This window comes from Lactuca saligna, chromosome 8 (assembly GCF_052625555.1).
Source record: "Lactuca saligna cultivar CGN05327 chromosome 8, ASM5262555v1, whole genome shotgun sequence".
NCBI lineage: Eukaryota > Viridiplantae > Streptophyta > Magnoliopsida > Asterales > Asteraceae > Lactuca > Lactuca saligna.
The window spans coordinates 269,141,131-269,213,219 of record NC_136424.1 but is presented as its reverse complement, the minus strand read 5'-3'; the positions used below and the strand labels follow the sequence as shown (position 1 = coordinate 269,213,219).

The 72,089-nt window shown below is 35.5% G+C and overlaps 5 protein-coding genes and 1 non-coding gene across 7 annotated transcripts; 4 read left to right on the top strand and 2 right to left on the bottom strand.

The window, feature by feature from the left end:
- The first annotated feature begins 7,824 nt into the window (after positions 1–7,824).
- On the top strand, positions 7,825–9,829 carry TBL27 (TRICHOME BIREFRINGENCE-LIKE 27). The gene is made up of 2 exons (XM_078971688.1): positions 7,825–8,239; positions 8,453–9,829. Exons 1-2 carry the CDS (start codon positions 8,041–8,043, stop codon positions 9,514–9,516), a joined length of 1,263 nt encoding a protein of 420 aa, XP_078827814.1. The 5' UTR covers positions 7,825–8,040; the 3' UTR covers positions 9,517–9,829.
- A 16,516-nt stretch (positions 9,830–26,345) lies between these two features.
- LOC145010655 (uncharacterized) lies at positions 26,346–26,660 on the bottom strand. The gene has a single exon (XM_078969170.1). The coding sequence runs from the start codon at positions 26,658–26,660 to the stop codon at positions 26,346–26,348; it is 315 nt and encodes a 104-aa protein (XP_078825296.1).
- A 1,336-nt stretch (positions 26,661–27,996) lies between these two features.
- LOC145013604 (small nucleolar RNA R71) lies at positions 27,997–28,103 on the top strand. The gene has a single exon (XR_013665153.1). It is a non-coding gene; the product is annotated as a small nucleolar RNA R71 (small nucleolar RNA).
- A 6,864-nt stretch (positions 28,104–34,967) lies between these two features.
- On the top strand, positions 34,968–39,264 carry LOC145012442 (ATP-dependent caseinolytic (Clp) protease/crotonase family protein). 2 transcript variants are annotated; one of them, XM_078971247.1, is made up of 16 exons: positions 34,968–35,145; positions 35,374–35,444; positions 35,559–35,642; positions 35,738–35,806; positions 35,937–36,000; positions 36,098–36,171; positions 36,282–36,365; positions 36,455–36,539; positions 36,630–36,715; positions 37,586–37,707; positions 37,797–37,857; positions 37,939–38,037; positions 38,128–38,229; positions 38,629–38,670; positions 38,854–38,960; positions 39,078–39,264. In XM_078971247.1, the coding sequence occupies exons 2-16, from the start codon at positions 35,421–35,423 to the stop codon at positions 39,112–39,114; spliced, it is 1,140 nt and encodes a 379-aa protein (XP_078827373.1). In that variant the 5' UTR covers positions 34,968–35,145; positions 35,374–35,420; the 3' UTR covers positions 39,115–39,264. The 2 variants fall into 2 exon arrangements, with proteins under 2 accessions (XP_078827373.1, XP_078827374.1); XM_078971248.1 differs by having other exon boundaries at positions 34,994–35,145; positions 35,382–35,444.
- Positions 39,265–46,647: 7,383 nt separating this feature from the next.
- LOC145009209 (Acyl-CoA N-acyltransferases (NAT) superfamily protein) lies at positions 46,648–48,430 on the top strand. The gene is made up of 2 exons (XM_078967887.1): positions 46,648–47,392; positions 47,877–48,430. The coding sequence occupies exons 1-2, from the start codon at positions 46,725–46,727 to the stop codon at positions 48,160–48,162; spliced, it is 954 nt and encodes a 317-aa protein (XP_078824013.1). The 5' UTR covers positions 46,648–46,724; the 3' UTR covers positions 48,163–48,430.
- Positions 48,431–48,628: 198 nt separating this feature from the next.
- On the bottom strand, positions 48,629–53,218 carry LOC145009208 (Protein kinase superfamily protein). The gene is made up of 8 exons (XM_078967886.1): positions 53,044–53,218; positions 52,882–52,966; positions 52,606–52,802; positions 50,379–50,577; positions 50,125–50,288; positions 49,571–49,675; positions 49,313–49,435; positions 48,629–49,010 (listed from the first exon to the last, which is right to left on the bottom strand). Exons 2-8 carry the CDS (start codon positions 52,949–52,951, stop codon positions 48,774–48,776), a joined length of 1,095 nt encoding a protein of 364 aa, XP_078824012.1. The 5' UTR covers positions 52,952–52,966; positions 53,044–53,218; the 3' UTR covers positions 48,629–48,773.
- Between the last annotated feature and the right edge of the window lie 18,871 nt (positions 53,219–72,089).

Genomic DNA, 72,089 nt, shown 5'->3' with positions numbered 1-72,089 from the left:
ATATTGAGCTTCAACCAGTTTCAGTCTAAATACCAATCCGTGATATTTAGTTCACTTAAACCATTGCTCTGATACAATGATTGAAAGACCCCAACTTTTGTATTTATGAAAGACTCAAACTTTCATATTATTTCAGAAAAATTTCTTAAGTTACTTCCTCAAAACATGCTACATGCATATTTATATAACAATATTTTATATTGATAAAGTGATTACAAAAGATTAGATACAAACCAACTAAGTTTTATTACATTTCATGTCTACCCAGGAATCTACTATTCATATACATATATGAACATTAAAATACAGAGAAATAGTAATAACTATTCTAAATCTTTCAGCAGTATAAAACTATATTGGATACTCATCACATGCAATTGTTAAACATTGAGAGGGATAAACGATAACGCTTAGTGAATTCAATAAATAGATACAATATAATCTTATGCCTTATATATACTTCAATGTGGAAAAAGCAAAGAGGAACAACAAAACATATGTGAAATCATGTGACAAGCGTTCATATCAATCAAAGACTTTATTCAAAGATATACTTTTCAATGAGACATAGCAATTTCAATACTTGATATGCATCAATAAAGCTTTGGCCCAAATGGCACAGAAGACATATAATTTCTGATTATCAGTATGATAAATTTCAGGTTTTCACGCCCTGTTTAGCATTTTGGTAGATTTCAGGTTTTTACGCCCTGTTTAACCATTTCGGTAGATTTCAGGTTTTCACACCCTGTTTAACCATTTGCTAATACCATAGAATAGAGTTCAATTCCCTTACGGAGTCATGCTCTACATGGTCGGAGGCTACATACCATTCATATCTAACTTTCTGCCAATGCCATAAATAGAAGTCATTCTCTTACGGAGACATGTTCTACATGGCCAGAGGCTACGAACCAGTACCAATGTGAATCTAAGTCCTTTCACTGATCACATGGTCAAAGGTATTTATTTGCTATAAACATAGCGAATAAAATAACATGGGAAAATAACTTAGAATAATAACACTAAGAAGCACATAGAACATATAACACATAACATACAATTGTTCCTATATACTGAACTCACCTTAAGTTAATCGGGGGTTAAAATAGTAATTTGGACAGCACTTCGGCTTTAAATATGACTTTCTAAGTTGAAAACCGGGAGCTTAATTGAAAACCTGGCTCTACGAAGGTAGGGCTTCAAAACCGAAAAGATAAAATTTTCGGGCTTCTCGGGAGCTTCGGGACGTGTTCCGGGCTTTAAAAATGAAACCGCGGCTTCGGGGAAAGTCAAAATGAAGAAAATATGGGAAAAGGGGCCAAAAATGGCAATTTTCCAAAATTAGTTGGCAAGTCTCGCAGCCTCCCTTTATATAGGGCGCGAGGCCGAAGTCGGCTGGGAAGGAACCAAGCAGCGAAGCAGCTCGGTGGCATCAGCAGCGAGGGGCACATGGCAAGAGAAGCGAAGGCCACGAGGCTGCTGCGAGGCTCGGATGTGGCTTCGATGCGAAGGGCGTGTCAGGGGCTCGTGGCTGCTTCGGATTGGGACATGCGTCGCTTCTTAGGTTGGGCCACATCTCCGGCTCGTACATGTGGCGCTGCGAGGCGAGGCCACGACTCCGGTGACGCACCTGCTTCGTGCGAGGTGGCGTGGCTGGTACTATTCATGCGAAATTCCTCGGTTTTCGGGTCCCGAACTTCTAAAATCCATAACTTTCGCATACGAGCTCCGTTTTTGACGTTCTTTATATGCACGTGTAGCTAAAGTTATGCTCTACAACTTTCATTTAGACATTGTCGGCTAATTTTGACTTTATTTTTAATATTATTATTTTTAACAGACCGGGACAGGAAAATCCGTTAAAAATTCATAACTTCTTCATCCGATATATGTTTTCGCCAGACTTTTTACCGTTGTACTACAAATGACAAGACCTTAGATTATCGTTTAGGGTGTATTGGTCAAATATCGCTCGATCTAAAATTCGAGTTTTTAGTTGTCTACTACAAAGTTGAAACTTCGAAAAATCATAACTTCCTCATACGAAGTCGGATTTTGGCGTTCTTTTTATCGAATTTCTCGGTTTAACGAATACTACGACTTTCATTTAGATTACTAAGGCTAAAAAGTAGTTTATCAAAAACTCACTTTTTACATCATTCGATGTCGTGTCGGTTTTAACGCGGATCTTCGATTGGTCATAACTTCTTCGTTATAACTCGGATTTTGACGAGGTTTTCGCCTACAAGTTTCTAACGAGATGATTTACAACATCAAATAATAAAATTTTACTTATTTCAAATTTTATATTTTCGCTAAATTTCACTATTTGGCTTTTAATTGGGGTCTCATAAGACTTCTAATATTTTCTGAGTGATTCTAAATATAGTTTTACATCATTTCTAGTAAAAACCATCTTGTTAGAACTCAACAATCAATTTTATTCACTTTTAATAATAACAATACACAATTTCAGAACGTGTATGTTACACCATCCCCAAGGCTGTAAGCTACGGTAGGGAAAATGATCATCGACAGGTGTCTACGGTTGTATTGTTTAGCGAGTTTCCACGACGTGAATATCCTAGTGCAAAAGGATACAATTTTAGTTATTATATTATTTTCTTTCCTTTAATTTGTGACACATTCACATGAACGACGAGGTAGGATATATTTGATATAGATAGACTATTTTCCTTATTACCTTTATATTGTGACACATACGCATAAACAATGAGGTAAACTATAGTTTTATAACAAAAGTTAAACAGGGAAAAACCACCACATTTATAGTGATGTCTACTTACAAAACAGTCGGGTCTTGGTAGATGACTACTTTCAAAACTGTCGGGTCTTGGTAGAAGACTACTTTCAAAAGAGTCGGGTGTTGGTAGAAGACTACTTTCAAAACAGACTATTTTCAAAACAGACTACTTTCAAAACAGTCGGGTCTTGGTTAAAGACTACTTTTATACTAGTAGGAAATATGGGGTTTTCTAGGGTTTTCAAACGTTTACAATTACTTACAAACATTTTCATGCTTATACAAACTTTTCCCCAAATATGTACAAGTCTTTACTTTACAGTTTTACAAATCAAAGACACATAAATACTTATGAATTCACCAGATTTATTGCTGATACTCGCTTTCAAAATAACTTGTATTCTCAAGTCATAAATAGATAGGTACGACGACCAGGTTTTGTGAAGACGGAGCAGTCAAGACTCGTCTTTAATTTTGAATATTCATTATGTTGTTTTATATTATGAAAGAACACACGTGTATTTAAAATTATACTATTAATGCAATGGATGATGTTGTTGCTTATTTACTACTTAGTATTGTTGTAATACATTACATGACGTCCTCCGCCCCAGAACGTTTCCGTCGTTCTCGGTTTTGGGGTGTGACACATTACTACAATCATAAAGATACAATGTATATCTTATATAACCTAAGAAGATTTTGTCTAGGTCAAATGCTACTTTATTATTGAATTTTTTGGTCTCAGGTGTAAAAAATTTATCATAAAGTTACAACCTACCGAAAATCATTTCACAATCAAACATCACCTCATAAAATAAAAATAATTGTGTTGATTTGTCATCAGTAGTGTGTTGCTATGCCACATAGCGTGTATAATGAAACTTTATTTAGGAATAACAGCCTCTGGTAAGCATTTGTTTTCTGAGATGACGTTCGATTGAGAAATAATCTTCGGTAAATTGTAGTTTTATGATAAACTTTTTACACCAGACACCTAATAATTCAACAATGAAATAACATTTAACCTAGAAATACGCTTCCTGCGACAAATTACTAACGTCCTCTTAATTTCTATAAGTTATAGACGATATCTTTATGATTATAATAATGATATTTATTAAAGATAATCACAAAAAATAAGCTCTATTTAGGCCACATATACAATGAAGCTCACAAAAAATATAATGAAACTCTATTTAAGAAATGTATTTAGATGATACCTTTATGATTATAGTAATGATATTATTAAACTAAAAAAATAATTCAAAAAATGATATATAAATTATAACTATTGTGTTTTTTAGTAAAAAAATATGACTTTTTTTAGTAAAAGAGATTTAGATGGTATTTTTATTTGGAGTTTTTTAATAAATAAATATAAGTTTTTGTCAAATAAATTTAATATATATAAAAAAAATTCCGAAAAAATCCTTAAATTTTAACATTATTAAGGAAAAAGTCATCATTGAGTTTTGTTTACCCTTAGAACCAGCTATAACCGGTTATATTGGTTTTTTGTAAATATTTACCGATTTTAATGGTTAAATTGTAAAAAAAATTAAGAATGATTTTTAGTCAATAGAAACAAAAATATAGAGCTTTTTTTTACAGGTTTCCCAAAAGAAAAAAGAAAATATGAACATTTTTATAGTTTTATAACATGTAGTGTAAATTTCTACAATAATATATATATATATATATATATATATATATATATATATATATATATATATATATATATATATATATATATATATATATATATATATATACCCTTAAGGGTATATAACTATATAACTTAGGTACCCAAAGATAAAAAACTACGTCGTTTTTTCTTTTTCATTACCGATTCTTTTTAAAACAAAAAAAAAATGCAATGTTCTTAAAAGATCAACTGGCTGCTCCTGCTTGACTACTTCGTGCTTCGCTTCCTTCAGTTCTGCTGATTTCCTATCTACTCTGCATCTATCAACTGAGTCACCAAATCATCGTTATCATATCGACCCAATGGGGTTTACTATAAGGGAAGGATCTTAATTTCAGATCGAGCTCACTTATTGTTCGATTATCATCAAGAAATACTTCGAGAAGCTAAGCTTGGCAAATCGTTAATTGGCACTAGCAAGAGAGGAATCGGGCCATGTTACTCCAGCAAGGTCATCCGAAATAGCATAAGAGTATGCGATTTGAACCATATGGACACCTTTCCTGATAAGCTTGATCTTTTGTTCCAATGGATTTGATTTAACGACTATGGATTATCCTACCAGGTTTGTAAATACACTCTTAATCCAAAATAAATCAATCTCAGATTTTATTCTTCTTTCCCTTGTACACTATGTATATAGTGACTTAGGTTTCATGAGGAATGTGGAATCAACATCACTACCGAAAACCTTTCCAAGTATACTTTCATTGTTAACTTCATCTGCGTCAAATTCAATGTTCTCATTGATACTATTTATTTTTTCACATTCATATGTTGCTTCCACGTAATCATTTGTGTCACTATCTTCGCTTATATATTGTTTTATAGTTTGATTAGTTGCTTCGGCTTCACTCATTGTGGTCTGCAATAGACAACGATGCATATTTCCAAATAAAAGATTAACACCAAATGTTTGTATATTACCTGCTAAAAGAGAGGTCGCAAGCAAGATTATGATTTCAATTCCTTGTGAATTGCAATCTTCTTTTTATTTCAATTCGTTGTGAATGTCAATTTTTTTTTTTTAAATTCCCTTAATTCCGATTTCTTGATGACAGAACGATTGGAACGTGATCACGATTAAGGAAACTACCGTATTTTTTTTAAGGATTTATTTTATTTAGCAAATTAACCCACTAATGAAAACTACTAGTTTTAAATAATGGGTACCTAACTTATATACCTTTAAGGGTATATTCACTTTTCCATATATATATATATATATATATATATATATATATATATATATATATATATATATATATATATATATATATATATATATATTAAGGTTCAATACAAAATCATAATTGACCAAGGAATCAATACCCAATCTTTTTTTCAACATTCAAAGCTTGTTTTTTTTTTATAAAAAATAAAAAAATAAACTAAAAATATAGTTCATAACTTTTTATCATTTTTCCAATGATATCAAATTCGATATAAAAAAATCATCAAATTCACAGTATGAATTTGAATTCACATGGTGAAGTTGATAAATATATAATTTATTTTTTAGCATTCACAATGTTAATTTATTAATTTAAAAATTTTTAGTTTTTTTTTAATAAGCAATAATCTTTAAAACTTAAAAAAAATATTAATTTTTTGGAAAACTAATAATTATAGTTTTTTATTAGGCCGGATGGAGAGTCTGCGGGGAACAGAAGCCGGAAGCTTCCCGCCTGGCGGAACACCGCACCGTCAGCTTGGGAAAGCCTTGTGCGGGAAACGGAGAGGGGAGCCTCCCCCCCCCCCCCCTCTCTCTCTATTTATCTCTCTTTTTCTCTTTCTTTCTCTCTCTCTTTCTCTTTCTTTCTTTCTCTCTCTCTCTCTCTCTCTCTCTTGCTGCGATTGGCTGGTGATTTTTTTTTTGACAAACAACCGTTATTCAACGGTAAACTTGTATTTTTTTTTTGCTGTAACGGCTATTTGTGGTTTTTTTTGTTTTTTTTTAATCATTTTTCCACTCCTATAAATACATACATATAACATCAAACATCACACTACCCTCTATTCTCTCTACTTTATATCAACAAAATAAAAAATGAATCCCGACAATCAAATCCCAACTTCCGATCGAAGGAAAAAAAAGCCACGGTTCGAGTGTAAACATCCATCATCGCAACATTTTTGCTATCGATTCATCCCCGCAAGGAGTTTACCGCCCCCAACTCGATGCTCTAATTCAATCTCCACTACAATTTCAATACCAAAATGTTGGTTAATATTACCCGATGCAAGTTCCAAATGTTCCGTCGCAAATGTTTTTAAACTTTGTTGTGTTTCCGGATCAACAATTGTCAAATCAACCTCAACTCCAAACTCAAATTGAAACTCAAACCCAAACCCAACAACAACACCAACTTGTCGATGAATCGGATGACGCGGAAGAAGAAGACATGGTTCCCAAACTCAACCAACACCACCACCACAAAGACGTAAAGGGAAAAAAACAAGCGCGCGAGGGTGTCGCACAACCGGGAAGACAAAAGTCGACAACATGGGTTCCATACATTTGGTTAAAGCTTGGGTTGATATCATCTATCGGGATCGACTTTCGAGCTCGTGATGAAGAAGAGAGAAAAAATTCTGAAAAAATATTTTTCGTAGGTCGTTGTTGGTTTGTTTGATTTTTAGTTTGTGTGGTTTTTTTTTCTACTTTTTAAAATTTTAGGTTTAATGTAATTTTTATTTTAGTTAATGAAATGATTTTTATTTTTAATTAAATTTTATGTTTAGTATTAATTTAAAAATTATAATTCATAACAAAAAAAAATAATTTTATTTAATAAAAAAAAATAGTGAGGGAAATACTTCCCCATCTATTCTTTGAGTTTTAGGTGAGAGAAAGAAAAGTGAAGAAAAAAAGGGTATGACCAAGGTTCTAAATAACGTAAGGCGTGATTTGGCGGCAATGTTAAGACTCAAGTTTTTTTGAGCCTTGGCGAGTCATTTCGTTTGTAAAGCGTGACTTAAGGCGATAATTTTCTATATAATTAATATATATATATATATATATATATATATATATATATATATATATATATATATATATATATGTATTCAACTATTATTCATTTTTATACACATATATAAGTTAAAGCAGCGTTTTAGCAAAGCTTAACGGCAAGTACAAGCCTTGAAGTTGTGACGCACAAGTCAAATTTTTGAGAGAGAGAGAGAGCCCAAGTCAAATTTGTTGGTAATTGAAAATGGAAAAAAGTAAACAGGTCGTACACATGGCCCAATGAGCATATGATATGATGACAACTTTGCCCTCACCACCAATTGTTTCCAAAAGTTGACAAATACTTCCTTATATTATGGTTTCTCTCTTTGTGTTTCTTGACCCAATCAGCCACCTCTGCCCCTCTACCCCACCTTCCAGCTAAAATGAATTAAAACAACTCAAAAACCCTACGCACTTCCACTTTTTACAATCACAAACATCAAAGCTTTGCTCTAAACCTCAAACACCCACATCACATCCTAAAGCTTCAACAACAACAGAGAGAGAAACGAAGAAAAAACAAAGCTTGGTTTATTATACTTATGAAAAATGGGGATTTATACATCTTTTAAAGATCATCCCCATTCTCTTCGACGAAAACTGTTGCCTTATGCTTTGTATGCTCTGCTTTTCATTGCCTTTATTCACTTATTCTTCTTCCCTACACCCACCGCCCTCCCATCCACCACCACCACCACCGTCGATCATACCCTCATCCCCAAATCTCCTCCTCCTCCTCCTTCCGAAGGTACAATCTTTATACCTATTCACGATCTTGTTTGTTTCTAATTGGTCAACTTGTGCGATTTTTGTGATGAATATCTAATCTTTTTACAATCTGGAACATGGGTTTCTTCGATTTTTAATTTCCTCCCTGTTTCAGACAAATCATTGGTTACAAATTCTTGGTGTTTACATTATCTGGATCTTGGGTTCTTGACTTTTTTTTCTTCCTTTTCAGTTTTTGTAGAAACAGAGGACAACAGCAATGGCTGTGACTACACAGATGGAAAATGGGTTCATGACAATACGGGTCCATTGTACAACTCTACTGCATGTGGTACAATCAAAGAGGGTCAAAACTGTTTCAGCCATGGCAGACCAGATATGGGGTATCTTTTTTGGAGATGGAAGCCGAACAAGTGTCATCTCCCCAGGTTTGACCCCAATACTTTCCTCCATTTAACCAGAGACAAACACGTGGCATTTGTAGGCGACTCCATTGCTAGAAACCAATTGGAGTCTCTCCTTTGTTTGCTTGCCACTGTCTCACCTCCTAACCTTATTTTCTCCGAACAAGACAACAAGTTTCGAAAATGGCATTTTGCTTCGCACAACGTTAGTCTTTCTGTTTACTGGTCGCCGTTTCTTGTTAAGGGTATTGAGAAATCAGAAGAAACCCCTTACAATCGACTCTATTTGGATTCGATTAACGATGTTTGGGCTAAAGATTTGGGGGAAATCGATATGGTTGTGTTGTCGATTGGTCATTGGTACCTTCATCCTGCGGTTTTTCACTATGGTGATTCGATATTAGGTTGTCATTATTGTAATGACAAGAATCATACCGAGGTTGGGTTCTATGATGTTTTTGGGATGGCATTTAACACAACCCTAAAAATGTTGGTTGATAGGCGGATTGATGTGATTGTAACAACGTTTTCACCTGCCCATTTTGAAGGTGATTGGGATTCGTTAGATTCGTGTTCAAAGACAAAACCTTTTGAAGAAAATGAAAGGGTGTTAGATGGAATGGATTATGAGATGAGAAACAAAGAGATTGAAGAAGTGAAGGCAGCAAAGAAAATTGCAAAAAATTCGAAAGATTTTCGTTTGGAAGCGTTAGATGTGTCTAAATTAGCGTTAATGAGACCAGATGGGCATCCTGGGCCCTACATGTACCCGTTTCCTTTTGGTAATGGGAAACGGGACAGGGTCCCGAATGACTGTGTTCATTGGTGTTTACCTGGACCTATAGATATATGGAATGAGATTATGTTGGATATAATGAAAAGATGGAGTTAGATTACAATGTGTTATGTCGATATACTTGTATCAATGCATGATCGGGTATTGCTCTACATGAAGAAAGTGTATTACAATCCAAGAATTTGGTTACACCGATGGATGTACAGATGTGAGATGACATTAATTAGTTGATAGTTCGAAAAAAGTTGATGTTATTTATTTATTTGTTATATTACAATCATATGAAGTTGAGGCAGGCATGTATTTGCTTTCAATGACATGATCCGTGTTGTTTGTTTGTTTTTATTGTTTTTATTAGCTTGTTGAGATACTAAACAATTATATAATGAATAAAATATATTTAGTTGAAGCATACTAAACTTAAAGTAATTAGTTTTATTGTGTTAATGATTGTTTAAGCAAGTGTCATATGATGGTAGATGATTGCTCACATGAAGTGAATGTGGATGATAAAAGTTCCATGTGCAAACTTTCTTTATAAAAGTTTATTTAAAGTGCAACAAGGGTTCTATGAGAGAAGAAGGATCCAATGAATCCCTTTTAATCAATAGTGAATATAATGTTTTTAAATACATATATAAAATTAAATGTATTTCCTAAATAATTTGATGATGGAAAGATCATGAATTAACATTGACAGCTTTTTTTCTCTTTCGGTTCTAACATTTATGTATATGTACTATTGAAATTAATAATAAATTTCATGGTTTGTCATCAATCAGTTTATCTTTTGTCTTTAAATTGATAGACATGCAATATCAGTTAATTGATTATATGAAAATAAAATCTCTAGGTATTGGGTTTTTAGTAGAGAAAATGATAACATCTCGCATATTTTTGCTAAATAATAACAAAAAATTAACAAGTTTCTAAATATAACATATTTCGTAAGGCAGATGATAAAAATAAAAAAAAAAACACTACAAATTTGGTCAATGTAAAATGGGATTAGACTCGATATAGGTCATTGCGAAATGGTCTTACACCGCAAAATACGTCTTAGTGAAATGCACAACGGTACCATTAACCAACATATATATATATATATATATATATATATATATATATATATATATATATATATATATATATATATATATATATATATATATATATATATATATATATATATATATATATATATATATATATATATATATATGGAAAAGTGAATATACCCTTAAGAGTATATAAGCTTAGGTATCCAAATCCACCATAATTAGTAGTTTTGTTAGATATATTCATTATAATGTTCTTAAACATCAACCCCTAACTTGATTTACTTTGAAGATTTTCGAAATTTCATTATTATCTTCCTGTTATATCATATCTTTTTGCCAAACACCTACTAGGCTATATATATTATAGTTGAAAATAAAAAGTATGTAAGAGGAAGATAAATGTGAAATTCATAAAAATCTTAGAAGTAATCAAGTTATAAGTTGAATTATAAGAACAATTAGACAATTACAATTTAAATATATAATACAAAATGATTTAGTATAATGAGTTTGGGTACTTAAGCTTATATACCCTTAAGGGTATATTCACTTTTTCCATATATATATATATATATATATATATATATATATATATATATATATATATATATATATATATATATATATATATATATATATATATATATATATATATATATATATATATATATATATATATATATATCCCGTTTATTATTAAACATAAATAAGAAAAAGAATACCAAATCTTAAATGTTTACATTAATTTGTGGAAGTTAATGAATTAAATATCAATTTCTTGTGGTAAAAATATAATTATTTTGCTTGAATCATAATATTTATAATATTTGAATGATCTCATTTATCATATATTGAAATATAAATAAGTTAAAAGACAACAAGATTAGCCAACACAAAGTTTAACATTATATTTAATTCACTATTTAACTATTATTAGTTACGAACTTGTATTATTTAATAAATAAGTTGAAAAGTTTAGTTTCTAATGAATAAGGTTAGAAATACGAATTTATCTTGAACCACATAAAGTATAAAAGATAAAGATTATAAAGTTATATAGTTTTTTACTTGGTTTCCTAGATTTATGACTATTTTCTATGAATGTTTATGTTTGCAATATTTGATTTAATTCATCAAACTCAATCATTCTAATTTGTTGGATTTGAACAGCAGTCATTTGTAGGGGTGGAATTGGTACGATACCAATTCGTTTTTCCTTAAACCGTGTGTTGTACTAATTATAATTAGTATAAAAAATTTGCTAACGGTACCGTACCAAGTATACTTGGTACCAATATATTTGGCTACTAACAAGATTGGTTGGTATAAATTGGTAATGGTATATATCGACTTTTTTTAATAGTCCATTATAAGATTTTAAAATAAACAAATACATCGGATAATTTAGACGTCTGTTAAAGAAATTTGTTACGCAGTTCTTAATTTATAAAAGAATTGTATTGAAAGTAACGCTAAAGTAATGCTTTAATTTTGTGATTTAACGTGGTAAAAACTATTGATTAATGCGATCAAGTAACTTATATAACGTTCTTAACAATATAAACACTAAACACAATTAACAATTGAAATTTACGATTTCGTTTATATATATAATATGAATTGGTTGTTACGGTATTACTGTAACAGCCGGAGTTTGGGTATGTAATTTTATTATATTGAATTATAATTTTGCTGGGGGAACTCGATGAGTTGGTGCCTCAACTCGTCGAGTAGAGTCTTAACTGTTGACGCGGTTTTTCGACCGGACTCGACGAATCGGGTATCTGACTCGCCGAATAGGTGCTGATTAGGAAAACCCTAATCCACAGGTTTGGGAGCCTATTTAAAGACCTTTATCGCCTCCATTTGCGGCCACCTTGTTCCAAAGAAACCCTAGAGAGCAGAGATAGTGAGTTTGAGGGCAAGAGGAGACTAATTCTTCATCTTTTGTGTGATTTTGCTAGAGGAAGAAGAGAGGATCCATCTAGAACGTGAAGGAAGCTTGGATTGGAGCTAATCATCTTGATATATTGTCTTTGGAGGTATAATTCTTTCCATTTCACGTTCATATGGTAGATTTCATAGTTTTAGGGTTTTTCCCTCATAATTTTATGAGATCTAGTGAGTATGAGGTCCTCTTTGGAATTATGTCATCATATCTGGACCATGAGAGGTCTCTAGAGTCATTATTTTCCAACTTTTTGCAAGCAAATAAGCAATTGGAGACTAGGTTGCCATTTCTAGTGTTATTTCTCCATTTGAGGCTTGATATGGGTTGCATGCACGTAAAGATTGCACCTTTACGTGACTTTTGAGTGTTTAAGGGTTAGATCTATGATTTGGTTAAGCAGATCTGACCTCAGGAGGATGTTTGAGCAAGTCCGTGGAGGAAACTCGCCGAGTCCATATATGAACTCGACGAGTCGGACTAGGTTGCCCCGGGGTCTGACTTCAGTGGTGACCCGGTGAGTTGGGGGTGACTCAGTGAGTTGAGTGAGGCTTAGAAAGGGAAGAGTTTGTGGGGATGATGGGACTCGCCGAGTCATCGTATGCACTCGGCGAGTCTGGTCAAAATAGACAGTTGACTTTTAGGGTTTGTCAACAAGTGGGCCTTTGGGCCTGTAGAGGGGTAGAATGGTCTTTTACCCTTCTAGGGATTTTTATGAGAGAATATCCAAGTTGGTGGAGAGATATTTATTTAGTGTAATTTATTATTGTGACTAGGCGGAGGCTAGGCCAGTATTTCTGAGTTCGAGATTTTACCGAGATTCCCAAGGTGAGTCTTCTCACTATACTTTACCTAGGGTGATAATCAGAGCTATGTGACAGTGTATCTTGTATGCTATTTATGTGTTGTGATTTCTATGTGATATGTGATATGCATGATTCATAGTTTATAGAGTTAGGACCAGTGGGTCCACGAAGTTATGGGACCAAGAGGGTCCCACAGAGATATTCGACCAGAGGGTCATCAGAGTTACAGCCTTGAGTGGCTGATATGTGTCTATGTGGTATTTTGGGGAACTCACTAAGCATTTATGCTTACAGTGTTTTGTGTATGAAGAATCAATTAGGCAGAAAGATAAAAGTTTCTCCAATCTGAAAAGAAGGAAGAGTACTTAAGTATCGTGTTTTATGATTAACTTAGTGATTATGAAACCGTGTCACAATTGATCCTCTAAGGACACCTTAGTGCACTAGTATGTCTAAGAAGAGGAATCGGAAATTTTTGGGATGGCTAAATCAAAAGGTGAATCATACTTCGTTCCAAAATTGAGTCTTAGAGTTGAACTCCAAGATTGTGACTTGAGTGACACATCTTAAGAAGGTTTATAACACACTCATCACATATGGAGTAGAAAATGTCTTCTTATTCCTGCACATTTGAAATTGGTAAGTTGTGATGTCTTGGATAAGACAAAGATCAACTGAACCAAGTGTGCGTAAGAATCTGCACTAACTCTTAAATATTCTTTTGTCAAGGAATGTTTCTTGACAAAAGAATATTATATGTCAAGAGGTCAGTGGGAGTCTTAATGGTCTTGAATAGCTTCAAGAACTAATCAAGAATAAAACTATTGTTTTACACTAGCACACGAATTGAGGTTTGTAACCTTTCATGTTGACACATTCTTAATTCTGTTCCATTCCAGTAAAATTGACTATGTATGTGAGTTCTAAGAGTTCTCAATTGATTACATAAAGCAAATCACCTTGATTGGTGAAAGTTCATTGATTTGTATGGGTGAGCTGCTTGACTACTAGAAAGACATGGTAGGCCCTTGTGTTGTCAGGTGGCAAGAAATAAAGATTGAACAAGTTCATTCCATATGTAACACCGTAAATTTCAAAACAATTTTTCATTTAAAAATAATCGTTTAATTCTTAAAAACACTCTTCTTAAAATCCCAATCGTAATCGAATTACAAAACATAACTCCATTTTCACTTGCATAATAAACCAGGATCCTCAAAACCTGACTCTTTCCCTGGTGTGTACAATCGAGCCGATGTCGTCCCGTGATCCTGAGAGAAACCTGAAACACATAACACAAAACACTATAAGCACGAAGCTTAGTTAGTTCCCCAAAATACCACACATAACATATATTAGCCACTCAAGGCTATAACTCTATGGGTCTGTGGACCCTACTTTGTGAACCTTCCGGTTCTAACTCTGGGAACCTTCCGGTTCTGACTCTGTAAACATGCACAACATAAATCACATAGAAATAATGCAGTACAACACATAACATACATAGCATACAAATACTCTGTCATATAACTCTGGTTGCCTACTCAAGGTAAAGTATAGTGAGAAGACTCACCTGGCAATCAGAAAGCAATTATATGCACATGCGAACCTTGGACTCGCCACCGCCTAACACATAAGGCAAATATCTCTAATTAATAGTCAAAGTCCCAACTCTAATTGATCAACGATTACTCTTTCCCTCTCTAGTCAGGTAATGGGTAAAAGACCATTTTACCCCTCCCTGACCTCTATTACCTTTGTTGACCAAAACTCCCAAAGTCAACATAAGACAACTCAAGTCAACGGTCAACACTGATCAGACTCGGCGAGTACACAAGAGTGACTCGGCGAGTCCATGCGGGTTCTCTAAACCGTTTTTAAACCTCTTAGATACGACGAGTTCCCTCTCCACTCGTCGAGTTACTCGACAACGAATCGCGAGGCAACCCCGACTCGACTCATCGAGTCTGCCTATGGACTCGACGAGTTGCTCCCATGACAACCCTCATTTGACCTTCTGAGTTCAGATCTGCTTCACCAAACCATAGATCTGACTCCCTCACAGCCAATAACCAAGAAAAGGTCGAACCTTGGGCACTCATGCAAGGTTCTACAAGCTCATTTGGGTGAAACCCTTCATTACATAACAACCCTGGCTCAAAACTCCAAATAGAATGAATAAAGCATGATGGAAGGGACTCTCTAGACCTCTTTGGGTCCAGATCTATGGCTTCACACTCAATGGGACACTATACTCCACAAATCAAGCCATAAAAGAAGCTAGAAAACCCTAAAATCACCAATCTTACGCAAAACAGAAAAGGGAGAACGATTTGATACCTCTATGGTGAAGATGCAAGCTCATAAGCTCTAAATCGACCCCCCCCCCTTGACATCCCTTTGCTGGAAATGACTACTCCATTGCACAACCACCTCAAGAATGCTCCAAAATAGCTCTTCTTCACTCTCTCAGCTCTCTGGTTCGATAGGAGTCTCTCAAAGGTGTAGGTTCCCGCCACTGAAGACCATAAGGGCCTTAAATAGGTCCCAAATCCGGACAATTATGGTTTTCCTTGACAGCGTTGACTCAGCGAGTCCAAATACCCGACTCGTCGAGTCCCTTTATTAAATTGGTCCCCAAAACGCGATCCTACTCCACGAGTTGAGGCATCAACTCGCCGAGTCTCCTTATTCCCCAATATAAAATACTCAAATTCCCATACCTGGATATCCAGATGTTACACCATATGAGTTTGAATTTGTCACAAACCTTGTATTATGATTATGGTTATGACCAAGGTTCTAAATGGCGTGAGGCGTGGCGTGGCGGCAAGGTCAAGCCTCAAGCTTAACGAGCCATGGCGTTTTTCAAGGTGTGATGTAAGGCGGCGATTTTGTATTAATTTCAAATTATATTACCACATAAATATAAATTTATATTAATATATAACTACTTTTTATAAGTGTTAGATCAATAACTAGTAACAAAAATTTAACGAAAACCACAATACATGTATCTCCGATTAGAAAAGACATAACAAAGAGCAAAAAAATGTGTCTCTAACGAAAAAACACGCACCATAACGTGCCACGGCACGCCATATCACGCCTTGCCATGCGCCACGCCTAACAACAACGTTATGAGGCTTTTCGTAATGGCAGAGCCACGCCTCACGCCATGGCGCGCGACATGGTGCGCCTTTTAGAACACTGGTTATGACAAATTCACATGGATAGGAACATATACCATAAAATCTAAGTGACAAGGTTTCTCTCATTTTCATGAAAATGATTGACGTCATCCCTCTTCATGGTTTGAATTGTGAGAAATGTCAAAAGCGTATGAACATTTGGGACTTATTGTTATAAGTTCTAGAATTGTTTAGACATATATGAGCTATCTAAGGAAAGATGTATGAGTTTGAGAAGCTTAGATAAAGACTTATTGAAGCATCTCATATTAGAAATACGAACTTTGGTTAAGGAAGTCAATAGGTATTGATTTCTAGAAGTCCAGCTGATTTCTGAATACATGTCAAAGCTAGTAGGAGCATAAGTGTTATGCTGGTAAAGATATAATTATCATGTTAGTGGGACCATGATTATTATGTGAAGTGTTGCAAGTTAGCAATATTAATTATAGAAAACAAAAGTTTCAATTTGCAAAGTTGCAGAGGTTGAAAAATTATTTTGCTATAATTAAGGGAGAGGAACTTATACTTTATTTCAAATCTAAAAGATTAGATTGAGAATTTTTTTTAAACAGATTTAGTCAAAGGACATATATGAATGTTATGTTGAAAAGGTTCAACATAAGGAAATTCTATATATAGCAATATTGTAGCAGGAGACTGGTAAAGTATCATGTCTTTATGCAAGACATTATGTATCATATCCCATACGCTCCAGGTATAGGATCGAGTGCATATGTTGTAATATTCAACCGTTCTAAGGTTTGCTAAGGATTGGTAGCTTGTGAGCGATCTAAGGTTTGCTAAGGATTGGTAGCTTGTGAGTAGTTGGAAGTAAAGTAATGAATGGACCATATTAACATTATTATGAATAGATAGGATTTTATTTAGAATGTATTGTCATATGAAAAATATGGAAATGTTTCAATAATGGGAGTTGGATATTAAGAATCTATGTAGATTATAAACTTTTATGCAAGAGGGATGTTCAAAGGAATGTACTTTGAATATGAGACTTCATATTTGTGGAGTTGTCTTGTAACAATCTCCAATATAGCACTTTGTAATATCATTGTAAAAGTCTTTGTGTGTTTGGTGCTATGTCATCACAAAAGGATCATTGAATAAAATGTTAGAATCTAACATATTCTAATAGTGGCAAGAATTTAGTATTCTTACACTTGTGATAAGGATTGGGAATCGCAAAATGAGTATCAATGGAAGTGTGTTCAATTGATCTATTTTACAAAGTAAGGACTATAGGTAGACATAGTGTGCATTCTTAGAGCATGGGATGACTACTGTTCCAATTTAAGTATTGTGACAACTACCAATTCAGGTCATTCTTGGACTCGTGCATCTTTATAATAACCATTCATGCACAACATGCCATGACCTAGTAGTATAAATTAGGTCAAAAATCTTGCATAAACTAGGATCCAACTAAGGTCTAGGACTAATATACTTGATACTTACAATTCTAGTAAGTTGCTTAGCTACAATAGGAAATGCCAATACTATAATTAGAATAAAGCTTCAAGCTTTGTTATAACTGAAATAGGGTATGAAACTCTAAAAATAAATTAAAACATTCTAATTATACTTCAACATGTTGTTGAATATCAAACAATATTCCAAAAACCCTAAAGAGTCAAAAATCCAAAATTATAAATTATAAAGCTTAAAAACTTTATAAAATTTGGCTATAAACTTCCTAATATCAAATTTTATTAATCAAATTATGTATTATACCAATGAACTAGAAATATAAATTACAAGTATTAATCATAAATTATTTGTTGAAAACAAGATTTTTAAATAAATCAAATTGCTTAATAAACATTTTATAAAAATGAATGTTTTTATATAAAATATAGGAGGGAAGTTTATAAAATTTAAAATTTAGGAGAGAGGAGGCCAAAATTCATGCAAAAACCGGCCATCACCTCTCCCCATGCCCTCTCTCTTCCCCAAAACACAATCATTAAGCTTAAACCCTTACTCCACCTCTTCCCTCTTCACTCTCTCACTTCACTCTCTTCACACACTTCACTCTCTTCTTCCCTCTCTCTAAACTCACGAAAATCCTCTCATTTCTCTGCAAAATTTCGAGATTGTGAAGCCCTTGAAGTGTTCTTACTTCTCTCAAGGTCAAAACCAAGGTAAACAACAACATCTTCTTCCATAGTTTCATGGTTAAACCTCTTTTTCTTCTTAGTCTTCTCTACTTTTCGGATTCTATGCCTTTCCATGGCTAGAAATCTTTATTCTCCCCTTGTGGTTTGTAGATTCTCACCATAACACAATGCATGTGTTAGAGATGGTGAAAATCCGGGATCAAACCCATGCAAGGAGTGGAAAAGATGCACATATGATCATGTGACATCAAAACCTAATATTTCATGTTCTTCTCCATTTCTTTTGTGTTCATGCATGAACAAAAGCATTTAAACCATTTCTAGTACATCTTGGATGCTCATTCATTCCATGCATGTGTTAGAAATCGGGCCTTACCAAAGACATGCATGATGTTCTTGTTGAAATACCCTAATAATGCACACAAGCAAACATGCAATCTGCCAGATTACTTTGTTCGACTTTAAACAGTAATACCTCAGTCATTTCTTAACCAAATCATGATATTCTTTTTGTATTGGTTAGTTCCACGAGTTAACTTTCAAACCCAACTGGTCTCACTGTAAAATATTAAATATCCGATTTTTAGCAGATTTTACAAAAAGGTTGCGCATACAGCTCTTTTTCTGTGATCACTATTTTTATCTTGCTTAAACAATGACCTTAAACCCAACCATAAATTTGAGGAAAAATACCTTAGAAACTTAACATATCTAGTGAATTATGGTTGAAATTTCGTGGCTTAAAACCTCACTGAATGGGCTACACAAATTCATGAACTTCAGCTGCATTTACACTTCATGCATTATTGCATGCAACTTTTCTTAAATTGTTTGGAATCATTACCCTCATTTCTCTTCTGAATACGTTTTTTTACATTTTTCCTTTTGAAAGCCCTTGCATGCATGAGATAATCTGGAAAATTTCAAGAGCTTTTGTTATTTCTTTGATTTATTAGAATTATTGCTAAAACCAAGGGCATAAATCATATAAAATACGTCCAGAGGTCAATAAATCCTAAATAAATTTATGGATGATCCTTATGGGGAATAATGACCCCTCACCAAATTTAAGCAATTTTTGTTACTGTTTCATATGATTTCTAATTTTCTTTTATTTAGGACATGATAAATTACAAAACCACTTTATAGGATGTGAAAATTGTATCTAACAATTTTCGCATACCTTATCTGTGATGGGTGACTCCAGAAAATAATTTCAAGATTTTCCATCATGTTTTACTATTTTTCCCAATTTTTGGTAATTATAATGGTCTAAAAATGGAGAAATAGTTCTGATTATCCAAAATTCATGAAAATTTACCAGGATATAATATTATAGAGTAGGAGGTTACATAAAATTTTTGAATATTTTTCTCTACTGTAAACTATTTTTCTCTTATTTTCTAAAGTTAATTGCACTAAAATACACTTAAATATACATAAATACCCAAAACCAGTTTATACATTATGAAAACCACTTTTGATATTTTTCCCAGGATATTTATACTGTAAATGATGTTACAAAAATTTATGGTGATTTATTTTAACTGTTTAATATTATTTCTTTAATTAATGACTATTTAAAGGAATAAAGCAAGGAAAAATAGAAATACCCACTGAAAAATATCTTTTATATTTTTCCCAGCCTATTTATGTATAATAACAATTAAATAAAAAGTTTGGGTAATTTTGGAAACTGTTTTCTATTTATTTCAATTTTTATTGAAATAAATGCTCAAAAATCATAAAATATAATTAAACAGCTTGGAAATCCATTTTTATAATTTTCCCAGCTTAGTATTGTGTAATAACAGTTAAATAAAAAGTTTGAGAATTTTTATCCCTCGAATGCTATTTTCGTGAATTTATGTTGTAATAAGGACTTAAAAATTTGGAAAGTTTATATTCCAAGGTTGTAATTAATCGTCCGATATATAGAATTTCATTACTTCAGAAAAAGTGTAACTAATTGATATAAAATCCAATACTAAAACATAAATTGGCATTTCCCTATATGTAGAGTTTAGTATATTAGCATTAGATATCGACATGGAAACTCACTAGTGCGTGTGTTTGATGTCGTAGGATCCCGGTAGTAAGACGTTGGTGCATCCCGAAGTACCGCTTGTGTCTACACAAAACATCGTGAGTATTCATGCACTCCCCTATTTTCGGTTTTTATGTTTTGGGGTGGAAAAGCATGTCCAGAAAAACTACTGTTTGCATGTTGTATTTAAATTGAATTGTATCAAACATGATTGCTATTGTATTGCTATGTTTCTTTATGTATGTCTATGCAACACGGAACATGAGAACTTATCGTACTAAGGCCCTTCCCTTATCTCTAACCATTAACTCTTTGAGCCAATGGTCGTTATGGATAGCGCTATTAGGAATTGACAACTCCTCACTCGCCCGAATCGCTGGAGTGCATGATACCATATTCATCTATGGAACGATAAGCATAGATCTCGATAGGGCTTCAGTCATAGGTTTGGTTGAGACTCATTGTTTGCTCATACACATACAAACTCGTTTCTCGTTATAGCAATAAACTTGTATTCATTAATAGCAATCAACTTGTTTATCATTGAAGCAATGTACTTGTATTTACGAAAAGCCTTATTTTACGCTCGATTTTTATAAACTTGTGATACTCACCAACTATTTTCATAGTTGACGCTCGTTTTACATGCTTTTTCAGGAAGTAATTAGTAAGTGGGTGTAAAGATTCATCATCATAGAGCATGCTGCATCGTGTTGAAGCTATTATGAAGCTATATTTTGAACAATGTTATTTTGAAAAACTTGTATTTTGTTTCTTTTGAAGCTATGGGTTGTAAACTTTTAAATACTGCTATGGTGATGTATCTTTATCTTTTGCATTGAAATCGTTATCGCTGTCATACCTTGCGTTTCCGCTTTAGCGGGGTGTGACAGAAGTGGTATCAGATTTTAAAGTTATAGAGAACATCGATTTTTCTTTAAGAAAACACAACCTATAACTAAAACTTACAAAGATAGCCATGGCATATCACCATGGCTTTGGATGTAATTTGTTGAAAAGATAGCCATGGCATATCACCATGGCTTCCCCCACGCGAAGATTGGCCCCTTCTTGCCATGCTACCTGTATACACATATCAATAACACAGCAACAAACAACACCCAGCAATTAAAACAAAAATATATTGATCTGACTGCGACCTACTCGCCGAGTACACGACCCTACTCGGCGAGTAGTATGAACTCCATGACAGATCGGGATCGGATCTGTGTAATCTGTGCAAAAGTCCAAATTTTTCATAGGGTTTTGTTGTAATTACTTATCTAACCATAGATCTTGAAGAAAATACTCCTAACATCATCTAATTCGTGACTAAATCAAAACCCTAGAGTTTGAGGAAAACTCCCCAAATCCGAAATTACTTCAAATCTAGGCAAATCTGTGATAAAAATTCAACCTTTCATGAAATTAAAGGGTAAAGATGTTACCTTTTTGCTTGAATGAAGAGAATTAAGTAAAGAATTGGAGAGATCTTGAAAACTATTTGAAAGACGGCTGAGAGAGAAGTACACGGCGAGTAATGGGATGAAATGGTGAAAAAAAACGTTTTTTACAGATTATATTTCACTTGTTTTGAACTGGCTACTCGCCGAGTAGAATGGGTCTACTCGCCGAGTAGACGCGCTTTTGATTGACTTTTGACTTAATCGGGCATTTACTCGCCGAGTACACGACTCTACTCGGCGAGTATATGTCACAGATTGAAAAAAATTTGTATTTAAAAAAATTAATGTATTAATCCATGTTTTTAGCCCATCTACCCCACACTCTAAGCATGGCTTGTCCTCAAGCAGTTATAGGCATAAAATAGATGAAGAAGAATGAAAAAAAATGTGAAAATAAAGAAAAGGAAAGAAAATGCAAACTTGAGACTCGGGTTGCCTCCCGAGAAGCGCTTCTTTTTATGGAGTCATTAGCTGGACTCCTCCCCTTCTACGTAGTTGCAATCCCGCCTAGCAGCAACTCTTCCAATCCTTCATTCCGGGGGACTCCTTCTTTATATTTTTATACTCTATGACCATTGACTTTGAATGGCGTGCCGTCTCTTGATAACAACTCTATAGCCCCATGTGGAAACATCGTCTTGACCTGAAAAGGACCATCCCACCTTGATTTGAGTTTGCCCGAGAAAAGTTTTAATCGGGAATTGAAAAGCAATACTTTTTGGCCTTCATGGATGTCTTTATTCTTGATCCTTTTATCATGCCATTTCTTGGTCTTTTCTTTATAAAGCCAAGAACTAGAATATGCATCATTCCTTAGCTCTTCAAGGGCATTCATTTGCATCAACCGGTTGCTCTTTAGTTCTTCCATGTCGAAGTTGCACCTCTTTAAAGCCCAATACGCCTTATGCTCGATCTCGACTGGTAAATGGCATTGCTTTCCATAAACTAACCTATATGGTGTAGTACCAATAGGTGTTTTGAAAGCTGTACGAAATGCCCATGACGCTTCATCCAGTTTATCCGACCATTCCTTGCGGTTGCTTCCCACCAATTTCTCTAAAATTCGCTTCAAGGCTCGATTGGTCACTTCGGTTTGTCCACTAGTTTGTGGATGGTATGATGTAGAGAACTTATGGGTAACCCCATATTTCTTGAGCACCTTTTCCAATTTATCATTGGCAAAATGTGTGCCTCGGTCACTAATTAAAGCCTTCGGAACACCAAAGCGTGAGAATAGCTTCTTCAAGAATCGCACCACTACCCGTCCGTCATTTGTTGGTAACGCTTGTGCCTCCGCCCATTTTGATACATAATCGACCGCTACTAGTATGTACTTGTTTCCTTTGGATGTGGGAAAAGGTCCCATGAAGTCAATACCCCACACGTCAAACACCTCGCACACTTGGATACTATGTTGTGGCATTTCATTTCAAGATGAAATGTTTCCCACTCTTTGACAAGCATCACATTCTTTGACAAATTGGGCTGCATCTTTAAAGATTGTAGGCCAATAAAACCCAATGTCAAAGATCTTCTTCGCAGTGTAGTGTGCTCCATGATGTCCTCCCGTGGGCCCGCTATGGCAATGTTCTAATATTCTTCGGCTTTCCTTCCTGAACACACATCTTCGTATGATACCATCTGCACAGCTTCGGAAGAGGTATGGGTCGTCCCAAAAGTAATATTTGATTTCCGCAAAGAATTTCTTCTTTTGTTGGCTGCTATAATCCTTCGGGATGTAATTTGTAGCTAAATAGTTAGCAATGTCTGCGAACCATGGCTCTTCTCCCACTGACACCATAATGTATTCGTCCGGAAAGTCATCTCCATCTTTGTCTTCTTGCAATTGCGGGTTCTCTAGCCTGGACAAGTGATCAGCCGCTACATTCTCCATTCCCTTTTTGTCTCGTATTTCTATGTTGAATTCTTGAAGAAGCAGCACCCATCGTATCAGTATTGGCTTAGCATCCTGTTTGGAAAACAAATACTTGATAGCCGAGTGGTCAGTAAAAACAGTAGTTTTAGATAAAACCAAGTAAGGGCGAAATTTTTCAAAAGCATACACTACAGCTAACAATTCTTTTTCAGTGGTGGTGTAATTCTCTTGAACTGGGTTTAAAGTCTTGCTAGCATAATATATGGGTTGAAAGTGCTTATCAACCCTTTGACCAAGGACCGCTCCTAATGCATAGTCACTAGCATCACACATGATCTCAAAGGGTAAGTTCCAATTTGGTGCAATAATGATCGGGGCATTAGTTAATTTTTCCTTTAAAAATTCAAATGCCTCTAAACACTCTTTAGTAAAATTAAATGGTGCATCTTTGAGTAATAATTATGTTAGAGGTTTAGTTATTTTGGAAAAATCCTTTATAAAACGCCGGTAAAAACCTGCGTGTCCTAAAAAACTCCTAATGCCCTTCACATTAGTTGGTGGGGGTAATTTGGCAATGGTGTCAATCTTTGCCCGATCCACCTCAATTCCCTTTTTGGAAACTTTGTATCCCAAAACTATACCCTCCTTGACCATGAAGTGACATTTTTCCCAATTAAGGACCAAGTCGGTTTTCTCACACCTAGCAAGCATTGAGTCAAGATTTGTGAGACAGTCATGGAAAGAGGATCCGAAAACGGAAAAGTCATCCATAAAGACTTCCATGAATTTTTCCACCATATCGTGGAATATTGCGGTCATACACCTTTGAAATGTCGTAGGTGCATTGCATAGCCCAAAAGGCATGCGTCTATAGGCGAAAGTCCCACTTGGGCATGTGAATGTGGTCTTTTCTTGGTCCATTGGGTCTATGGGTATTTGAAAATAACCTGAAAACCCATCTAGAAAGCAATAATAGCTATGGCCCGATAGTCTCTCTAACATTTGATCTATAAAAGGTAGGGGAAAATGGTCTTTACGAGTGGCATCATTTAGCTTTCGATAATCGATGCACACTCTCCAATCGGTTACCGTTCGTGTCGGGATTAGCTCGTTCTTTTCGTTGGTTATGACCATCATTCCTCCTTTCTTGGGCACCAATTGGACCGGACTCACCCACGAGCTATCAGAAATGGAGTAAATGATTCCTGCATCTAAAGTGCTGTTTGTTTTTTGAAAAAAACCTCTTCAAACCTCTTATTGTTGCGCGGCGCAGCACACGCGCAGCACTTTTCATATCGCAGCTGTTTGTTTTTTAGAAGTCTTCTGAATCAAAAACCTCTGCGCAAGCTCAGTTTGACGCAACACTTGTACTGCCTCTTCTAACATCTTCCAACATCTTCTTCTTTTTTTATTGCTGAAATTTTGATTATATGTTATTAAAATTTTATTTCACATTTTTTTTTCGTTTATTCTTATTGAATTTATTTTTCATTTTTTTGTATTCAATAATGATAATTTATTGATGAAATATCATTATTTTTTACTAAAATATCTTTATTTTTTGTTGAAATATTATTTTTTTTACTGAAATATCATTAATTTTTACCGAAATGTTATACATTATTAAATTTTACATATTAAAAAGTTATTTTCGATTTATAAAATTAGTTTATTTTAATTTTTTAATATCTGCAGCAGTATGCAGATGTTAAAAACAACAAACACGCTTCTTATTATAGTCTGTAGCCGTTTGGTCCACCTCTTCTATTGCAGAGGGTCACAGAGGTGGTCCGCAGACTTCATGAATTTTTGCTTCAGAAAATCAAACAGCACCTAAGAGTTTGACCACCTCCTTCTTGACTACTTCTTGCATGTTCGGGTTCAACCTTCTTTGGTGTTGCACCACCGACTTTGCTCCTTCTTCTAGATTGATTTTGTGAGAGCAATAGGATGGGCTTATTCCTTTGATGTCGGTGATGCTCCATGCTATGGCTCATTTCCGTTTCTTCAACACATGCACTAGTTCCTCCTTTTCCGATTTGGACAGATCCGAGGCTATGATTACTGGCTTTTGATTGCCTTCTTTCAGAAAAGCATACTCCAGATGTTCGGGTAACGTTTTAAGCTCTGTTTGTTGGTTCTTAGTGACGGACTCGCCGAGTGCAGGTATGGTACTCGGCGAGTTTGTGGCTGCATTCACGAATTCTGTCTTCTCTTCAGATATACTCGGTGAGTAGATCGGCCCTACTCGGCGAGTAGGGCAGTCAGATTGCTTCATTATTTCTTCATACTCCGCTTCTTCCAACAGTCTTTCAATTTCTAATAAATCCTTTTCTGGATCAAATGCTTCATCTAAAGCGGCAAACCTGCTGGAATTTTCAGGTATGTCTTCCTACAATAGTTCGTCAAGCATGTCGATTGAGAACGCCGTGTCGTCACTGCTCCTAGAGTACTTCATAGCTTGGTCTACCCCGAATGTTACTGAATCGTCCCCGGCCCGCAAGGTGAGCTTGGAGTCTCTCATGTCTACTATAGCGCTGGCTGTGTTGAGGAAAGGCCTTCCAAGGATAATTGGTACTTGTGGATCCGCCTCCATGTCTAGAATGATGAAATCAGCAGGAAAGACAAATTTATCCACTTTCACTAGCAAATCTTCGCATATGCGTCTTGGGAAGGTGACTGTCTTGTTTGCCAAATGAATTGCCATGTGAATTGGCCTTGGCTCAGGGAGGTCTAGCTTCTTAGAGAATGAGTATGGCATAAGATTCACACTTGCTCCAGAATCAGCTAAGGCATGAATTGCAGCCAAGTTGCCAAATTGGCAAGGTAAAGTTAAGCTCCCCGGATCACCCTTCTTCTTTGGTAGCTTATTTAGCATTGCAACGGAGCAGTTCTCATTAAGCACTACCTTCTGCACTTCTTCCATCTTTCTTCTATTAGTGAGGAGTTCCTTAAGGAACTTTGCATACTTGGGCATTTGCATGACGGCTTCAATGAATGGTATGTTGATTTGAAGAGTCTTAATGTGGTCTAGAAACTTCTGATATTCCTCTTCCTGCTTCTCTTTCTTGGCTCGGGCTGGGTATGGCATTGGGGGCTGGTAAGGCTTTTCAGGAGATTGTTCACGTGTTTTTGATGGGGTACTCGCCGAGTCCATCGGCCCTACTCGGCGAGTAGGACTCTCAGATTGTAACTTTTAGTTTTCTGCTTGTTCTTCCACTCCTACCTTCTGTGAGTCCTTGGTTACTTCAATTCGAGTGGGGGCCAGGGGAGTGATGATCTTCCCACTTCTTGTTGTGACAATGTTTATGTGCGCGCCTCGTGGGTTGTTTTCGGTTTTGCTAGGAAGTTCACCCGATGACCTTTGGTTAAGTTATTGAGCAAGTTGCCCAAGCTGCATTTCTATATTGTGGATGGATGCTTACTGGTTCCTGAGCATGGTTCTTGTTTCTTGGATAGCATCATCATGATCACTATGCCTTTTTTCGGAAGCAGCTACAAATTTAGTAAGCATATCTTCCAAGCTTGGCTTCCTTTCTTGCACCGGCTCCTCCTTTTAGTAGAATCCTCTCCCTTTTTGTCTATACTTCTCCTCCTTGGCTTTCTTGTACTCTTCGTAAGGAAGCCACTCTTTCTTTTGTTTGCGCCAATCTTCATCATATCGGTCTCCGCTCGAGTAACACGCTTGCGCCTTCTTGTTGCCATTCTCATCCAAATCGCAGTCTCTAGTGAGGTGAGGCCCATTGCAGTTTTCACAACCCACCCGAATAGCATGGATCATTTGATCCATTTTATCCATTCTCCTATCCATGGTTTTTAGCATAGCCATGACTGCGGATAAGTCTTCAGTAGCAGCATAAGCGGCTCCCCTAGTGACATCATGTCTAGGGTTATGGTATTCTCTAAAGTGTTTAGAGAATTCTTCAATCAATTCTTTAATCACCGGGGGCGGCTTCTTTGTAAGTGGGCCTTGATAGTCTAGCAACTGTCGGGTTGTGACATTGACTCCATCATAGAAGATGGAGACTTCTTGCTGGCTGTTTAGATCATGGTGTGGGTAGTTTCTTAGCAGGCTCTTGTACCTCTCCCATGCTTCATATAGCGACTCTCCAGCTTGTTGTTCAAAGTTTGCAATGGCCTTCTTCAGCTTGGCTATCTTGGAAGGTTGTCAAAAGTGATCAATGAATTCTTCCTTCATCTTGGCCCAAGTAGTGACTGATCCGGGGGGAAGTGACTTGAGCCAGTCTTTAGTAGCACCCTTGAAGGTTACCGGAAGCATACGAAGTAGTTGAGTTTCGCGGGTTACATTTGGAATATTGAAGTAATCAGCTACATCGTTGACTTCATCCAAATGCTTGTAGGCATCTTCATGATCTTTCCCATAAAAAGGTATTTCTTTGAGTGAAGCTAGGATATGACCCTTTAGCTCGAAGGTAGCAGTCGCAGGAATTGCGGGTTGCACAAGTCCCGGGCCATTGTCGTCGCGCATCCTCTTCTTCCATTCTCCCATGGGGATTTCATCAATGTTAGCCATTGTGAACGATAACTCTTCCTCCGACTCGGTTTCTTGCTCGTACGTTGCCTCCTCTTCTTCCTCGGTCTCGTACCCGATATCTTCTTAAATTTGTTCCTAAAGAGGCGCTAGATGCTCCTGATTTACTGCTCTTCTTTTTCCCAAAAACGGTCTTCAAGTTGGACAAAGGTGACTTCTTTGGTGTACTTGAACTCTCCACGTCCTTTCCTTTGTTCCTTTTCAATGCGGATTCGGGATCTTCAAACGGGGGTACCAGTGGTGTGTTTGATCCTCTGGTCATGAAAGTCCTGAAATAAACAGAATAAAAGCGTAAAAAGAACAAAAAAAATGTACTAAAAAAATTTAAAATTTACTGCTAAATAAACTGCTACTCGCCGAGTAGGTGCGATTGCACTCGGCGAGTATCAGTGGTATTTTGAAAAAAATCGAAATTTAATACTATACTAAAACAGATGCTAAAACCTAATCACTAATTACTAAATTGCAATAAATGAACTCTATGCAAGTAAACTCACACAAAGGATCGAAAAAATTAGGAATTAGATTAATTATTTAGAATCATTCCCCGGCAACGGCGCCAAAAACTTGATGTGTGTAAAATGCACTTGTTTTATCCCTACTTTTAATTAATAAATTGAACACACAAAGGCAGTGAACCTGTCTTTTAGTGGTATAGATTAGTAAGTAAGGTGTCGAACTCAGGGAATGGAAAATCAAACTAATAACTAATTTTAACTAAAACAACTAATAAAAGTAAAGGGTTTTCTCTAGTTTTGCAAGACTAGAAACTTAGGCACACTAAATTAACTAATTAACTAAAGCAACAACTATTCACCAAATTTGATAAAGATGTTTCTATTTAGGTTCAACCAATTCACTCCTATGGTTATTTATATTTATGGTAGATTAATTGCTATTGGTTACCAATTATAATAGTTAGGTTCATGTTCATTACTCCTAACCCTTAGACAATTAACTAATTTAAGCGGTGATCAAGTGTTTAAACTAATTAATTCCCTAGATTAATGATTTGGATTAAATAAGATTTGTAATGGTCAATTAAGTTATTAATTCAATTAACCTCTTGTTTGATGGTTTCTCAAACAAGCTCACACATTAATCTTCCTATTGTCTTATTAATCTTAGTTTCATAATCATTACTTCTAAGCATATGGTTTAGTGTTCACATAGACATACGAGGTTAACAATTAAGAGATGTTCATGCAACCTAATTGTCTTCCAATTAACAGAAAATAGTAGTGATTAATACATAAGGTTCTTTAACAAACTTAATTTAATATATCACCAATAGACAATCAAGCAAAAACTAATAATTAAACCATAGGAGTTCCTTGGTATTCCCCAAACAGAAACAAAAACGAATTTAGTTCATAATTGCAGTAGAAACAAACATAAAAACAAGGTTTATTAAAGCAAACATATTCAATTCCTAAATCTAAGTGGTAGAATTAACCTAATTGCTTGAATTCTTCAAAAGATTGAAGCTTAGGGTTCCTTAGCGTCTTCTAGGGCTCTTAGTCGCAGCTTAACCTTCAAAAATCGCCAGGAATGTTGTCCCATTAGATAAGGATTCGTCTTTTATAGATATCCCAAAACAGCGTGTACTCGGCGAGTAGCAGAACCAACTCGCCGAGTAGGTGCATAGTTATCCGTCTTGGATCAGGAATCATAGCTATCTTTTGGAACATCCTCGTGTACTCGCCGAGTAGAGTCGTCTACTCGCCGAGTAGATGGTCTTTTTTCACTCTTTGATCTTCAATTGCTTCCCCTTTCTCCCTTTTACTTCCAAGCATATCTTCTGGACTCTTTGATCTTCAATTGCTTCCCCTTGCTCCCTTTTACTTCCCTTTTCTAAGCGCTTGGCAAAGCCTAGACTAAATTGATGTGTTCAACTGAAGTCTATTGTCATTCGTCTTAAATAGGAAATTGGGAAACAACTATTGGACAAAGATTGATTATAATCCATGTCTCATGTCCATATGATATCTTGTAGAATGGAGGAATATTTGATCCCTTATCTAAGGACACGTCATTGACTAGGTTAGAGTTCGACAATGGCTTTTGGTAGCTAAAATTTGCTAGTCAATTTTTGAAGTTATACTTGCAACTATAGTTATTAAACTTATCCAAGTGGAAGACTGTTGGATTAGGTATCTAAACCCATAACTATAATTAGTATGTACTTGAATTGATAGTAGCAATGTCCTTTTGGGTTGCCTTCAAACCTGGCAATTGAATAGGATAATTGTTGGAGAGAGAATAATGATTTATTAATTTATTACTTGGTTAGTAAATTAATTTGAAATCAAAATAAATGATTGATTAATGTATTATGGATATAATATATTAATTAGAAATCATATTGTTTAATTAATATTTAATCAAAAATTAATTTGGAATTAATTTTAGGATTAAAGGAATTAATTGAAATCGTGGGGACTAAAGGTGACAATGTTCATAAGTTGAGCATAGAGCATTCTAAAACCTCCCTTAGAGGTGGGGAACGAAATCTAGAGTGTCCTAGGGTTTCCTTGGGCTCTAAGGGTGCCTTAGAAGCCTTAGGGAGGAAGTTAAGGGATTAGGGTTATCTAAGATACACCTGCCTTATCCTAAACCTTCCTTATCACCTATATAAAGCCCTATAGGGTTGGATTTTGTCCCATGCACTCCAAGAAAGGCTTAGAGCCGAATTTTCACTTTCATTTTTTCTCTCTCTCTCTCTCTCTCTCTCTCTCTCTCTCTCCATAGTAATCCTTGGTTGCTAGGTTTGATTGTGAGTCATTAGAGGCGCGGCGCTTGCTACCAAAGTTCAAGATGTAGCATCTGGTTCCTGGTACGTGAGTTATGAATGAGTATCTTATATTTTTGGTCGTGGACTCGGCGAGTTGGAGGCCCGACTCGCCGAGTAGAGACGTGACTTGGGGCGCGGTTAAGATGGCGACTCGACGAGTCCATATTATGGACTCAGCGAGTCCGCGCTGTCTGATGAAACCCTAATTTCCAAGGGTTTGCACCCTATTTAAACGACCATTTGCGCTCCAACTCCGCCCCATTCACCCTCAGAAGCTCTCCGTACGTTCTAGCTCTTGTTCTTGTGAGTTTGAGGCATTTTAGTGTGTGTTCTTGAAGATTTTGAGAAGGAAGTGGAGTAGATCAAGAGGAAGGGAAGGAAGCCAAACATCTTAGTGTTCTCTTAGTGATTTCTTTGAGGTAAAACTCGTTTTCCCCTGTCTCTATGCTTGTTACTCCATTAAAGTCTTTCTTGAGCCCTTCCCCAAGCTTGTATGTGCATTATAATTCGTAATAAGCTGATTGGCCTCTAGATCTAGGCATGGTTGAGCTCCAGGAGCTCAGATCTATTGCCTTTATGGACCCATGTTGCATGAAGACCTTAGATCTACTCTTTTGGTGCATTTTGAACCCTAAAACCCTCTTGGATGAATATTTACACGTAAAGTTGGAAACTTTACGTGTTATTCATGCTCTAGGAACCTAGATCTATGAATGGCATGGACTGGATTCGAGCAAAATCACGTATATAACTCTTGCATGAAGCAGACTCGGCGAGTCTAGTCGCGAGTCTCCGAGTTGTCCCCTTTTTCGTTGTGCCGAGTTGTGTAGTGAGTCCAGGGTGGACTCGGTGAGTTGGAAGCCAAAACTCACCCATAAGGGAACTCGGCGAGTCGATGCCCAGACTCGGCGAGTTCAAGGAAATCTCCTTAGATCAAGATCAGACTCGACGAGTTGTTCATACAACTCGGCGATTCGTAGCATAAGTGTTCATCGGATGAAGATGAACTCACCGAGTTGTTCGTACAACTCGGCGAGTAGGATGAAGGACTTGAACATCAGTTTGGAAGGAGAACTCGTCGAGTCAACGCCTAACTCAACGAGTAGAAATGGAATCCAGGTCAGTCGATTGGACAGGGACTCGGTGAGTTGGCGAGCCAACTTGGGGAGTCGGGTCAACTGAAAGTTGACTCTGACTTTGACTTAGGGCATGATCAGGGGTAAAATGGTCATTTTACCCAAAGGACAGTTAGCAGTGTTTGATTGAGTATGTTGTGGAAATTACAGCCGGAGGATTTCCAGAGCAGTAGCAGCAACAACAGTAGACAGTCAGTTCCCAATCAGATCAGCAGCTACTCCGAGGTGAGTTGCCTTCCAGTAGCGGTGGGTCTAAGGCCACAATGTCGGCCCACCAGTAGGAGATGTATGATAGATGATTGTCTTGGTGATATCATCTAGGTTTGCTACTATCTGATATGTTATATGCTAGCATGATATGTTGTATGTGATAGTAGTAGAGTTCGGTTGTTAGGACCGAAGGGTAGTCAGACACACCAGATATGTCTGATATTATGTTTGTGTTATGTTATATGTGATAGTAGTAGTAGGGGGTGAAATAGTCCCCGAGGTTCGATTGTTAGGACCGAAGGGTAGTCAGCACCCCAGAATAGCTCGAGATGGGTAGGTCGGCGCCCCAGAATGGCTTGACACGGGTAGGACGGCACCCCAGAATGGCCGCACGGGTAGTCGGCACCCCAGAATGGCCGTACCGGGTAGTCAGGCACCCCAGAATAGCCTGGCAGTATGTATGTTATGTATTTGTATGGTATGTGGTACGATGGGGGAACTCACTAAGCTTTGTGCTTACAGTTTACAGTTTTGGTTTCAGGTACCTCTTCATCAAAGGGGAAGGAGCTGGCGCGGTAGCGGCACATCATGCACACATACTAGTTTTCGCATCTATTATATTTCTCTGGGATTTATACTCTGATATTTCGAGTGGTTGTATGATTTGGCTTTTAGACATGGTTTACGTTGTGATGTGGTTTGATCAAACAATGTTTTTAATTATTAACGTTTTCTAAAGTAATGTTTTAAAAACGAAATTTTTGGACGTGAAAATTGGGTCGTTACACAAGATCTTCAAGGATTTGATTGTTATTACAATATAACAATAAAGGTATGTATCCTAACCCTAATTATATGTTAATTTCGAAAATTACATGTGTATCCTAGGGTTTCTAGCCTTTTCAATGCTTGTATGTCTAATAGTGAAAACATAGATCCTTAAATTAGGGTTGCATGCGCACATATGATTGTTTGCTATGTATAAAACCCATCATTCACAACTCTCCAAAACGACTCATTGGCAAAAGCTTTTCCGACCTTCGCCTTGTAAATCTTTTGAACTTTAGCCATGACATTCACCTTAGTTGCACCGCTTTGGGGGGTTCTGACTGCGTTCATGTTGATGTCGTTGAATTCCATAGCGGATCGGTTGGTGGCCCTCCACTTCGAGTAAAGTGAATCGGGGTTGTGGTACTTATTTTTCATGCGGTGACAAAAGTTATGCCAAACTTTTTCTTTGAAAGTTATTGAGTGTTGTTCGTGCCGTGGATCGGGTCCTCCGGCACATCTAGCTATGATGGAGCTAGTACCCTCTCTTCATCATCCGTCCACCCTGTACACCGAGCCCTCCCTTTTCCATTTTTTTGTGCTTGTGGTTCGACTTCGAGCTCTTGGTACAATTCTTGAATGAGATCTTCAACATAGCCTTTATCAAAAGAATCGGTTGACTCGTCGAGTAGGCGACGTGGTTGGGATTGAAAGTACGGTTGAAGTTGAGAAAAGAATTGAGTCTCTTGAACTGTTTCAAACGGATCAAGATCCACATTCATACGAGGTGTTGGTTAAGATTGGTTATGATAAAATCCTATTTGTTGAGAAGAGAATGGATTAAGTGGAAACATTTGCGGAGCCATCGTAGGAAAGTAGTAGTTAACGGGAGAATGAATTAATTGATCAAATGATTGTCGATAACATGGTAGTGATGGAAGGTTTGAGGATGAAAGGTTTGACTATTGAGTGTTTCGAGGTGAAATGTTTAGTGATGGAAGGTTTGAAGCTTTTTTTTTGTTGGTTCTTGGGATTTTCTTTGTTTGTGATGAAGATATTTTTCTTTGATAAATTTAGAGAGTCTCTAAGAGAGATATGATATTTTATATGTATAAATTGTTGAGAGTGTAATTTAATTTATAGTAGTTGAATATATTTTTATATTAAAAAACATTTTTTTAATGAAAATTGCTAAATAAATTGTTGAAATTAAATTCAACAATAAATTGAGTCAAGAAGGAAGCAATCCGGTTAGACACAATTCGTCCAAGGTCTTTCCCTCTTTTATCGTCAAACTGTTGGCGCCTTCCAAATAACAAACCCTAACAAGAGCTAGGAGGCAGTGTTCTAGCATTATTGGCAAACGAGTCCCATAACAAACCACAACTCCGCTTAACGTAACATTTCCGTTTGACTTTTTGAAAAGTCGAGCTATAAGACCAAAAAATCAACCATGTGGTAGGGATAACTAATTTACAAATAAGCTTACCTACCACCTTCCACCACCAAAAGTTCCAAATCATTTACCAAACCCAAATCAACGCATTAATTTCTTTATCGTCTTCGGATTCCAAATTATTAAATAAAATTTTAATATATATTCACCAAAAACCAAGAAATAAAATAACAAACGCATTAATTTCTTCTATTCTTACTTCTTAGTCCAACATTCATTAATTCGAACCTCCCAAATCTTGTGATTTCACCAACACCCTGCTTTCTGGTTCACCAAGTAAGTTCAAGATTCAATCTTTTGCTCATGACTACTTATACACCATTAATTTTCTGATTCAAATTTCTATAATCTTTATCAAGATTTACAACTGGGTTTATGAATTTTTCGCTCAAATCCGCATTTCATTTTTCCAAACTTCTTGATTTTTGATTTGATCTGATGCTATGTTCTAACTAAACTAACATGATCTTAACTTCTTTGATAACATGCTAATGAAATTGACAGATCTACAGGTTGTTCGTAGCTTGGATTAGGTTTTTGTAGTCGATAAAATGGCAAGTAATCCAGATGAAGAGGTAATCAGGAATCCGATCTGTATGCATTTATGAGAATTAGGGTTCTAAATTTAGGGGTTTTCAATTTCACTTGTATGTGTGATTAAATGAAGTTTAACTCCCTGTTTTTTTTAGGTCGTTCTTACTGAAAACAAAGGGAATGTGAGATTGATCACCTTGAATCAACCAAAAAAATTAAATGTCATTTCACCAAAAGTGGTAAACTCGACTCCCTTTTTAAATAATTAAAAATTAATTCTTTTCTTTTTTAATGATTCAAAATTAATTCCTTGGTTTATTTTTGTGATTACTAGGTTTATTTATTGGCAGAAAACTTGGAGAAATGGGAAAAAGATGACGATGTAAAGCTAGTGATAATTAAGGTATTTTGTTGCGTTTAACTTCAATCCTCATATTCTAATTCATTTATTTTTTATTATCGTTATGGCATTTCTTTTCTTATAAAATTGATTTTTTTATTTAAAAATTAATTTTTATTTCATGTTCATTTAGGGTGCAGGTCGTGCATTCTCAGCAGGTGGTGATTTAAAAGTGTTCTATACTGGCAAAACAACAAGTAATTTCAATTTTCATTATTCTCAATTAACATTTTATTTAAATCTTTTTTTTTTTAATGTTACAACTTACAAGTTTTTATTTATTTAATTTCACAGAGGATTATTGCCTTGAAGTGGTATATAGATTTTATTGGCTTTGCTACCACATCCATACCTACAAGAAACCACAGGTTATTTTTCAATTAAGCCCTTATACTTTTAAAAACTACCAAATTATATCCAATGAAGTTATACTTTAAAAGATTTATTCTTGAATTTTTTTATTTTTTTCTTTTGTCAGGTCGCTCTTGTTCATGGAATTTCTATGGGTGGAGGAGCATCACTTATGGTTCCAATGAAGTTTTCAGTTGTCACTGAAAAAACCGTATGTTTTATCATTTCATTTAACAATTTTTACAATATTAATTCTTGATTCTTTGAATCGAATTGTATTTTGATCTTAAATTTAAACAGGTTTTTGCGATGCCTGAAGCTAGTATTGGGTTTCATACTGATTGTGGCTTTTCCTATATTCTCTCACATCTTCCTGGACATTTGGGTATGTATTATGAAGTTTTAAACAAAAGTTTTATAAAAAAAAAAATGTTACAAAAAAAAAGATGTCACGTTTTTTGTTGTCTTGTTTTAGGTGAATATATGGCGTTAACAGGGACACGATTAAGTGGCAAGGAACTTGTGACAGCTGGATTAGCGACACATTTTGTTCCTTTAGATGTAAGTATTTGAAAGAGTAAATTACATGAATGGTCCCTATGGTTTGGGTTAATTTGCATATTTGGTCCCTAGCTTATTTTTTTAACTCGCAAGGTTCCTATAGTTTGTTTTTGTTGCGCGTTTGGTGTCTGCCTTACCTAAAAAGACTATTTTACTTTTGATTTTTTAATTTATTTAAAATAGAGTAAATTACTGAAATCGTCCCTGTGGTTTAGTTAAAATTGCATGTTTGGTCCCTAACTTCTTTTTTGTACTCGGATTGTCATTGTGGTTTAATTTTATTGCGTTTTCCATCCATGTGGTTTGATTTTGTTGCATTTTCCGTCCCTTACATACATAAAGTTAGGGATCAAACATGCAACTTTTACCAAACTATAGGGACGAAAAACGCAACAAAAGCAAACCACAGGGACGATCCGAGTGCAAAAAAAAAGTTAGGGACCAAATGTGCAATTTTGACCAAACCACAGGGACGATTTCAGTAATTTACTCATTTACATAAACACAACTTCAACTTCATTTCCACCTCACCTCATTTTATTTTATCTACCCTATTTTATTTAAATAAATTAAAAAATCAAGGACAAAATAGTCTTTTTAAGTAAGACAAGGACCAAACGCGTAACAAAAACAAACTATAGAGACCTTCTGAATTAGAAAAATAAGTTAGGGACCAAACATATAAATTACCTCAAACCATAGGGACCATTCGGGTAATTTACTCTATTTGAAAATGAAACAAATTGTTTTAAAAATTCTTGGGTTTTATATATTGTAAAGATGAATTGTGTATTATTGGTAAAAAGATGTAAGGGAATTTTTTATTTTATGCTAATTACAAAAACTTACAATGTCTGTTTTGTTGTTTAGAAATTGTCGATGTTAGAAAGCAATTTGGTGAACTTGAATTCGGGTGATGAGAATGCTGTGAAAACTGCCATTGAAGAGTTCTCTATAAGTGTCGATATTAGTGAAGAAAGTGTTTTAAACAAGTAATAATTGATTAATTGTAATCAACTTTTAAAATTTCCATTTTTGGAAGTTTTAAGAATAAAAACTAATATTCGTTAGTTGAATGCAGACAATCGATAATCAATGAGTGTTTTTCAAAGGACTCGGTGGAAGAGATTCTAGAATCATTTGTAAGTTTGTTTCATCTTTTTGTAGATAAAAAAATAAATTACTAATAAAACATTAAATATTTACTTTCTAAAAATTGATAGGAAGCAGAGGCTACAAAGGAAGGAAACGAATGGATTACACCTGTGCTTAAAGGCTTAAAACAATCGTCTCCTATTGGTTTAAAGATAAATCTGCGATCGGTATTTTTTTATTATTTTTTATTATTTTAAAAATAGAAATATACTTTTAAGAAAGATTGTTATAATGTTTTATTTATTTATACATGATAGATTCGTGAAGGGAGGAAGCAAACACTATTGGAATGCTTGAAGAAAGAATTTAGACTCACAATCAATATACTCAGAGCCACTATTTCAGGCGACATTTATGAGGTATTAAAAAATATACTTTTTCTTATTAAATTTTGAATAAATTACATGAATGCTCCCTATGATTTGGGGTAATTTATACGTTTGATCTCTAACTTATTTTTTAATTTGGAAGGTGGTTTGGGCTAATTTTTGTGTGTGAGGTGGGTAAGGTAATGTGAGTGGTAGGGTTGGGGTGTGTTTATTAAAATAAATTAAAAAAATCAAAGTCAAAATTGTATTTTTAAGTAAGATAGGAACCAATCGCGTAACAAAAACAAACATTAAAGACCTTCTGAGTTAAAAAAAAATAAATTAGTGCCCAAACGTGCAAATTACCCTAAACCATAAGGACTATTTGTGTAATTTACTCTTAAATTTTTGAGACAAATTGAAATAATGATTTTTTTTTGGTAAAAATAGGGTATCCGAGCTCTTACGATTGACAAAGACAATTCTCCAAAGGTAAATCTTTTTGGCTTAACCCATTAAGTCATTATGTGTAAAGATAAACTAAAAAAGAAAAGTCTTAATCCAGCTACGTATTTTTTTTTTTTTTTTTTCTTTTAAAAAACGAATTATTAAAGAAAGTAAGGCGTTGGAGGGTTTGTCTATTAATTAAGTTGTAACCTTTTTTACAAATTTTAGTGGGACCCACCAACTCTTAAGGAAGTGGATAGCGAGAAACTGGATCTTCTGTTTAAGGCATTTGGAGAAGGTTTGGAGCTCAATGTTCCTGAAAACGAAGAACAAAGGTTAGTTTCTATATGCATTCTTGTTAATTTGTAACTTAAAAAAAACTTTTCTATATTGTTTTGATATTGAAGAATGAAGATGATGAAATTTTTTAATGTGAATTATTTATTCTACAGGTGGAGTGGCAAGTATGAGGATTCTCTTTATGCATGATGATAAGATAAGTCCCTTTTTGGGGTTGTTAGATTCGTATATTTAGAAATAAAGAACGCAAATAAAATGATTTATGGGAATATTTAGTGGTTGTAATGTTTAAGAAAAGTACAAACTACAATTATCAATAAAGAAGGATTGTTTTTCAAACTGCTTGAAATGGAGATGCCTGTGATAAGTTATGTTAATTTTAAGGCAGTTGCAAGGTTAAAAAGATTTTTTTTTTTTTTCAGTTTTATTGGTTAATAAAAAAATAAAAAGATTTTCAGATTAAATATGCATATTAAAACGTATTAACAAGGCACAAGGCACGACCTATGATTGGTCCAAAATTTTAGGTAGAATTGTTGTTATAAAATGGTAGGAGAGTCTCAAATCTGAAAATGGTTATAAAATTTTGCATTAAGAACTTGTAAAAATACAATGCTATACATTGGTACAACTTTTTGAATTATAATGGCTTAATAAGAAAAGGAAATGAATACACAATGTTGCAACTGGAAAAATGCAAATAAAGCACTCAAAATTTCTTGAAAATGTACCCTTTCAAAAAAATTGTTGTCACTTTGCATTTGAGATTTCACGAACAATTTGACAAATTGCAAGAGTGTGTCATTAAATAAGCTAAAATTATGAACAATTTAATAAAACTAACAGACGATTCTACAACAAATATTGGAACGTATTGCTAAAATACCCATTTGATCAGTTGTTGTAGAAACTATCACCATATAAACCTGTAAAAGATACTAGAAAAAGATAACTTTAAATATTGATTATAGTTCAAAAGGTAAAATGGGAGTTGATCAAACTTCAAGATTCAGGAAAAATCTAATTTTGAAGATCGGTTATTGTTTAAAACACAAAGTGGCTAAAAATATTCAAAACCATAAGATACCCACATAAAATACATCATATTCGAGTTGAAATAGGAACAAAAATCATGAAAAAATTATGCTATTTATAATGGTAGATCTTATAATTAGAGTTAAAAAAAATATATGATCATACCCATTAAAGATTGATGATGACGCTTTGGTAGGAATGATAATATTAGGGTTGTTCACTATTTGGATAAAACCGAATTGTCCAATTAGACAATTTGGATTGAACTATTTGGTTCGGATATTCGGATTTTTGGATTGGTTTTCAACAAAACCGAATTATTATTTTGGATTTCAGATTGGTTTTGGTTTATGAAATAAGAACCGAATAGTCCAAAAAAACCGAATAAATATTTATTATTTATTTATTTATAATATATATCTGTAATTATTTATTAATTTTGTAATTTATTTTTTCAAATAGGTTCAAAACGTTTCAACCGATAAAAAAAAAAACATTAATATGCATTTTCTCTTAAAAGTTTTCTATCTATAAAATATATAATTATAATATATCTTCTTAGTAGTTGTTTATAAATTTCAAATCACAACTAAATAATTTGTTTTCATTTCTTGTGTAAAGTTGGATAATATTATAATTATATGTTGTTTTACAATGTTTTGGTTTTTGAAAACCAAATTATAAAAACCGATCCAACCGAATTGTAATCGGACCAGATCGGATCGGATTTGAATTTAGTTTAGACTATTCAGATACATTTTTTGAAAACCAAAATGAATTTGAATTCACTTGATTGAATCAGATCAAACCGATCCATCCAAACGAACACCCCTAGATAATATGATGACACGTTGATGGTAAGTAATAGACTAATGGTGGTGGTTCTTCTTCCTCCATTTCTCTATTGCAAGAACGATTTGGACAGCTAGCCAAGATAAAGGAGAAGAGATAAGAAATGAAAATGATGAATCTAGACAACGTAATATGAGCGACCAAACGGGAACAACGAAAACGTTTGGGGCGGAGGACGTCATGTTCGATATCATAACCATAGTGAAGAAAGTAAACACAACCATCATAAATATAATTTAAAAGCTTACATCGTTGCAAAAATACATGTTTCCAAATAAATTACATATGATGTCAAAAATAGTTCAAAAGAAATCTACGCCTTAGCGTCTTGCCTTCAAAAGTCTTGTGGTTACCTGTATTACTAATTTCCTGAGAATACAAGTTGTTTTTGAAAGAGTATCAGCATTAAAGCTGGTGAGTTCATAAGCAATTTATGAATGACAAATGCATGTTGTTCCTTGAAGTTTGTTATAAGTTTGTTTCCAGAAATCCAATATTTTCTAAAAAGTTTAGTGTAGTCTTAATTGAACCAAGACTTAGTATATGTAAGTAAATCATCATACTTATATGTGGTTTTAAATTTAAATAAAACTCTTTTTCGTGAAATCATTAAATTCCCGTGAACGGTGTGCTTGTTAATTTTCCCATGCGAGTTGTTATAATCGTACTATGACTCGAGGACCTCGTACTCGACGTTCTTCACGCGTCAGAACGTTATGACACTTTTCACCCCAGACCTGCCGGTCTAGCTGTTGCAAGCAGCTCAGGTGCGGGTTGTCAAACCCAATATAGATCTAAATACAACTATCACGCTCTCCCTACAAGAGATTCTGGATATAACCAGGACTTTTCTGTAGTACTAAAGAGTACTCCGAAGATGAATGCCCCACAAATTTATTCATTAACATGTTCACATAGTTTGTAATAAAATACTCGTTTTGTAAATCGATAGTATTATCATTTGAGGTGTCCAAACTATACCTATTATAGTTTTATCAAAATGTTTTATGTTGTAAATGAAACCTTGTTAAGCATGACCTTGTATTTCAATAGAATGACATTGAAAATTCTAAATATAAAATCTTACACACCTTGCTCAACATGTTACAAGGTGTGAATAACACTTATCTTGTTTTAATAAGTTAATTCTTAAATGTCATTGTTTTAGATTATTTATAGAAAAATCATCGTAAGTCGAAAACTAAATTCGTAAACTTAGAGAGTTTGGTAAAAGAGTCTACTATGTTCACAAATTTTCTTATAATTTTTGGTGGTCTCAAACCATTGTGAAAATGTTCATTTTCACAACTTGGTCCGATTTTGTTGCGGCAGAGATAGGCAGTTTTGTAAAAAATCACCAAAAATTGTAGAAAAATCGTATGAAGACGTGCAAGTAGTCATTTTAAAGGTATAAACATGAACTATTTGCATATTGAGTAGTTTTGAAAAATATTAAGTTTAGGTTGGGTAAAACAGTTCGTGAACAGGTCACAACTTTTCTGTTGTAAGCTGTCAAGCTAAGTTTCAAATACATTTTGGTGTTTTAACTTGTATTCCCCCCCCCCTACCCCACCCTAAAAACTAAAGAAAACTAGAAAATGTAGGGGTATGAACTCACCTTTAGTGATTCTTGGAAGAGTGGAAGGTTAAGGCGAGGAGTATCAAGTCAATATCACTTGATGTTCACGTAAAAGCTTGGATGATCCTAAGAACGATTCTTTGGCGTTAGAATGTGTGTAGAAGAATCAAGGATGTTATGAAAACATAGAATAACACTTGATTTTAGAGGAAATACTTACCAAAAAGTGAAGTAATAGCTCAAGAACACTTCTAAAAGTGGCTGGAAATTAAGAGAATATAAGCACCTTTGGGTGGTAAGACTTGTGTAAGAGTGTGAGAATGATCAAGTAAATCAAGTAGGGATTTCTTTATATAGGGGAGTTGCTGGAGCAAGTTGGGAGTTTGAAGTGATGTGTGCATTGGTTTGTGTGATGTGGATAAGGTGGCAAGTGAGAGGGTGACACATGGAAGGCAAGTGGGCACACTTGACCCACTTGTGGGGTAATTATCCTCTTAATATAAAATAATGATTTTAAATTAATAACTCCTTGGGAAATAAATAAAATAATAGTTATGGGGATTAGAAATGATAAAAATATGAATTTGGTGAAAAAAATCCTGTCAAAAACGGGCTTAGGAGGCGAAAGTAGTCAAAAACCGGATGTTAGGGACCGAACATGCGAGGTTCGACTCCTAGGAGCTAAGAACCGAGAGTAGGGAAAAGAAACCGAGAGAAGAGAAGAAGAAACCGAGAGGGAACCGAAGATCGGAAGGGGGATGCGAGGGTCTCGGATGGGGGGTGAGGTTCGGTCCTCGCTGCCTGTTTCGGTCTTCACTGCAGATTTCGGCTTTCGCTACAGGTCTCGGTCTTCGTTGCAGGCTTCTGACAGGGTTTCGGTTCTGACAAGGTTTCGGCTCCTAAGAGGAGTTTCGACTCTAAATGGCTATTTTTCAATATAACTCCCCATTTTGCGTGATTTTTGGCCACGTTAACGGTCGAGATGACCCGGATGACTATAAAAAGTTGAGAGAGATTTTGAAAGAGATTTGGGAGAGATTGGGAGAGATTTGAGAGAGGTTCATTTTTAGCCATTTTTATCGAATAATCTTGCAAAGCAAGGTCCGTGGACCCTGTTATACTTCGTTTATGATTATTTTAAGTCCCCGAAAGGGTCCTTAGTCATGTTTTGATGCGTTTAACTTCCTTGTTAGGGTTTCACATTGATAAACACATAGATTTACCGAGACACTTGAATTCTTGACATACAAATGTACGTTTTTCATATGTTTTTGTGTTAAAATACCCCTATAGTATTTTTACATTTGATTCTCGAGGTTTTTGGTAAGTTGAAGACTTGTTGCTCATCATGATCCCTCCTCGACATACATTGGTCATACCTTGGCTAAATATAGTTGATCAGGCTATATTCGCCCAAGACCTGACTACATACCCCGAAACTAGATCATGGTGTCCAACTTATCTCAAAACTTTTATGTTTTTGATGATACTGAACTAGTGAGTGCGATTGTACGAATACTTTTTATAAAAATACAAATTTTTATTTTTAAAAGTATTTTTGAACTCTGTTCTCTTCTGTCATCTTTTTGTGTCTTTTTCAACTATGTTATCCTCCTTTTGTATCCCAACTCCCATTTTAACTGTAAATAAACATTTCAAAGCATATTAAGTATCACATATCTAAAAATATAACATTTTAATGAATTTGGGTTTAGGAATATACCAGAGGGATAATAATGGTACTGTATTGGCAAAGCCAAATTAGATTAGGAAGCGATGTACATCAGAGATGGAGAGGTTTCTTGATCAAGGAGAAAGAAGTGGCAAGTGGGAAAAACATGGCAGGAAGAAATGAATATAGCTATTAAACGTGTGATAGAGAGAAGAAGAAAGAGGTGCGTAGGTATAGTAGCAATATTTAACAAGCGTCCCAAGCCTAACCTATCTACTTATATTGACATGTGTTTAGATTAGGATATTTAGATGAATACCGATAGGGATGTCAAAAAGTCCCGTGTGACCTTGAATCCGTGGGGCCCCGATCCCGAATGGAGAATATTTGTTTAAAAAATCGGGGATGGGTGCGGGGGCAATGTAAACCCCCGTTTTAGTTTCGGGGGCGGGGGTGGGGTGGGTAGTCCCGTCCCGAACCCCCAATGGGGACTCCGTTAATATATTATTTATATTAATATATATTAATTATAAAAATATAATAAATAATAAAAATGATTTTGAACTTCCAAAATTCAATTAAATATCATGTTTTTAAGTTTATAGTATAACGTTTTTAAGATGTTATAATATTTTTATTTTAAATATATAAACTAATGCTACAAAAAACTACTTTTTATCAAAAATGGTTTCTTTTAGCTCAAAAAATAACTTTTTTTAGCCTAAACAACACCTTCGTTCGCTCAAAAAAAAGTCAACCCAAACGGGGGCGGGGGCAGGGGTAATCCTAGGATTCGGGGGCGGAAGAACAGGAAAATTTTGGGGTTGTGGGCGGGGGATGCAATCTCCGTCCTGTTTGTCTCCGTTGACATCTCTAAATACCGAAGACGAAAGATAAGAAGAAATTTATTTTCATGTAAGAGTAATTAGACACTTAAATTATTGTACCTTGATATTTTTTTATGTGCCTGTGTGTTTAGACATTTAAATCTTTTAAAATTTGATAGATTTGACTATTTGGTGCCATATTTGTAAAGTGTTTTCTTAAAATGATTATTGTTTTACAAAACATTTTGAAATTTTTATTTAAATTATTTTAGATGAAAGGTATTGTAGTTATGACCACATTAGTTTACATAAAATGGGGTGGAAGGCTAATGACTTTTATCCACACATTTATGGCATAAGTGTCATTAGACTTACATTGCCAACCAATTAAATCAATTATTCCATGTTTCATTACTTTCATATCAGAATCTATTAGATCGTATAAAATCACCAAAAAATCAACCAATAATTTAAAGCCATTATATATTATAGGAAATATTCATACATACTATAGGCTACTATGATTGTTTTAGATCTGATAGTTTACCTAAGCTATTTACCTGATCAGTTCGTTTAACCACCACATATGTTGTTCGGGTTCGGTTATGGTGTATGTTGATAATTTTTTAGGTCGTACCTTTGTTTTGAATATGAGTTAGCTCTAATCCTTGTACAACTTTTGCATACGACATATTGCCTTTGGGTCTATAATCTCATGTTCTTTGATTAATATTTGAGTGCCTATTTTTTTAGAACTACGATACATACAACTCTTTAATCAACTCTAAATTAAACCATAGTCTTGGAATGAACTTTTTTCTTTAGAGTTTCATCGAGTTAATCTTAAATTTTATAGATTAAGATCTCTCTCTCTCTCTCTCTCTCTATATATATATATATATATATATATATATATATATATATATATATATATATATATATATATGTTACCCTTACTAATCTAGTTTTTTTAGTGACAAACAATATATTAGCAAAGAAACAAACAACAAACTCAAGCAAGAAGTTCGACCAATTACAAAAATTAATCCGAGATAGGGGTGGAGTTCCAAGAATATCAAGCAATAGAATTGCATTTAGCCTTACGTTTAATCCAATTGAAAGTATCCATACTAATATCATTTGCAATCAACATAATCGCCCGTCTTACATTTCTGAAAAGAATAACATTTCACGCCTTCCATATCATCCATAGCACGGTGTAAGTTAAAGATAAACGTCACTTCTTCATATATTTACTCACACTCGCAGACTCAAGGATCTTCATCAGATAATAGCAATTATTTGATAAGTTCGAAAAAGTTTCAACAAATTATCAAGTATCATCCATCATGAATATCGAAGACGAAGAACCAAAGAAGGTAATGTCAGGGGAAGGAAATAAATCTCGATGGTTGAGGTGGGTCACTCCGAGAAAGAGGTTTGATTGCTTAACGTGTCTGTCGTACGTCTCTTCAACTCCCATCGTCATGTTTTATACGAATCAAAACACTTTTAAAATAAATATAGCTCTAATTTGTGTTGTTTCCAAATAAATGCTGTATTTTTTAGGGTAATTTCCATTTTATACTATTTATTTTCTTTTAATTAGAAATTACTTTAATTCTTATTTCAACTAGATATTATAATAATTCATCTTATGAAGATGGTATACAAATATCTTGTATATTTATAGAAAAATTTGTTCCATTTTCCAAAGTCAAGATCTCAACACGAACACAAGGCTAAGTGGCTAGCGATATAAATATTTATTTATCCACAAATAAACAAGGAAAACAAAAGAAAACCAATCTCCGCAGCCTTCTCTCTTGCGTTCATGGCCGCAACACCATTCTCTCTTTCTTCCTCCATTGACCACCACCACCACCACAGCCTCCGAGCCCATCGCACTCTCCGCCACCAGCCACCGCATTCCAAAACCCATATCATAAACCCCATCTTCACACACCCTTTCCCCAAGATCTTCCCCAAATCCACACATCTCATTCTCACTTGCTCCTCTCACTCATCATCATCTCCAACTCTCCAAGAAAACCCACTTCCGACCGGAAAGTTCCTCTCAAACGATGATCTCGAAAAGCTAAAATTCCTCGAAAATTTCAAAATTTTCCACAAATTGCCATCTGGGTCGATGCTGTTAATCCGTGTGATGCAAGAACAAGAAATGGACATGACTGTTGAGTTACTTGCCGAATCCTTTGCAGAATCCATGGTGTTACCTAAGGCTTATGTCAAATTATTGGGTTTTTTAGTGAAACAGTATTTGGTTGAGAGGAGAGCTTTGATGCCTCATGCTGTGACTTTGATTGCGTTTCATCGAAGAGATACCGATGAAGAAAAGGGCGAAATCGAAGATATTCAATTAGCAGGGACTGTTGAAGTAAGTTTTGATAAATTGGGGGCTAATCTTTCACCTCCATCTCCCACCCCTCCAAAGAATGCACCATATATCTGTAACATGACAGTCAAAAAATCCTTAAGAAGGTAACATTTCATCTTCCTTTTCGTATCTTGATGCCGAATTCTTATAAATTTTGAAGCTTTACTTTCTCATTTAACTTTTAAGCATGAATGAAGCAACAATTTAACTTCAAGATTGATCGGAATCTTTATGTATGTTGAAGAGAATGCATAACAATCAGAAGGTTAAAAGAGTTGGTTATGATGCCCTAGGATCAGTATTGACTTTTTCGGTCAAACTATTTACTTTTCAAGATCAAATCTGATGCAAACCATCAATCTTGATATAAATTTGTAACCATTTTTCGTCATTAGTAACTCAAGAAGCATAAATAAATCGAAAATTGTGTAAAAATGTTAGTAATTTTGGATTTCAAAAGTAGCAAGTTTGACTTTCAAGAATCGCAAACGCACATAGCGACATATACATTCAAGATTTTGTAAATTTGTACGAATTTAACCAACAAGAACACGAATTCTTAATCGATTTGTGTATGATTACTTTCAGACAGGGCATTGGTTGGCATCTTTTGAAGGCAAGTGAAGAACTCATTTCTCAAATGAGTTTAGTGAGAGAGGTTTACTTACACTGTAGAATGATCGATTCAGCTCCATTTCACATGTATTCAAAAGCAGGATACACAATCTTCAAAACTGATAGCATTTTGATCCTTTTAACATTACAAAGACGTAAGCATTTAATGTGTAAACAACTTCCTCCACCCTCCAACATCGTTTCAGAGACAAATGTGTCATATGATGATGACAAAAATCTTGCGCAAATGGATGCTTAGAAATCTTGGTTTCATATGGTTGAAGTTTGGTTCTTTGGTCAAGATTTTGGTTTAAAGCAACGAATCGGGTTGACTTTTTATTACAAGTCAACTCGGTCAACCTAAGAGATGCATTTCAAAGATTTCCAATCGGGTCATAGTCGTGAGGTATGATATGTCTAAAGCTCTACAATTAGTGTATAATAGGAAAACTCAAAACGTGTACTTTTTTGTTGTATAGTTTCACAAAAGAAAATATTGTTGTAATGAATAGTAACATATGAAAGTACATGATACAACAACAAACCCAAAATCCCATATGGATTTGGTTAGGGGAGATAAGATGTATGCAACCATATGGAACTAGAACCTCAAAAAAACCAAATAAAGCAGAATACAGAAACTAGCAATCAAGTAGAATACAAATGATGTGTACTTGAAATGAGAGACATGATATCGATAAACTTTTGTTTTTGGGAGCAAAATATAAACTATTCTCATTCTCTATTAGGGTTTGTGGGATCCTCATGTTTCTTTGAAAAACACCAAAAACTTCAATGGCATTATGCTATACTTGTTTATAAGAAGGAAAAATAATTACTTTTAGAAATAAAGTTGAATCTAACGAATCTTTATAACATTCTAAATGCATGCATAGCCATGCCCAAGCCTTTGGAGTTTGTGTATATGATAATTTGGAGTTCTTTCACGCATGCTTCCATTGATGGCCTTTCATAACTATCAACACGTACACATCTTGATGCTAAATTTGCGTACATGGCTACCGACTCGATTGTGTATGAGCTTCTACTCATTTCTGGATCTATCACCTTTCTCAATCTCTTTTTGTCATTCAATATATGCCTAACCTGCATATTTCCATAAATACCCTTATTGATATCTTGATTCTCCACCTCTTATAAGGTCTTGTAAAAAGAAAAAAACTAAACTACAAAAATGGTCCATGTGCTTTCTGATTTTTACCATGGTTGGTCCTAAATTGTAACATTTTTCAAATTTAGTCCTTATTTAAAGGTTTTGGATTGGTTTTGGTTTTTATTTCAGGACTCTAGGGACCAAAACTGATATGAAACCTTGATATAAGGACCAAAATTGAGAAAAGTTTCGATTTTGGCCTATACATTTTTGTAAATCACACAAAAAAATATACCTGGAGTACAAGATTTTGATCATTGGGTCCTTGGTTGAGGTCAACAGCTCTACGCCCAGTCAAAAGTTCAAGCAAAACGACTCCAAATGCATAAACATCACTTTGTAAAGTGAGTTTTCCCGTCTGTAAGTTGAAATGCAACCGTTTTGATATATATATATATATATATATATATATATATATATAGAAATGTGGTTATTTTACCGATTTAGACAACTTTGAATAGAAAAAAGAAGAACTTGAATATCATAATCTTACCGATGTATACTCGGGGTCAAAATAGCCAAATGTACCAAGAACTCTCGCTGTTACATGAGTTTCTTGACCCTCGGGCATTAGTTTAGCCAGACCGAAATCTGATATCTGTTAAAAGCATAAAATTACTAAATTTGGAAATTGAAGAAGTTGTAGAAAAAGTCAAAGGTTCGAGTATTAGATATCAACAAACAAAATTTGAATTTTAATTCTAATGTGGATTGATCTATGGACAGTCCACGAAATCTGATATATATTAAAACCATAAAGTTACTAAATTTGGAAATCGAAGAAGTTGTAGAAAAGGTCAAATGTTCAAGTATTAAATATCAATAAACACAATGTAAGAGTTTTAAATCCAATATGGATCTGTCTGTGGACACTAGGCCTGTATACTAGCCAACAGATGCTTTCTGTACCTGATTTATCTCTCACATGATGCTTTAGGACAGGAAATGACATAACATGTGGGACAGTAGTTGCAAGAATAACTTTTTTTTTTTTTTTTCTTTTTTTTTTTCGCGTAGAAATGTTAAAGAAACTAAAGGGGATTATACCTTTGCTTCATAATCATCACCAAGAAGAATGTTGGTTGATTTGAAATCTCTATGTACAACAGGAATTCCAACAGCAGAACTTGAATGCAAATAAGCTAGTCCTTTTGCTGCCCCAATTGCCACTTTAAGTCTCACAGCCCAATCCATCTTCTTTTCCCCAATTCCTGTATTTATCATTTATCAATCCAAAATTAAATATAGTATTTAGATATTGCTCCTACAAACGGATAAAAAGAGAAAAAAAAAACACAAACCATTTAAGTGATCTTGTAAGTTTCCTTTGTGCATGTATTCATAAACAAGAAACCTGTGTTTCCCATCTGCACAATATCCTATCAAAGATACAAGATTTGGGTGATCTAATCTGCTTAAAATATCAACTTCAACCCGAAATTCACGTTCCCCTTCTGCTGCTTTAAATGGTGGTAACTCCATTTTCTTGATCGCAACCACCTTCCAATAAAAATTCAAGATTTTTAATTTTCATTCAAAATCTGTTTTTTGTTTTTTCCTGATTTCATCTATAAACCCATCTTTATTAAGATAATATGTGTGAATTTGTCTAGTTATATGAGAAACTATACACAAGAACAATACGCAACATATGTGATCATTGTTTTTGGGTTTACTTTGGGAGCTTGAAAGTTTTTTTTGGAGCTTAATTAACTGTACACATCATTTATAAAGATATTAAAGTTAGTCTTTACATTGTTTACAATGTTTTTTTTATGTGAAAAAAAAAAAAAAATGAAAACAACTTAAACGTCAACATGGTTATTGTTTTTAGGTTTAATTAGGGTGCTAAAAGTTATTTTTGGAAAAGCATTTATCAATTTGACCATTATTTAGACAAAAAGTCAAATTGATGATCAATTTTGCAACCGGTCAATTACGAGATTACAAATAATTTCAAAACAGTTTCCCATCACAAAAATTTCTATAAAATATTTATAAAGTTTAAAGTGTATTTCACATTTCAAAATTGTTCTTAAAAGTTGTGAACTTGTTCTTACAATTTTGAAATAGTGATTTTTTTTTCAATTATTATTTTAAGGTTTTCTTGTTTGGGAGACATATGTTTTGCAGTACTGAAAAATTTAGTGATACAGTCGTGAATCCTATTATTATTATTTTGGCTGTTGATGTGATAAGCCCCAACTTGACTGGGTTATAGCCGAGGGGTATTTTAGTATTTTTGATATTAGTAAAGGATTTTATGTTAGTTGTAGTCCCATGTTAATGTGGACACTTTTTATGGTCAGGTGTGTTGTAATTCTTTTGTCTTATTTTAGTCCTAGTATATATGTCTAGTTAGAAGGTAGATAAGATAGCTAAGAATTAATTTGTAAGAGAACATTATTCTTTTTTTTGGAGACTCTCATCTCTAGAATTGTGAGAAAACTATCTTTATAAATATTATCAAGTATTTCGGTTGGTGTGAGTGTTAAAATGCCTATGGTATATGATAGATTCAACAAGGGTATATCGGGATTTAAATTTGCAATAATGCAAATCAACAGTATTCATAGGATAAACATGGACATTTTTAAATTATAAAGTTTTTCTTTTTCTTTCTTCAAAAACAATTCTAAAAAGTATTATTTTTCTTAGATCTTTTTAGCGTTTTTTCACATTTTTTGTGATTGAGATAATTTATTTTTGGTGGAATTGAAAAACTGTTGAATTGCGAAATTGATTATGTTTGCCGTTTTGATTTTAAAGGTGGTCCAAATGTTAAATTAGATCATTTTTTATTATCTCTAATTTTCATAAGGTCTAATGTCATAAAACCTTTAAATTTGGTAAAAATGTTTGGCCTTTTAGTATTTCTGATTCATTAAAGCTAGATTTGCAACTTTTTATTTTTTATTTTTTTATTTTACATTTTTTTGCTAGTTACCCGATAAAACCGAGCATTTCTATCAAACTTACAATTTTAATAAACCACAAAAAAGATAAAACCGGAATTTATATCAAATTTAAAAGCTTTAATGAACCAAAAATAGTGAAATATGTAAAAAGGTAAAATTTAAATAAAAGTTAGCAAACTTCCGATTTCAATGATCCAGAAATACGTTAAAAATGTAAAATCGAACATTCCTGCTAAACTTAAGGGCTTTTTTGAAATTAGGTCTGGTTATAAATATTAAAGTTAGTTTCCTATTATATAAATCTTTTTGTTATGTGAAAAAACAGATAAAATTAAATAATGTATACAACATGCACCACTAAACTATTAATTGTAATTGTTTTTGAGTCAGTTTGGGGCGATTAAAAGTTTATTTTTGAAACATTAATTCATACTACACTTCAATATCATACTTTTGGTTTTGCACTATTTAAAAGTATTTGAAAAAACAATGAAAAGAATGTATAAAACACGAATAACTTGGTATCATCTGCAAAAGATCATAGTTTCTATGTCTATTTGGGATTTTAAAAAGATTAAAAAAATAATTAAACTCAATATAACTTTCTTACCTCACCAGACTGCAACTTTCCCTTGTAGACTTTTCCAAATCCTCCTTTCCCCACTAAATGTTCTTCACTAAAAGAACAAGTCGCATCTTCCATTTCCTTCAATGTAAAAACCGAAGATCCATGGTGCTTTTTCTGAGGTGGGTTTTGAATCTTTTGTTCATTTTCAAGTTTCCAATACTCCACAGGTCTATAAACCCCTGAAAATTCATCATCCACCATTAAAACTTCAAGAAATCTTGTCTGTTAATTAACATGCAGAAACTGAACAACACTTACATGGATCAAGATGATCATCTGACTTGCTTCTTCTTCTCTTATTCCAAGCCGAAACCAACCCAAATGGCATGATGATGTTTAATCACTGAAAGACATCTAATCCATGTTAGTTTTTCTATAAAAACCCAGAATTTTACATGGAAAATCGAAATGAAAACATACGTAATCGGAGTAGAAAGATGAGCTAGAGAAACGATAAAGATAATCTAGGGTAGATTATGAAGATGTGGGAGTACGTATAAAGCAAGTGTAGGTTAGATATCATATAACAACAACCATATTTCGGATTTTTCACTTGCAGTAGAAGAAAAAGCAATGAACAGGAAATGGAATATATTTATGCTTATGGAGTAATGAATTTCTTACCTAAGGAAGGGTCTTTGAAAACGAAAGAAGAACTGAAATTTCCCTCCAACTATGTACAACTTTCATTGCATGAGGTACTAGTTCGTTGTGACATTATTGGACAAGGATGAAGAAATCATTTGCTGTTGTTTTGAATTTCATGGTAGGGATGGAGAGTGGTTGTGGTTGTCATGTCTTTTTCGGATTTTTCTTTAATCATTTTCGTTAATAACATTTAATTTTTGATTAATTTTCTTTCTTGGAATGGAATATGTTTATGAACTATGATTATTTGGGTTGATTTCTTGACATATCGTATACATGTGTGATGCATATGTTTAAGAGGTTTGGGAGTATATATATGTTTAGCCGACAAAATTAATTGTTATGATCTTATAAAGATATACATAATTTATTCCAATCTAGATTCGAAATTTGAAATTTCAAACTCAATAATAGAAAAAAATATGGAGGGTTTTTTTAAACGAAGGAAACGTTTTTTGTTTTTTTATGTAGGAAATGACATTTATCACCCTTGGTTAGTTGGTTTGTAATGGGAATATATTTTGTTTGGAGCGAGACATAGGGGTGACATGGTAAATTAAACAACCAGTGACGATATCATTAGAAATAAGTCGGTTGCATTTATTGAATTAGAAATAAAAGTAAATTTTTTTAGAAACAGCAAAATATATATATATATATATATATATATATATATATATATATATATATATATATATATATATATATATATATATATATATATATATATATATATATATATATATATATAAACCCAATGCTTAGCAAGTGATTAGGCAAGGGCAAAGAAGTACAAAATAGTTTTTAGTTTATTACATGGGGGAAAGGGGGGAGGAATTCCAATCTATCCAATTATCGACTCGACCATTGCCCCTGCATTTGAGCCACAAATATGTCAACGCTTTGATGTTTTCAATGCCTCTACAAATTGTAGTAGATGCATCTCGAAACAATCTGTCATTCCTAATCCTCCAAAGATTCCATAGCAGACTGTAGCAAATACAAAGCAATTTAATGCGTTTTTTAGGACAACGACCCCATGAGGCTGTAAAATGAAGTAGTTCACCAACATTATTGAATTCTTCTTTGTTTAATCCACACCATTCAAAAATCTTGTTCATTATAAGTTTTGCGTATGAGCATCTCATCAAAATATGATCAGCACACTCAATTTCATTAATACAAGTTCCACATAGTGTCGAGTCGATATCCATGCCACGAGATTGTAATGCTATAGCAGATGGAATGCGTACTTGTGCAGCCCTCCAGACAAATCAGAGCACCTTTATTGGGATAACCTTGCACCAACTGATCAAAGGAAGACTGGGAGAGTGCAGTGCAACTTTGTCTAGTCTCCTTCTGATTGCTTCCACTGTGAAACTTCCTTTTGGTGTTAACAAGCATGTCCATTTATCATGACCAGGTTGTAGTTGACACGAAGCAATCTCCTGTTTTAACCTGTCTAATTCTGCAGATAATCCTGCCACTAATAGACAAGATTTCCATTCCCAAAAGTTACCAATATTTACAATACGAGAGGAAACAGAGCACGATTTATGTAATTCTAAATCATAAAGTGAAGGATATTTCGTTTTTAGTTTCTCGTTATTCATCCAAGTGTCCTGCCAGAACATGGTATTTTCGCCTGATTTGATCTCCTGTCTAAAAATGTCGTTGAGATTAAGTCCAACTCTCTGAATATCTTTCATGGTCCCTGCAATATTTTTCCACACCCCAGTAATAGTTTTCTTTGAGAGATAATCATAGGGTTTATTAGAAAGACAGTGAATACCTGTTATAACCTAACTCTAAAGTGATGTTGGTTCATTTTTCAAACGCCACCACCATTTGACAATGAGTCCAACGTTAAGTGCATGTATTGATCCTACACCTAATCCACCATGTTCCTTTGGTGTCGTTACTTTTTCCCATGATACCCAGTGAATCTTGTTTTTCCTTTCCGTGCCCCCCCCCCCCCCCCCAAAGGAATTTCCTACGGATTTTTTCAAGTGCATCAATCACTGTCATTGGGGCTTTGAATATCGAAAGGTAGTACGTTGGAAGATTGCCCAAAACAGATTTGATTAGTGTTAATCTGCCCCCAAATGACAAAGTTTTTGATTTCCATGACGAGAGCTTAGAATGAAACTTATCGATAATTGGTTTCCAATTTTTTTACCAAGTTCATATTTTCCCCAACCAGAACTCCGAGGTAAGTGAACGGTAGGGAGCCGGCTTCGCATCCAAGGATGTTGGCCCAATTTGAGGTTTCAACATTTGAAGCCCCAATACCAAAGACTTTGGATTTGAAGAAATTGACTTTGAGCCCTGAAGATGCGTGAAAACATCGCATGATACGAGCCAAGTTTTTAAGATTGGATCGGGACCACTCTCCGATGAACAACGCATCATCGGTGTAGAATAATGAGAGATCAATGGTCCATTTTCAGGGATTTTAATTCCTTTGAAAATTCGTTTTTCAATCGCGGCTTTGAGAGCTACGTTCAAACCTTCCATTGCGATGATAAAGAGGAATGGAGAAAGAGGGTCGCCCTGTCATACCCCCTTGCTTATGTCAAATTCTTTGGTGGGTGAACCATTGACAATCACTGAAGCTCGAGATGAAGATAAGCACCCACAAATCCATGATCTCCATTTATTCCCAAATCCCATTTGAATAAGCACCGAATCTAAAAATCCCCAGTTTAATGAGTCAAAAGCTTTATCGAAGTCAACTTTGAAAAGTAATATTTTTTTTTCGCACGATTTGCCCAAGAGCAGATCTCGTTGACAATTAATGGTCCATCAAGAATGCTTCGTCCTTCCACATAAGCTGATTGAACCTCTCCGATGACCCCACCAATAACGTTCTTTAATCTCGTGGCTAAGATCTTGGTGATGATTTTGTATAAACACCTAATAAGACTAATTGGACGATAATCAGAAAGGGTAAGTGGATCCTTGATTTTTGATGCTAACGTGATGAGTGAGGAGTTACAGCCTGGAGATAAGATGCCGTGATCCTCAAAATGTCGAACAAATCATATTATATTTTCAGATATTGTATCCCAATATTTCTTTATGAACTTGAATGTGAATCCATCAGGTCCCGGAGCCTTATCACTACCACTTGCCCAAACTGCATTTTTAACTTCTTCCCGTGAGATTGGTGATTCAAGTCTGATAGCATCCATCATGGAAATCGATTTGAAGTGAGGACTGATTAGTTTTGGATGTGTCGGCCATTCTTCTTTAAACTTGCCTGGGAAGAATTTATATGCTTCATTTTTTATTTCATTGATGTCTGACGTCCACCTTCCATTGATTGATAGACCTGTTATTCTATTCCTCCTATTTCTGCTACTGATATACCCATGAAAAAACTTAGTGTTTTCATCTCCGTCTGCAGTCCATTTGATTCTGGCTTTTTGTTTCAGATCTAATGCCTTCATTTTTTCAAGTTCCAGAATCCTCTGAATCCCATGACTTCTATTCATTAGTTCATTGTCAGTTAGTGTACGAAGTTCTGCAACTTTCTCTAATGCGGCAACATTGTTCTTTAAGTTGAGTAACTCATCCGTCTCTTTTTGATGGTTCAATCTCCTCCATTTCTTTATTGCTTCCTTCACGTGTCGTAGTTTAGCTGCAAGGTATTTATCTGATGTGCCGTATCCCATGAAGTTTCCCCAAGCTTCGATAACCGCTTGGTCAATCCCTTCAATTAGTAACCAAGAGTTGAAGAATTTGAATGGAGTTGGTCCAAAATCTGACGACAATTGTTTTGGCGTGATAGGACTATGGTCAGAGAGTTCACGAGGATGAGCCATCACAGTTATATCAGGGAATGCAGACACAAAATTAGAGCAAACTAGAAACCTATCTAATTTACTTAATTTAGCATCTACACGTGACATATACGTGTATTTTTCCCCACCCATATTAAACTCTTGTAGGCCAGCCTCGTGATTGAAACGGTTAAAAGCGGATGCACTAGAAGGGAAAAACTGTGAATTGAATCTTTCTTCCTTTCTTCTTACAACGTTAAAATCGCAAAATATTATCCAATTGCCAGGTTTGGATAATTTGATTCTACTTAATTCTCTCCGAACACTTTTTTCTCCGTTGGTGATTGTGGAGCATAAACATTAGCGAAGATTGTGTTTCCTGTGACACCAACCCAATCACCAATGACAATTAGAAAGAACCGAGTTTTAATGACCTCCGCCTTTTGAAAGCAGTGTGTGTCCCAGATTGATACCAGTCCTCCCGATCTACCATTTGAGTCAACTCCTTCTGAGTCGTGATCAGTTGAATCCCAACATCCATCAATGTTAATGCTAGAGTGGTCCATCATTTGTGTTTCCTGTAGTCCCATGAAGTTTATTTTGTGAGTAACTTTCAATCTACGCACCCATTGAGTTTTGACATCCACCCCAAGCCTCTTGTATTTAAGGATAAGCAATTCTTTGATCACAAGTTTGTCCACCCGACTCACCAACAATTTTTGCCATGATTCCATTATCATCATCAAAATGGAACCTAACTCTGTTCCAATTGCCACAGTTTGTTGAAATTCGCACGAGTTAGATGGTAGACTACTTTCTGTCTCCGACTGGGTAGTTAAATTAACTGTTGGATTTGCATTAAGATCAATTTGACGGTTTGGTTGTGTATTAGGAAAGGGAATGGGTAAATTAGGTAATAGAATAGGTTGAGTAAGATGTGGTGATGAACGAGTATTAGTTTTAATTTTCTTGCGTTTCCTGGGTTTTGATCCACTAGTGTTTGATTCACTACCAGATACCGAGTCACCAATATGGGCTGCTGGGGATGAAAATTGAATTGGTATTGTATTAGGGAAAGGCCCGAAACAGCCACTAGACATAAGGTCTTGGATGGGCCCAAATATATTAGTGCCAGGCGATGTAGATCCCCCAATTGGCTCTCCCAATGTTGAATAATTTGGTTCAGCCGCAAGGGTGTTCCCATTTTGAGTTACGTTATTAACTTTGACCGCCTCTTCCATCGATTTACCGTTTGCGTTCTTCAAATTCATTGCATCGAGAAGGGAATTGCTCCCATTAATTGCACTGTCACGATTTTCTTTCGTGAGCGGCAACGCTTCAGTTTCCTGGTCGGCGCATACTCTGTCAGTTGCCGGAGAAGAAGACTCGGCACCATCGTTGCCTTGGTGTTTCGTGGTGGTTTCTGCTCAAATTTCACCTTCCTCTAGTTCGTTTGCGTCGTCTTGCATGTATGTGTCGGAGATCCCGTCCTCGTCGTCTTCATTTTTTGTCTCCTCTTCATCTTCCGATTCCTCCACCACTTTGTCAAATGGGACCGGATGGAAAGGAGACCAGTCATCGGTGTATTCTACAACACCCACCATAAACGATATTCCGTCTGCCATGATGTTAACCGTCTCATTTATCCATCTCTTTTTGGTTGTTAATACACCTACGTTTCCCATAGAGAAGTCGCGTCTGGTGATGATATGACTGAATGGATTGATCACTCTACCAAATCGTTGAGCAATCAGATTGAAATTTTCTTCTTCCCACAATTATATAGGTAGTCCTAGTATTTTTAACCAAGCAGTTCTTTCGTAGGGAAGTTCATACTGATCTGCACTTGATAATTTTTTGAACCAATCTTTCCATCTAGTGTTATCCTCCAGGAATTGAGTTGCATCCATTGAGTGGTTGAACTTTAGGGCAATCCTAAGACCACCAAGGTACTTTGTATTTTCGTTCATAAGTAGAGAAGCCGGGAGGTTAGCAATATGGTCAAGGCTGAAGGCTTCACCAATTAGGACTGTTTTCTGGATCCAATGTTTCATGCTTGTGTTTGGATTTAGGATAACTGGTGTGCTTAATGGCTTAGTTGATTTTGTTGTTGAGGCCTTCGCTACTTGTGCATAAGTTCTGGTTCTAAAGTCATGAGCATGCAAGACAGAGGAAGAAGGATGAGGAACATACCTGAGATTGATTTCTAGTGCAGCCTCCCTATGGAAGGTAGGAATTTTTGGACCCTTAGTTTTTCTTTGATGTTTAGCCAAGTTTACCTCAAGTTGCTGCCCATGACAAATGATGCCCTGTAAGTTCTTTTCCAAGTTGTTCACCTCTCTTACTCCGTGGAATCTTACAAATGAGTAATTCTTCTTCCTGTAGTCCTTTCTTCCGCCGATGTAAACATCCACCACCTGTCCATATCTTGCAAAAGTCTTCCGGAGTTCACCTTTACTTGTGCCATCAGGGAATCCTTCAACAAAAAAATTAGTGATTGCTTGAATCGCCGGTGGTTTCCTCCGTCGGACGTCCGTCCATGTTCCATCCATTTTCTAAAAAACTAATATTAGTTTTTAATTAAATATCAAATAGAAATAAAAGTAAGGTATTCATTCCTTGTATTCCAAAACTAGAAACAAATTAAAAATTAGTTTTAGTCCAATAAAATCCTAATACTTTGGATTAATTTATGATTTAATTTTTTTTGAAGTTCGATTATTTATATTTTCCCAAATTAACCTAACAATTCTTATTTATTTTGTTTTCAATAGAAAATGACAGATTAACATATAAAATTAGATAATCGAGACTAGTCTGTTCAAAAAATAAATGTTGAAACTAAACTATAAACTGAACAAAACTATTATGAATTTGTGGAAGATTTCTCATTTTACAAAAACAACCTCCTATCAAGCTTTACAAGGAAGGTTATGTTGGGTAGTCAAGTGTTGTGTCATTGGGCCTTCTTATTAGTCCTCTTTGTAAACGGTTTGGGCCTGCTCAACTGTATTTAATATTAGGGTTAGAGTATATATGGTGCATGCATGCATCTTATTTTAGAAAATGGTTGATCAATCTTTTCTGTAACCCTAGCACTCCTTTACAGTAGCAATTCTTCATAGAGTTCTTCTGAGGTTATGTCTTTTAATCATTCGATACCAGTTAATCCATCTTGTGTTCTTGTTTCATATCGTGTTATTGCTTTATTGCTAGAATCTAATCGATCTAAGAGAATTTTATTCCTAACAATTGGTTTCAGAGCAGGAGGCTGTGTACTCAATAAGCAACTCTTCTGTTTAAAGAAATCATTAGGGGTTACGCAAATATTGGATTTGTTGGAGCTGTCACTGATTTATTGGCGTAACTCTGTGATCTCGATATTATCCTAATACATGTTTACAAGTCTGATTCATAACATGTGTAGAAATCGAGTCAATATGCAGCACGACGATTCACAATTAAGCTCTATTAACATCATAAGCAGCATAGGATCAACTACAAGGATTCTAATCTTTTTCCCTTTGGAGTATGAAGTTTGGGCATCACATTTTGAAGATCACGTCGTTGGATTTGAGGATAATGATTACCTGATATGGGAAGCCATTACTCAGGGTCCGTTTGTTCATACTGGAACTCGAAGAACCATCAAAACTCAAAGGGAATACAACAAACTGATCGTTGATGTGAAGGATATCCCTCATGATGAGAAAGACAAACTTATCAGCAATGTCAAAGCAATGAGGGTAATCAAATTCGCCTTGCAGTCTGATACGTTTTGCTTAGTAAGTTCATGTACTATGGCGAAAGAGATTTGGGATAGGCTTAAGGAGCTTTACTCTACTGATGCTGATCTTGAGCATGATACCCAAGCACTTCTACTTTTGGAGTTTGGTGCATTTAAACAGAAGCCAAAAGAACGTTTGAGCCAAATGTTCAATCGCTACAACCATCTTATTAGTAAAATGATGAAGCATGGTATCATGCACGAACTGATCGAACAAAAGGTTACCTTCATGAACGGACTCAGATCTGAAGCTGTCGTGTCTACCGTTAAAGCACACGAACAATTCAAAGGTTATACATTATCTAAGCTCGTTGGAATTCTCAAGTCACATGAAATTGTGGTGACAAGATAAGCGAAAGTAGTTTCGGGTATGAGGTCCTTAGCTCTCGTGGCGAAAGGCAAAAATGTCACAGAGGAGGAATCTGAAAAGGAGCTCTCTGATTGTGATCTCTCTAGTGAAGATTATGCTTTAATGATTAATATCCCAAGCGGTTCGCGAAGAAGAAATTTCCATCTGCCAAGAACCGAAACTAACAGGGAAGCTAAAGTGTTGAGAAAGTGAAGGAAGAGAATAAAAATGCTCCTAAGAAGGAAGAAGAGAAGAAGGAAAACAAGCTTGTAGGTGACTCTGGCTATGACTGCAATTATTTTCATGGTAAAAATCACCTAGCAAAGGAATGGCATGTTAAGAAGGCTGAATGAAAAGAAAGATGGAGAAGATGATGAGACTTACTATATTCGTAAGCTGGAGGAGATCAAGAAGAAGAAGACCAATGATAGCTCTATGAATGTTTTAATTGTGCAGGAAAACACGACCGAGGATGAGTTTGGAGGAGTGGAGATTTAGTCAACTGACTTAGAGGATGAGGAAGTTCACAAGCCCACACATGGCAGGGTATTTGTTGCAAAAGAAGAAAGCTCAAAGTTTGCTGGTAGATGTTTGATGTTGACCAATGGTATGTCAACTGACAGTGGATATGGGAATGCAATGGAAAGAAGAGATGGCAAGTGTTTTGCTGCGAAACCTGTTAGTGAGCAAATCAATGAGTATGATCAACTGATCAAAAAGGTACATGCCATTATTGAATCTCTTAATATACCTTTATCTAACTATGAAACTGAATTAAACGACCTAAAATTCACCTTTTCAAGTATAAGTAATAGTCTTAAAAAAACTCGTCTAGGAAATGCTAACCTAACTAATCAAATCAGCATGACGTCATCCAAGAGTGAGGAGCGAAGGATGTAGATTGAGAAGATAGTGTCTGAGTTGTCTAGGTCTAGAGATGAATCAATTTCTTTGCAGAGAGATAATTTGAAGTTTTTGAAACAAAGAAACATCTTTTGTTTGATTGCTAAATGTCTTTATTCAAATATTACTCAGTTGCATTTAGATTGGGAAATAGGTGAAAAGGTTCACAAATTGATCTTTCCTTTCCTTGAATTCAAGGAAGATGAGATTGATGCTGATTGTTACAAGTGTGAATCTATCGTCTCTTCGGACGAAACCATTGAAGCTTACAGAATTGGATTGCACAAAATTGAATCTTTTATTAAGTCCAAAGACCATAAGGACATGTTGCGAAACTTGCTTGATGAATATGACAGGTTGAAAATCAAGACCGAAACCGTATAGAAATTTGACTCATTGAGTTCCAAGTTAAGTTCAGGAAAATAAAATCAATCTTGAAAATACATCTGAATTTGACGAGGACAGTGATATGAGCAAAATATTTGTAGAGGACGAGGTTGACTATTCTGAGTTTGTGAAAAACGAATCTGAACCATTAAAAGTCCTAATTTCTAAAAACTCATTAGAGTTTGCTCGCATTTCTCAAAATAAAATGAAAATTTTGAATGAAAATCCACGGTTTATCCTAAAGTCCAAACTGTCCCAAATCAAGTCTTCAAAGTCGATGGAGTGGAAAAACTCAAACAGTAGAATTAACATCGCTTGTAGAAGAAGACAACAAAGATAGGTGTGATGAATACTTTTGGTCTGCACCAATTGATAATACGGATGAAACTGTAGGTCTGTCAGATAGGACCTCTTGTAGGACAAAGGGACAGTATGTAGTTGAGCCAATAAATAAACCTCCAAGTTTTAAAAAGGGTAGTCCAAGTGGTACTAAGGAATGTCCAAGCGAAGCTCATTATGGAAAGGGTGAACCTTATCCAACTTAATCAAAGTAAAAGAGCGAATCTCATACAAGTGAATCAAATCAAAAGGAGAATATTCACAAATCTTTAAAGCAACTTGCTGAGCAAAAATGTCAAAGGAATCAAAGATACCAGAAAATCTCAACAAAAGGAAGCATTTTTGGCAATCCCAAAATTCAAGCTATGTTCGCAATGAGAAATCTTCAAATCAAAAGGCGAAAGCTAGTTCATTACATATCCCGGTCAATGTTCGCACTGTCATTCTTGCAATCAAAAAAGCAATCAAAGAACTTTGCTCCAAAACCCTCTTTTTCAGCGCAATCAAGCGAGAAACCAAAATCTCATCTTCCTCAACCGACAAAAACTTCACCCAACGATGTCAAGGGAATGGGAAAGCTAGTCGAGGAGTCTAAAGTTCCAACCAAAAAGTCAATGTCTGATTCTAAGAGAGTGGAAAGAGAATTCTTCAAAAATCAAATCAAAAGAAAACAATCTAATATAAATGAGACGAAACTCCAAGATAATAAGATTAAAGTTTTCACCGTTAAAAGGAAAAATGAAACCACTTTAATTAAGCGACCTTATTTAGTTGATCTAGCTATTACTTTTCCTTGTTTTATAAAAGGATCACAAGGACCCAAGCATCTTTGGGTTCCTAAATCTGCTTAATCTTGCAGGTTATTCATGATGAGCAGTTTGACAACGAATGGTACATCGATAGTGGCTGCTCACGTCACATGACTGGGAGAAAGGAAGAGCCGAGGGAGTTTCATGCTCTAAAAAATGGTGGAAGTGTAAAGTATGGTAACAACTCGTTTGGAACGATAAAAGGCTATGGGATGATAACGAACGGAGATTTATCAATATGAAAATTGGCTTATGTGGAAGGACTACAACACAACCTGATTAGTGTTTCCTAACTGGTTGTGGGAACAGGCTTGAAAGTATGCTTTGATGATGAAGGTTCGGAAATTGTAGAGAAGGAAACAAAAGAAGTTCTTTTGAAGTCTCTTAGGAAAGGCAAAATGTATCCTCTAAATATGGATCCGATAAGAGGAAAACCTATTGCCTGCCTACTAACGAAAGCTCACTCCGATGATAGCTGGCTATGGCACAGACGACTTTCACACCTAAATTTCAAGGATATCAACAAGCTTGTGATTTGTGATCATGTGCGAGGGCTTCCTCTATTGAAGTTTGATAAGGTCATTTATGCGCAACATGTGAAATGGGGAAGCTGTCACACCTCAAAACCAGGAACGGCAGAAACGTTCTGGGGCGGAGGACGTCATGTACAGTATCACAACAATGAAAAGTAGCAAACAAGCAACAACATCATCCATTGCATTAATAATAGAATTATTATACAAGTGTGTTCTGTCAAATTTTGATAAACACTAAAGCATAAATCAAAATGAAAGTTGAATCTTCAACGAGCTCCATCTTTCCTAGTCCTTGCATCGGTACCTGTCTATGATGACCTGAGGATACAAGTAATTTTGAAAGCGAGTATCAACTTTAAAGCTGGTGAGATCATAAGTATTTTAGTGTCTTAATTTGTATGTAAATACTTGTATGTATTTGAAATGTAAGTATTTGTATGTATACGAATTGTAAGTATTGAAAATGTAAATGAACTGTAAGTATGAAAATGTATATGAATTGTAAGTATGAACATGTTTGTAAAACAATTGTAAACGTTTGAAAACCCTAGAAATCCCTATGATTCCTATTAGTAACAAAAGGAGTCTTCTACCAAGACTTAACTGTTCTCATGTAGTCTTCTACCAAGACCTAACTGTTCTGAATGTAGTCTTCTACCAAGACCTAACTGTTCTGAATGTAGTCTTCTACCAAGACCTAACTGTAATAGTATCACCCTTTGGTACTAGGGCAAATAACAATGTTAACTGAAGACATCCGTAGATGTACATTTACCTCTGTTGCTAACAGCTGGGTATAGGAATAGTCAGTCCCCAAAAGTATACATGTAATGGTATCAACCGTTGGCATCCGTGGATGTGCTTTTACCTCTGTAGCTAACAGAGATTCTAGGAATGGTCAGTCCCGCAATGTATCCTTGGGTACTAGGATATTAATCCCAATCTATCTCGTCGATTGTGTGATTGAATCACAAGGTAAAGATAAGAATGAGGATTATATAACAGAATCTATACATATAAAATGTACTAGTAATTCCTGTAAGTGTACTCATGTACATGTGATCATGTAAACATATCTATGTAATAGTATAGTAATGTAGTGTAATGTTCCACGTGTGCTAGCTGTAAAGTGTGATCTCTCTCTATCTAGCATGTATAGTAATGTACTCATTCTAGTATCGTTGTATATGTTCTTCTCTAGTATAGTTGTATATGTTCTTCTCTAGTATAGTCGTATATGTTCCTCTCTAGTATTGTTGTATATGTTCCTCTCTAGTATTGTTGTATATGTTCTCATAGTAGTAAGTATTGACTCATGAATGAACTGACTCATAGTATGATATTGTGTTCTAGTAATAGTTCTAGTATCTTCCTAAAATACCCCTATGGTAGTTTACTAGTAATATAACTGGTATGTATGGACATTGATGTATACCCTTGCTACCCAAGGGTATTGATTGAACTGGAAGAACCTTTATGACTACATATGTACACATGATATATAACTAATATTTAAACGACCTTCGGATGGGTACCCGATATCCCACCAGACCACATCTCAAGCGCGAAAAGGAAATAGGGTGGATAGCCTTCCTGAGTCTTTTAAACATTACTCATATAAATATACATATATAGGCATGTAATTTATAATATAAAAGCATAAAGTAAGTTTTGTAAAACCTTTGAACATAATTATTATCTTAAGAAAAGATCGACTTGATGTCAATCTATAAAACAATTTGAAGGCATGGGTTTGATAAAACAGTTTAGTATAAAGAAACATTTGTTTGAAACACAATTGTAAATAAGTTTGAAATGTAATATACAGAGTAAAATGTACAGTGTAATAAAGAGTTGTGAACACATAAAGTGTTTATGAAAAACATTTGAAGGAAACTGTTTGGTAAAACGGCTAATGAATAGCCAATCATTTGAATGCTGCTTACTAATCACATGTGAATGATATAGTAACTAGCATGATTCTACTTGTATCCCCCCAGTAAACATTTAAAAATGGTTAAAACATTGATTAACGGGTATGAACTCACCTGTAGTAAGTGGATCGGAAGGAAGTGTCGGATAAGTGCTTGATGTCAAGTGAAGACTTAGACACGCACAAAGATCCTAATAACATATAAGGATATATGTATATACACAATTAGTCTTTAAACAGCTAATAAACAAATTTAAGACACTCTAGGACATGTTAAACACTTTATACAAGTGTTATAAGTCTCAAGGGTTGCATCTAAGTGTTGTAGGGAAAGGATAGTGTGTTTGGGGTTCAAGGGTAAACTCCCTTGGAGTTTACGGTTTTCATAACCATTACCTAAGGAGTTTACGACAGTAAACTCAAGGGTTTACGGTCGTAAACTCTACACTTTATGACCATTTGTTGGTTTGAAGTCTTCTAAGCTATTCCAAGCATTCCTATTTCATGATTTAGCCTTAGGAAGTGTTGTGTGGCATCAAAACACTCCTAAATGGAGTTTACGGTCTAAGGACCATTTCTCCATGAGTTTAATACCTTAAACTCATGAGTTTACTACCTTAAACTCCTATGTTTGGTATTTGGCGGTTTTCAAGTCCTTAGCTCAAACATGGCACTAGTCTAGGTTAGATTCTAGCCATAAGGAACAACCATGGGCCATTTATGGGACATTTACACCACATTTGAGGTGTTTACGGTTTTGGGAGATCCCCAAACCGTAAACACATAAAAATATATGATTTTGGTGCTTTTTGTGTGATACACTCATCAAGGATGGATCTAAACAAGTCCTTAAGGCATTGTGAAGCATCTAGACACCCTAAAGCACCCTAAGGCACTATATTGGGTGTTTACGGTTTTGGGAGCCTCCCAAAACCGTGAACACCTTGTTCTTGGTGTTCTTGGGAATTTTCCTTGGTATAAACATGTATAGCAAGCTTAAAATGACTCTAGGATAGAAGTACTTAGATAGAGGAAGCTTGAAATGAACTTTAAATCCAAGAACACTTAGTGTGTGTTCTTGGCGTTCTTGGTGTTTTTGGAAACTAATCAAAACACAAAAATGGATGGATTAAAGGATGTAGAATCACTAGATTAAGTGATATACTAACTTGAAATGGTTAGAACACTTACAACTTTGAAGATTTGGAATTAAATCTTGGATGATACTTGAGAGGATATTTTGGAGTTTACTCTTTTGACATTTGGGGAGTAAACACAAATGACTAGCGTTTTGGGGAGTAAACTCATACATAGGTATGAGTTCACGGTTTTTGGGTGATTTTTCAACCCAAACATAAAAGTTTGGTAGGGAATTTCTAAGACACGAAGTGTTTGCGGTTTTTAAAATTCAAAACCCCAGATGACACTTTCTTTCACCCATTCGTTTAAAAATAATATTAAAATAATCAAACAAACTTTATATTTCTTAAAAATAAGAAATAATGACATTGACTTATGATACGAAGTGGTTGACTTTTAGGGTTTGACCGAATGGAAATTTCGTGTTGTCACATCATCCCCCTGTTAAAGGGAATTTCGTCCCGAAATTAGAATTTAGATAAGGAAGTAGGTATGAATGATCGAGTCGTGAGGATGAAACTTCCTAATCGATTGGTTCTAGCGCTCCTAGGTGAAATCAGGTCCTCAGTTGGTATCCCAACGAACCTTCACTAACGGGCGCTAGGGTTGCTTTGTCCGCTTGACCTCTCGGTCGAGGGTCACTACGGTTCTAATACGAAGGCGAGGATCTCGATGAGTGGACTTACAAGAGTCCTAACGGAAAGGTACGGTTTCTAGCTCGAGGCGCGAAAAGTAAAATGTACGTTACCGAGTTCGCGGAGTAGGTTTAGTTTGTGCGAAATATAGGACCGATTCTGGTAAGAATCTCGGAGGTCCTATCTATCTTGGATTTAGATTTCCATGCTTTATGAAGCGTATTAAGCCGTTCCCAGAGTGAGACTTCCTGAAGAACTTGGTCTCTCACTTGGAATCTCCAAGGTTTCCTTTTCTTGTTTAACTTCCCAGTCAAGGGTCACTCCTTGCTGGGTCAAGGTCGTACGGTTTCCAGTGATTTGCGAGGGGTTCTGGATGAACTATGATAGTAGATCTGTAAGACCTAGAATTTGGCGAATGTCTGTCAGCGTCTCTAGTGTCGATAACTGCTCATTGGCTTTGACAAATTGAAGGAGTACTCAAAATTTCCCACATTACTAACAGTGTGTCATAGAAATTTGACTTTTCAATTTCCAAAATTCGTGCCTAGAGAACTTCGCTAAAAGTTCCTCTGTAGGAAATGTTTCCATGGGTTTTCTTCTTACTACGAGGGTAGATAAGTAAGTCATTACATGGAGAAATGACGAACTGATCCATGTAAGAAAGACGTAACCCTATTCATTCAGCTCATGAAAACTATGATGGGTTTTGAGCATTCTAACACTTCCTAAGTGTACATGCAACCCTAATAACCTTGGATCTATGTTTGTCTAATTATCATGCAAAGTTGAATTCCAAGGCTATATTCCTATCTAGCATACATGGGGAACAATTTTAACTTGAATGATAGATAGAATAACTTACCTTGTTGTTGCTTGTGTTCCTTGAAACCTTGTGAGCCTAGCACCCCAAGTGTGATGCCTCAAATGCTTCACACAACACCAAATGCTCTTGGAAAAACTTATGAGAGAACACACACTTCTTGAAATCGGCCAAGCCCTTTTGTTTCCTTTAGTGTAGCCGATTTTGGTGGAGAAAATGATTCTTATATAGTGTTGACACATCTAGGGTTACACCATGTAAACCCTAATGTGTCATGACTCTTCATTTCCATGACCCATGGGTTTGTAACTCCCATGGAGCATCCATGGAGCATCCTATGGGTAGAACCCAACTTGATAATCCATGGAGCCTCTTAGCCCACTATACAAGATATGGATGATTTACATAATCAACCCATATATTTAATTAGTTCTCTTTTGACCACTTAATTAATTCTAAATTAATTATTGATCAAACTAATCAAATAATATTATTAATATATTAGATATTATAATATATTAATAATCTCCAAGTGTTATTTCTCTCATTTAGTCTATCCAATTGCATGGTGCCATGCAACCCAAATGGACCATGCCGGGTCGGGTCAAGTACATACCAGAAATAGTTATGGACTTAGACACCTTATCCAATAGTCTCCCACTTGGATAAGTCTAATAACTATTACTGCAAGTATGACTTCAGGAACCGATCGGCAATCGTAGCTCTTTTCAAGGTTTCTCGGAACTGAGAAGATGATGGTACGCCATTTAAGATAAGTGATCATATAATCCTCTGTTCTAGATATCAGTCGGACAAATACATGGAACAATGTCTTACTTATTGTCCAACAGTTTGTTTCCCGATTTCCGATTTGTTTGACAAAGAACTTAATTGAACACATCAACTTAGTTTTGATCGGGCCCGGTACATGGGTCAAAACAAAATCATCGAGGGGCCCAGATATCAGCTTCTAATCCAAGAAGGAACAGATAAACTTCGACTCATATGTTTGTTCTACTACTCATTGAATTACACACAAGAGCATGATTTATAACATCGAGTTACCAATGCGTTTTCGTACAATCAATGCATAACCAACTTGTAAGTAACAATGAAACAACCCAAAAATACGACCCAAAAATTTCGTTTTTCGATATAATCAAAACCATAATCAGAGTGTCATATAATAAAACCATACGTGATGTATTCCAACATAATAGAAAACACTGTGCGGAAAACTGTATCATACTACGTCAAATCAAAACAAACTAAATCAATCCCAGGCTAAAAGCTGAAGCTGTAGTGTGTGCGATGCCGTCACCCCGAGCTCTTCCCTTTGCTTGCGGAAGTACCTGAAACCAAAACTGAAACTGTAAGCACGAAGCTTAGTGAGCTCCCCCAAACTACCACATACCATACAATAACATATAAACACATATTGGGCCTTGCCCACTGCATCGGGACGAAGCCCGGTAACTGCATCGGACCGAAGTCTGGAACTGACTGGGACCTTGTCCCCTGCATCGGACCAAAGTCCGGAACCATCTGCATCGGACCGAAGTCCGGAACTAACTGCATCGGACCGAAGTCCGGAACTAACTGCATCGGACCGAAGTCCGGAACTAACCGCATCGGACCGAAGTCCGGAACTAACTGCATCGGACCAAAGTCCGGAACCGACTGGGACCTTGTCCCCTGCATCGGATTGAAGTCCCGAACTAACTGACTGAGCATAGCGTAGCATAACATAACAACTAGCATGAACATATATACTGCATACTACATCGGGCCGTAGCCCAGAACACATAATACATAACACATAAAACATAGCACACAAATCCTGTCTGAGCCACGAAGGCATCAAACATATTAGCTACTGCATCGGATCAAAGTCCGGGAACTACTGCTAACTGAACGGGCCGGCATTGTGGCCTTAGACCCGTCCCTACTGGAAGGAAACTCACCTCGTAAACTGGCTACTGAGTGTGTGGCTCTGGAATCTAACTGCTGCTGCTCCTGTATCTCCCCGGCTACAAGTCCATAACCACACTCAATCAAATACTAAACACTGTGCTTGGGTAAAATGACTCTTTTACCCTTGGTCAAAATCACTCTCATTTGGACTGACTCGCCGAGTTGGGCCTCCCAACTCGCCGAGTCCTACTCTCACTTTTCAATCCTACTCGCTGCTACTCGTCGAGTATGGCATCGACTCGACGAGTACCCTCTTGATCCAAGAACTCAGACAATCTTCATCCGACTCGCCGAGTCGTATGAACAACTCGACGAGTTGTTCTTGAGCTTAAGAAGATTGCCTTGGACTCACCCAGTTGTATGAACAACTCGTCGAGTCCCTCCATCACTGAGTCTACCCTCAACTCGCTGAGTTCACTCTCTAACTCACTGGTTCCACTCGACACTGCTAAAAATGAAGGAATCGGGGACTCGCGACTCGACTCGCCGAGTCGTTCTTCCCGACTCGCCGAGTTGCCGCCATGCAACTGTTTTTCACTCGATTTAGCTTGAATCCAGAACATACAAATGATAGATCTGAGTCCAATAAGCTGATTTACCATGTAAAGTTTCCAACTTTACGTGTACAAACACATGAACAAGGGAAATAAGGCTAAAAGATGCATAAAAGGGATAGATCTGGGGTTAATATGCAAAGTATCCCTATAAAGGCAATAGATCTGGACTATGGGACTTCTCAATGAATAGATCTAAGGATATCTCGGCTTGTTAGGGCATTCATGCAATCATAAGGCTTGGAACAAGCATCAACTAGATCTTAGAAGAGTTCTAATGGAGGTTTAAAGCATAAAACAAGAGGGGAAATCCGAAAATACCTCAAATAACTCAGATTTGCCCTTGGATCTTGGCACTCCACCTCTTCTCCTTGCTCCTTTCTTCTTCTCCTTCTTCAAGCCTTCACAAAATCACACAAAATCACTTACAAACTCTCAAGGATGAACTAGGGTTTTCTCACAGCTTTAGAGGGTGAAGGAGGCGAGAATGGGGGCTATAAGGTGACTTAAATAGTGGGCAACCCGGAGATTTAGGGTTTCAACCAGATGGATGGACTCGCCGAGTCCGGGATATGGACTCGCCGAGTCACTAGCTAACGCGTGCTCGAAGTCGCGACCCTACTCGGCGAGTCAGGCTATGAACTCGCCGAGTCCCTCTTGCAAAACTTTAAAACAATTACTAATGAATTAATATACCGGGAACGGGTCGTTACAATTCTCCCCCACTTATCTCAGACTTCGTCCTCGAAGTCTGCTACAGCTTGATCTGTAAATATCTCCGGGTAGTGCGTTCTCATCTCCTCCTCAGCCTCCCACGTCTATTCAGACCCCTTCCGGTGTTGCCACTGTACCTTCACTAGCTGGATT

Bases quoted from the DNA above. Each gene is read 5' to 3' on its own strand.
- TBL27 (XM_078971688.1), top strand. From the start codon at position 8,041: ATGGGGATTTATACATCTTTTAAAGATCATCCCCATTCTCTTCGACGA. The intron at 8,240-8,452 runs GTACAATCTTTA...CTTCCTTTTCAG, and splicing joins TCCTCCTCCTCCTTCCGAAG to TTTTTGTAGAAACAGAGGAC.
- LOC145009208 (XM_078967886.1), bottom strand. From the start codon at position 52,951: ATGCCATTTGGGTTGGTTTCGGCTTGGAATAAGAGAAGAAGAAGCAAG. The intron at 50,578-52,605 runs GTAAGAAAGTTA...TTTTATTGGAAG, and splicing joins GAAAGTTGCAGTCTGGTGAG to GTGGTTGCGATCAAGAAAAT. The intron at 49,676-50,124 runs GTATAATCCCCT...TGCTTTTAACAG, and splicing joins GTGATGATTATGAAGCAAAG to ATATCAGATTTCGGTCTGGC.
- LOC145010655 (XM_078969170.1), bottom strand. From the start codon at position 26,660: ATGGCAATTCATTTGGCAAACAAGACAGTCACCTTCCCAAGACGCATA.
- LOC145009209 (XM_078967887.1), top strand. From the start codon at position 46,725: ATGGCCGCAACACCATTCTCTCTTTCTTCCTCCATTGACCACCACCAC. The intron at 47,393-47,876 runs GTAACATTTCAT...GATTACTTTCAG, and splicing joins GTCAAAAAATCCTTAAGAAG to ACAGGGCATTGGTTGGCATC.
- LOC145012442 (XM_078971247.1), top strand. From the start codon at position 35,421: ATGGCAAGTAATCCAGATGAAGAG. The intron at 35,643-35,737 runs GTAAACTCGACT...TGTGATTACTAG, and splicing joins ATGTCATTTCACCAAAAGTG to GTTTATTTATTGGCAGAAAA. The intron at 37,858-37,938 runs GTAAGTTTGTTT...AAAAATTGATAG, and splicing joins AAGAGATTCTAGAATCATTT to GAAGCAGAGGCTACAAAGGA.